Source organism: Rhea americana, unplaced genomic scaffold (genome assembly GCF_003343005.1).
Source record: "Rhea americana isolate MKP2758 unplaced genomic scaffold, rheAme1 scaffold_332, whole genome shotgun sequence".
NCBI lineage: Eukaryota > Metazoa > Chordata > Aves > Rheiformes > Rheidae > Rhea > Rhea americana.
The window spans coordinates 504,212-576,300 of record NW_028186460.1 but is presented as its reverse complement, the minus strand read 5'-3'; the positions used below and the strand labels follow the sequence as shown (position 1 = coordinate 576,300).

General features: G+C 37.4%; 1 protein-coding gene across 7 annotated transcripts; it reads left to right on the top strand.

Moving 5' to 3' along the window:
* The first annotated feature begins 11,942 nt into the window (after positions 1-11,942).
* TMEM200A (transmembrane protein 200A) lies at positions 11,943-68,294 on the top strand. Of its 7 annotated transcripts, none has more exons than XR_014896598.1 (3): positions 13,693-13,750; positions 17,838-17,999; positions 18,097-18,311. XR_014896598.1 is itself a non-coding variant. In XM_085311120.1 (3 exons), the coding sequence occupies exon 3, from the start codon at positions 65,140-65,142 to the stop codon at positions 66,613-66,615; it is 1,476 nt and encodes a 491-aa protein (XP_085167246.1). In that variant the 5' UTR covers positions 13,693-13,750; positions 17,838-17,999; positions 65,124-65,139; the 3' UTR covers positions 66,616-68,294. The 7 variants fall into 7 exon arrangements, 6 of the variants coding, with proteins under 6 accessions (XP_085167245.1, XP_085167246.1, XP_085167250.1 ...); XM_085311120.1 differs by lacking the exon at positions 18,097-18,311 and adding an exon at positions 65,124-68,294; XM_085311121.1 differs by lacking the exons at positions 13,693-13,750; positions 18,097-18,311 and adding exons at positions 17,721-17,736; positions 65,124-68,294.
* Positions 68,295-72,089: the final 3,795 nt, after the last annotated feature.

The window sequence follows — 72,089 nt, the reverse complement described above, 5'->3', positions numbered from 1 at the left end:
CATAGTAGCTACCTCTAAAGTCTTTTCTAAGACAACTTTCTGATACAAACTATGCTGACAATCTGCTGTGCTCTGGGTTACTGGTTCAGAAATTAAAATGTTGTTTAAGGGCTTCTCACTCATGATTACAAAAATGACAGAGAGTAGAATGCACTTTTAAACTGCGATAAAAATTTAAAGGGTTTCTTCCTATTTAGGTTTTCAGCTAGGACATATCTTTCAATTTGATCTGCTTTAGTATACAATCCTCTAAAAGTGACACTATTATACCTTTACAGTATGTCTTACTCGGTTCCTGTGGGGAAACTTAATTGCTTAAGCATTGCAAACATTCTTAACACCAATGCTTTGAAAGGGTGCTTTTTCTTGACCCCTCCTTCAACAAAACTTTAATACAGAATCATGGAAAAACTGAGGTTGGAAGGGACTTCTGGAGCTCATTTAGTGCAACTCTTTGCTCAAAAGGCGTCAAATAAAGTTGAGTTTAGAAAATTTCCAAGGATGTGGAGAGCCTACAACCTCTCCCGGCACCTGCCTCAGTGTTCAGTCACCTTGGAAAATGTATTCTAGGTTCTTATTTTTAATAATAGCAACAAAACCACATAATAACAGCTTGTACTATCAATAATAGGTTCAGAATACATTCCTTTTGGGGACTGTGTATTGTTCTAGACTCAAACATTAGCATGATTTTAATGTTCCTAGACACAAATTGAAAGCATATACACATTTCCCTTTAAATTATACACAAGTATTGTAAGTATATCAAATGCAGATTTGCTACAAAATACCTGCTACACATCAGGTCTGAATGTCCACTTTCACTGTATGAATCTTGCCCTTCCCAAATTACTTTAAAGATATACTCTAGTAGTAAAAGCTGAGTTTCCACTATTTACCTTCTGGTTTTGAGTCTGCAGAGGTACTGAAGTCACAAGTTTGGGCTTTTCTTTGCAACAATGAAGACTCAAGTAAGAAACAAATTTGTTCTCATCTTAAGGCTCTCTAATCATATAACCTTTTAATTCAAGCAGCTGGACTTTCAAGAAATAGAGCAAAAATAGAGAAACTGGTCCCAGAACTGCAAAGACTGGCAACACTGAATCTGTGACTCATAAAATGGCAGACAATTTTCAAGTATGTCACATTGACTAGAAATGTAAAGACAGAAAGCAGAGCATGCAGCTATATACCCAATGCAAACACTTTAAGTAATGTTTAGGACCTTTATTTTGACCGTGTTTTATATTCTCCTCGGCAAGTTTGCTGATGATACCAAGCTGGGAGGAGTGGCTGATACACCCAAAGGCTGTGCTGCCATACAGAGAGACCTGGACAGGCTGGAGAGCTGGGCAGAGAGGAACCACCTGAGATTCAACAAGGGCAAGTGCAGAGTCCGGCACCTACGGAAAAATAACCCTGAGCACCAGTACAAGCTGAGGGCTGACCTGCTGGAAAGCAGCTCTGCAGAGAAGGACCTGGGAGTGCTGGTGGATGACAAGTTGACTGTGAGCCAGAAATGTGCCCTTGTGGCCAAGAAAGCCAATGGTCTCCTGGGGTGCATTAGGCAGAGTGTTGCCAGCAGGTCGAGGGAGGTGATCCTGCCCCTCTCCTCAGCCCTGCTGAGGCCTCATCTTGAGTCCTGTGTCCAGTTCTGGGCTCCCCAGGACAAGAGAGACATGGAGCTACTGGAGAGAGTCCAGCATAGGGCTACAAAGATGATCAGAGGACTGGAGCACCTGCCCTCTGAGGAACTGGGCCGCTTTAGCCTGGGGAAGAGAAGACTGGGATCTTATCAATGTGTACAAGTATCTGAAGGGAGGGTGTGAAGGGGACAGGGACAAACTCTTTTCAGTTGTCCCATGTGACAGGACAAGAGGCAATGGGCAGAAATTGAAGCACAGGAAGCTCCGCCTGACCATGAGGGGGAATTTCTTCCCTATGAGAGTGACGGAGCACTGGAACAGGTTGCCCAGAGAGGTCGTGGAGTCCCCTTCCCTGGAGATATTCAAAGCCCTCTTGGATGCAACCCTGTCTACCATGCTCTAGGTGACCCTGCTGAGCAGGGGGGTTGGACTAGATGATCTCCAGAGGTCCCTTCCAACCTTACTGATTCTATGATTTTATGATTCTCCTATCAGTGAAATCAGACTGTCTTAGTTAGGTTGGGCAAATTCCCCACTATAACCTACACCCATCTTCAGCAGCTCCCAAGAGATGCTTAGCAGCTCCAGAAGGGAGCTCCATGAACTTCAGCCCTCTGTTTCTCAGGAGGAATCAAACTCCAGACATTTTAATAAACTGTTTTATAATGACCCTTCCCTTCTCCCCCTACAGATATGGCAATAATAATTTGACATTCAACATGCTGACAACGTCTGAGATAACACAAAGTACAACGTCTCTTTGAATAGCCAGGAAACTTTAGTTTTCTGAGAAGCAACTGTTCTGCCTGCAGTCCTCCAGCACTGTGGAGTATTGGACCTTAAACAAATTTCTGGCAGAGCATAGACTAAATATCACTCACTCAGGATAAATGTATATGAGAAAAATTTCTAGGAAAGGAGGAAAGCCCAAATGTAATGCAGACAATATAAAACTGGATGATTATCAGAAATACTTACAGACTTTAAATGATTACATTAATTTGAGGACTGAATATAAATGAAATTGTCAGAATTCTGATAATTATTTTTTTCAAGTAATAATTACTATATATATAAAACCCCAGTATTTATATATAAAACCTGTATCAGAAAAAAAACCCAAACATTTTCTAACAAACTAGGGAAAAAAATAAGCTATTACAGCATATTGCCCTGCATGTGTTGACAAGGCATGCAAGTACATAAATCTTTCTCATTTAGATCCAAATGAAAGGGTTGGCACGAAGTCACTTTGTCTTTTTTCCTTTAGGGCTTAGCATCTCCTGAGGAAGGCACAACAGAACCTCTGCAGACCGCACTGCTGAGCTAAACTGCTTTCTGAAAATTACAAAATTGCAATTTTTATGTAATTCTCATATTTTAGTAGAGCTCTAATAAGGATAAAGACTCCATTGTTATTATTTATATAGCACCAAGATCACATAATCTTCATTGAGTCAGTTTAGGACACTGAGAATGCTGTCCAAAAGGAAATAAATCAATTAAAAAATTGAGTACATGGATTTTTAAGTTGCATTATTCACATGTTTAAAGTTAAGTATGTCTTGAAATGTCTTACTTAGTGACAGAAAACTCAGCGTTTTTAGGAGGCTCAAACAAAATATGAGTAAGACAGAAATATTTGGGATACTGAATTTAAAGGGATTATTGCTGTTGATATGAGTAGGAATGGGATCCAGTTAAGAACATTTCTCTTTGACTCCATACACTAGCTTCAACACAACCTAAATGTAAGAAATGAAAAACATAGTAATCTCTCTTCTCCAAAAATGTAATCTKGTAATTAAGCAATAAACTGTCAGTACCTTCTCAAATCTTCATTGGAATTTTAAAAAGGGGAAAGAGCAGTAGCAAAAACTAGACTACAAGAGGACTGCTGAGATAAAATCTGCAGGGATTAATCTTTTATACAAGATTAAGTCCATGAAATACCAAGTAAAATTGACTGTAGTTTTGTGTTGTGTTCGAATAAAAATGTTGGATAAGGTTTAAATACAATTCTCATAATTATTCTCATAGTAAATGTTAATTTCCTGATGTCACCAATTATTCTGCTACAATATCACATTTGGCAGTTCTTTGTTATGGAATTATTCATACTTTTGCCTTTCAGAAACAGGCACGRAAAGTAATAGAATAACAAATCACAATGTATTCTTCATAGAGCTCAGAAATTATGACTGATTTCTTATAATACATTTCTATGAAGATCTGATGTTTAGGATTTTGCACACCTTATTTAACTGTTTGAATAAAAGCTAATGCTTGTCTAGATCCTCAGTGGGACTCATTTACTTGGGGTACCTACATCACCATTACACAGTCAGACCCTTGAGACACTAGAGTAGACTTAATATAAACACGTATTTTTTCCTCCAGAATACATTCCATTTCTCCACTGACTATTATGCAGCATTCTTAAATTTTACCTTGACAATCTTTAAGCATAAGAGGAATCTAGAAAGGTGACTTACTTTGTGCCAGTTTTCTGTGTTGAAACTGTTTTAGCAATTTTTCCTGGAACATCAGTATCTTTTTCCGAAGTATTTTCTATAAAATAAGCGTTAAGATACAGCTCTTGAATCAAGGATGGGCAGTAATGGTATAGAATCACACTGGATAAAACACTAATCACTATGGGAGGGGTACACCTTCTTTGAGGCACTTGTTGCATTGTAATTTCATGTTTTAGCAAAACATGTATAGCTGGTCATGTCGCAAAAGGCTTTTAAAACATTCACTTTTTCTTAATGAAGCAGAACTATTGTTCAGTTCTTGTGTCTTTTTTGTCTAGAAACAACAATATTTAGGAAACTAATGGGTAACACTTGAAGGAAATTTATTAGATTTTTACCATAAAAAGACTTAATAGGACTTAATTTATTACATGGGCATGGCTTTTTTTTTTCTATGTAAGTGGGAGATACAAGGATTAATTGTTATTTCCTTTAATGATGCATTTGGATAGTGGTATAAATATTCATGAGAGGCATCTTAGTGCCTTTTTTTTTCTAAGTGTCTTACTGCTTCATGATTTTTTCCGTAATGATAAAGAAGAGAATTAAAGATGGCATGAAATGGTATGAAGTCTGAACTCACTGTCTACCACCACAGCTAAAATGAGCACTGATAATAACATGTCACATATGAAATACTTCTGTGACATAATTTAGAATTTTGAAGAAATGATAAATTTTCTATTACTGGGATTTTCCCTCTGTACAGCAACAATACTTTTCCCAAAGATAATTCTGCTTCACTTGCTCCTAATTTCATTGGCTGATCTGTAARTCCCCAGTGAATTTTATACAGAGACAGTATGAGTAGCACACATGACAGCACTTGTAGGTGAAACTTCTTGTTATGGAACTAGAGTGTTAAATCACATGGTACATTGTTTTTCTTTTTTCTTCTTGGAAATACATGATGAAAAGATGGTTCTGCAAGCCATCTTCTCTTTTACTGGCACTACTGTGGCATTTAAAATGTTAAAGGAATATACCAAATATAGAGACAAGTCCTTATGCAAAAAAGGAAATATGCTGCCTATAGTACTAACATCCCAYCTACTTGTCTTGAAAGAGCCCAAACAAAAGAGCTGTGGTTTTGATTCATGATCAAGTATCAGGAAAACTTTCAATGCACTTAAAAGCAAAGAAGAAAAATTGTTTTCTGCAAACAATTTAGTAACTGAATCATYTGAGAAAAGATTATGTGTTCTATATACTTGCACATTTTAAAAAATTATTCCATCAGTACTTTATTTGTTGAGGGCTTCTGCCATAATGGACATAAAAGCTTTGGCCTTGATTTCTTGCAAAGTTTATGCACATATTCCTGCTAAGTGTTATATCCAGTGTAGGAAGCATTATACAACATGCATATCTTACAAGTAAAAACAGACTCAAGTAGGTTCTTGCTTTCTGATTTTCCTTTCTCCRTCCTGTTATATGTCAGTTTAATTCTGAAAAGATGTAGACTTTCAAAATTTACCATCAGTAAGGAATTAAGCTGTTGTCATCAAAGTCCGTCTTGGCTATAAACTTCCAGATATCATGTAGTTGGTATTACCTCAAGTATAACCTTGATACTGTCTTGTGAAAGTTCAGTTCTCCTTTCAGCCCTTGACTGCATCTGTGCTTGATTTGAACTCTCCAAGTGAATCTCTCATCAGACAAATAAGCTCTAGGATCAGTTGATTATCACAGCTTCTCTACCACTCCATGACTTGATACCAGTGCTTGATACCTCTTGATACCAGTGCTTTACCAGAGAAGAYGTAGGTAGGATGGATTGAAGGGCTAAGTGTGCCCTGCAGTTGTACAGTAAAAAGGAATAATAATCATTCAATAACCAGTGTTTTTCCTTTACATGTTAATCTCCATCTTCCTTTCAAGATAGTACTGCAGTTTAAAGATAATAATTCAAGAAAAGTCTCCTAAACTTTTGGTTAAACCTAATCCAAAACTCTTAAATTGCACTGAGTTAAATGATAAATTGAAAAGAAAAAAAGTTTATGGAAGACCCTTTTTTTTCTTCACTATTTCATACATTAAACAAGACTTCCAGTTAATATATATGTAATTTTCTTCATTTTATTCAGAGTTTCTTCATCTCTGTGTACATAATAAATAATTGTTGTATTCTAGATAGAGGATTTCTGTGTTTTTATTAGTTAATGGTATTATGTTGGTTATTCCAGCATATCTAGGTATTCATAATATATAATAACACTTCTGTTCAAACACTTCAATAAAGGCATAATGAAATTTTATTACTCCAGTGTAACACATGTTTAAGAAAGCCATATTTCTGATACTGCTTCARGACAGATTAAAAACATGGTCAACTCAAAAACTTGTTTTATATTTAAATTCTTAATAAGACAATTCTTAACAAGATAGTCCAGCACATTCTTATGTACAAAATGCCATATATACTCTCAGTGCTGAACAGAGAGAAAAAGTCGACTTTTCTATATAAAGAAACTACCAATATAAGATTTTAAAAGGCTTATTTTTAATGTAAATACGTTTTCATCATACTTGGAGAGCTGAATGTTGAATTTCTGTCTGTCTATTCATTTTAAAAAAGATAGACCATACTAAAGTATGAAAGAAATAAGTTAAATTAGAATTCTAAAGTATTATTGACGGTTCACAAATCACTTGGAAGCAGAGATTTCTATCTGCATTCTCATTAGTTTCAGAAACTGTTCAAGATAAAATTCAAACCAATAGATAGTAAATTACAGAGCATTCAATGCTATTTAATTTATGTTAACATAGATAGYGACAAATGCCAAATTCCTTTAATATGAATCTGAAAACATTTTCTTGGACCTCTGTTTCTTGACTTACTTTGCTATTACCAAATACTTGCACTGTAATTCTGCCAAACAGGATCTCACTGTACAGATACAAAACAAAAAGATGTTGTCTACCATGAAGAACTTCCACCAGAGTAAAGACAGTTGAACACCAGGAATCAGTACTGGTAAACCTGAACAGTAAATGGTTTGAGCACTGCAGCAACCTAACTGCTTTCAAATTTTTCTAGACAATATAGAAAGAGGTTTACATGGATCTTGAAAATAGACCAATGAAGTAGCTTTACTAATATTTATGATGAGCTCCTGGTAGTATTAGTGTACAAGGCATCATAGAAAAAAAGAAGTAGGTACTCGTTGAACATCCTAGCAGTTAGCTAATGGATGCTGGCATCAGGGGCTAGGAGCTGACATATCAGTATTGCATGTGATGAGAAGCAGGGCAARACATCTCTTCTAAACCTCTGAGAGCGAGGAAAGATGTTTTTGTTTGAAGGGATAGAGAGGAGGAGGCAGTGATAAAGTCATAAGTTAAAACAAGAGCTATGCTGCATCATTCCTTTTTAATAATAATTTTATTGTCTCAGTTGAAGGGAAAATAGAGTAAAACATGAATTCTTTTTGTGTGTTCTAGAATTACACTATAGAAATACCTACACTGTTAACTTCATTTCCTGCAGGAAAACAGTAAGATGATTCAGATCTTTAATGACTGAATTTTGGTTACCAGTTCCTATCTTCTGATTACATGTAACAAGGTTGTGATTTAATCTTAAGCCACTATATCTTTGATTTGCAGATCCCTTGTGCTTGCTTAGGTACAGATATGAGTTCTTAGATTTTGTATTTTTCTGGAGAAGTATCTAGAACCAGAGACCTAGACATATTTTGCAGCAGAGTGTACATTCCGTGTTTATTACTTTTTGAATAACATGTCAATTATTATTAACAASGAAATCTTGACCTCCTTATTTCCTGCCTAAGAAGGCCAAATCCACACTGGGTACACCGAGCAAAATTGGAGTTTTGTTTCATTATGAACAAATGACAGATTTGAGATTTACTTTATGCGTCAGAATTAAAGAGATAACTGGTTTAGACTAATATTTTGGTCTAATATAATGTGGAAGGTAAGCTGTGTAACATGAATGGTTCACAGCATTATATTAAGCCTTAGCAAAGTTAAAAACTTAATGATGCAGTTTGTTTTCACTCTAATTGCCCAGGTTTGACCACAGTCCTTCACCTCCAGTGAGGTTCCTTTCAACCTTCAATTACATTCAAGTCCCAGATTCACAATATTTCAAGTTTGTCTCCCTTAATAGCATGGGACAGTTAAATGGCACTGTTCTGTAGACAATTTTCTAGCCAAAGTCAAAGTAGAAATGAGCCTGGATCTTAGAAAAGCTTCCTGTCCAAAGGGCAGAACTAAAAATGCCAGCCTTCTCGGTAATTGCATAATATTTACAGAAGATATGCTTATATTTAATCCACCTAGTGCCTTGTTTATTATAGCAAATGAATGACTTTTCATATCATGGACTGAAAGATATAGGTTGGAAATAAAACTGGAATAATATGGATAATAACCCTACTTTCAAATAAAAGTATTCCTTGCCTTTAAGTAAATTGAAAGGGATGATCTTACTCATGAGGCTAATTACTGATTCTTGCTATAATCTCAGAAGCAGCTACCTTTTTAATTAATACACTACAATGTTTTAGTGGGCATTAGTAATATCAATGTTGATTTTTAAAGCCTGGAATATTGGTCTTGACGTTGGCTAACTCTCCAGAGACTTGTAGATGACTGAAATTTGAAGAGCTTCTGGGTCTTATTCTCTTCTTTCTTTTCCACCATAAATCAATCTGTTAAATCAATGGACTTCCATCAGTATAAAACTGGTATAAGTAAGAAAGGGAGCTGGCACTCTAAGAATGGACTAATAGCATTTTCAAAGAACTTAGGCAACATACGTAAGAAGCAAAGCCATATGTCATCTGTTTGCAAGACATGCCTCCCAACTGTCTGTCGCTAGGATGGGCAGCTCTGGTACATAATCCACTGCCATCTCCCACAGATCATGTTGCCCACACTTTTAAAATCATGGTTGTCATATTTTTGGAAGTATAACTCATGGCTCATGTGTAAAAATAATAAAATCCTGTATTTCAATAGCAGTGTARGTTATATGCACGTATAGCAAATACAAGCGAAAGTCTGTCCCAGAGATTCTTCTCATCCAGCAGTGCTCCTGAAAGGAATTCCCCAGTCTATTTTGTCTGTTCCCCAAACCATTTTGAGTCTGATTGTCACCTGCCTAGGATCTTATTGTGTGTGGCTATTTGAGTGTATAAGTCATCTGAGAACCTCTTTTAAATGCCAGCACTTCCAAGAGACACAGGGTACCTGAGGAACATCTTACAGCATGACCATATGATTAGAAAAGAAGGTGATGGAGAGAAAATGAACAGAGGTCACTCTAGCGAGAACTGGACACATCATTTTACTTGAAATGTGCTAAGCATAAGGATTTTATCTTTCCAGGGAGAGTTCAAAARCATTGGCGAAACTGGCCCCGATCAACAGCATGCCCTCGGTCTACATTTCATGATCCACTGATGGCTTGGGAGGATGAAGTTACCACATCTTTTTCAAGGTGACATTTTGCACAAAGTCTAGAGAAAATTCCTGAATTCTTATTTTGGAGACATTGACTATGACAGGGTTTTGGTGGGAAGATATATCATCCTTTTCTTCACCTCCACTGTAATGCATAGCTGGCTTTTATGTATCCTGAGGACCCTAAAGTGCACATCTGCCTTCAGAATAGCCTCTCATTAGCTTGTATCAAATAAATATTACGTGTTGGATAGATTGAATTACAGATCTAGTAAAGTCTGAATGAACAGATGCAAATCTTCCACTTTAATCTGTGCTTCCTGAATCAAAACGTGCTGAACAGCTGCAAATGCAATGTTCAAACTTCTGAAGAATGTTACATTTGCTATTTGCTATTCGAGGTTGCTGGCATATACATCTTGTTACCAGGAAAAGGTGGTTTCTGAGGATATATTTAATGGAGAAGCCACTGCAGCCATCAAGCAGGAATATAATCATTAAAACGTGTTCATTCACACCTGACAGCATGCTCTACCCTGCACAACCACACAGAAAGAAACTGCAGGCACTTAGGATTGGAAGCCGTATTGCAAGAGGGATGGAAACTTCTAAGTCACTACAACCCTGTAAAAATGTTAGGCATAGTTGCTGTCTCAAGAGCACCACCTGAGATAAATTCAGACATACAAATGCAAATTTCAGTGTTTTTTCTGTCTTTTTAACGTGATACATTAGGTAAAATGTTGATAAGTAATATAAAAGGCAATGGTAACTTTGAAGTCTAACCAATTTTAAAAAAGTTGGACTAGATGATCTCCACAGGTCCCTTCCAACCTTACTGATTCTATGATTCTGTGATTCTAAAGCCAGCCTCCAAGTGAAAACTTCTGCTTCTGAGTTGCTTTTCTCTTTTTATTGCTGTTTTACAGTTACAGCTTCTCTACCATTTTTTCCCACCAACTTTGCTGTGGTCAATAACAAGGGATAGCTGCTAAGTGACATCAAAGAATCCTGAGGATTCTCGGGTAAATATTTTCCGATTCTCGGGTAGAAACAAGCAGAAAACCAAGGGCAATGGAAAGAATAGGCGGACTAGATCATGTGCATCCCAATTTTCAGTCACGGTGATCCTAACTGCTTTTAGTGCGTGCAACAACAGCGGGTAGCAGAAGTCAAGGCAGAAGTGTGTGTTTTGTCTTGTCTTGTCTTTTCATTTTCTTCTCTTCCCTTTTTCCCTCTTTTTTCCTTTTCGTCAAATGTCACGCCCGACTCGCAAATCTGGCGAGCTCCCTCCCGTGCAGCAGGAGCCTGCCGCTGTCCCAAGCCMTCCTGCCCCGCGGGTTTCCCTTGCCCGACGGAAGGGCGCAAGCAGCACGGCGGCTACACGGGGCCGTACCTGGCCACAGAAAGAGAACAGAAACAAAAAGCCAAAAATAAACAAAAATAAAAAACACCCCCAAAAGCTGAATCACAAAAGTGTGACCGCCCCTGAGGTAAAAATCACCACGGTGAATCACCGCACGCTCCCACGGCTAGCTCTCAGGCGAGGGAAGCGAGGCTGCCCCACAATTTGAGGGCCGAAGCGGAGTCCCCCCCCCGCCGCCCCCCAGCCCCCAGCTGTGAGCGGGAGGGTGACCGCCACCGCCCGCCGCCTCCGGGCTCCCCCCGCGCTGACTCCTCCTTCGCGCCCGCCCCGCGGCCCGGCAGCCCGCCGGGGCGGGACCGGGCGCCGAGCGGCGCGGGCAGAGCGGGCGGGCGCCCTACAAATCTGCTGCCCGCCGAGCGCCGGCGGCAGAGCGGGCGCGRGGAGGCGGCAGGGCTGCGCCGTGCTCTGCCCCGGAGGAGCGGGGACACTTCCCCTGCCCCGAGGTAGGGAAGGGGCCGCGTCCCCCTCTGCGGGGCGTCCCGCGCCTCGGCGCCCGCCCGCCGCCGCCGCCCCCGGGCCGCGGGGCGGTTTCTATGGCGACCGGGCGGCGGCCGTTGGGTTTCGGAGTGAAACTTTGCCGGCGCGCGGCGGGAGGGCGCGCGGGGGGCGTCGCCCGTGCGGCCGGGGGGGGCACCGCGCCGAGCAGCCGGGAAAGTTTCTTCGCGCCCACGCCGCCCGCGGCCGGCTGCCTGACGGCCCGTCTGCCCTCCGCAGCTCCCGGGCGAGCCCTCCGCGATGGCACCCGCCCGCCGCCTCGGGGCGAGCCGGGGGAGGCCGCCCCCGGCCGGCGGTGACCGCCCGGCCGTGCCTGCCTCCGCCCGAGCGTGGCCGCGGACGGAGCTGCGGAAGGGCGAGGGGAGCCGCTGCCCGGGCACTGCCTGAACCAGCCGCCGCCTCGCCGCGGGAGCCCCATGCTCGGCCGGTGCCGCGCAGCCCCACGGCTCCCTGCGCCCACAAGTGGCTGAGACCTCGCACCTCGCTACAGGTAAGTGTGTGTGTGTGTGTCGGGGGACCTAACCGCCGCCCTAACCGCTGCCCCGCCCGGGAGCCGTTACCCCGGGCGGCGGCGGCGACGGCGCGCCCTGCCTCGCGGCAGCACTTGGGAGGGGGCGAGCGGGGGCACATAGGGGCGTGTGTGTCTGTGTAGATATATATTTTTATTTTCTTCCAGAAATAGACTTTCTGCCTCCCGAGCGGAGCCAGTTGGCATGTGTAGAGGCTGCCTGCCTGCGCGCAGCTGCTACACCCTCTTTTGTCTGGTCTCGGCTCTGAAATACTTTCTGTGCTGCCGCTGGCTGGGAGTCCTGCCCCGGCCGCAGCTTCGCCCCACTCGCCTCTTCTGCTCCTCCCTCCCCCCAGGTTTCCTCGTTGCCTTTATTTCTGCGAAAGTTCGATTTTATTTTTTCTTTGTTTCTTTTTTTTTTCCCTTACGCTTTGTGTTTGCTCTGAGGAAAAATGGTGGTGTGCTGACTCTCTGGAAGGATGAGAGGCAGATGGGGAGGACAAGAAGGATGTGCTACTTACTCCCTTGCATGCAGACGTAACTCGCTGCTAAATAAATCATGCATCGGGTAGACTAGTAAGGTGTACTCTGAAACAAAACTACTGCAAGCAGCTTAGGTGCATACTCCTAATTTCTTTWTAATATAGCCATTGTTAGTGTTTGCACTTGTATTCAGTAGGTATGCAGTTCTGCCAGTCTGGAATTGCAATACCTATATCTAGTTGACACTTCAGAATAATTGTCATTAACCATTGCTAGCCTATTTTATACAGTGGTTGTAAAAATAAGTGTCTGTGTTAAACAAATTACAAAAATAAGACATAGTAGTGTAGTGGRCATATACTTTATCATGCTTATAGGACATGAGAACTATATTGTTTGGTAAAACTCTACCAACAAAGATTTTTGTATTTTCTGGCTTACCTTGGTTCTAGATCAATACTGGCAACTATTCTGTTCTTTTTCTGTAGAAAGTAGATGTTTCTTTCAATCTACATGATGGGAATCAAATAAGTATCTAGATAGAAATAAATAGTGCATTTTTCCTTTAATTGTTTCCATAATGCTCTGTAGAAAGTAGAAAAACATTTAAAGCAGAAAATTACATTTCCATTGAATGGAACTTGAATTATTTAGAAATGAAGCTAAACAGTCTTTTAAGTTTGGAACATTTTAATGTACTTCTCGTGTGACCAGTAAATGTACTTCTAGCAAAATACTCATTAGAATATAATTATAAGACAATTTTTAGTAATATGAATCATGCAATTAGATTTTTGTCTTGAGCACAGCAAAACATCCTCATGGGAAAAAGATACATTGTGTATGCTAAAAGATATGCTAAATAATAATTTGGAAAATAAAAATCAAGTATAATTTTATAATCATAAATAATTTGTATATGTTGGCATAGAAACATAGTTTACTTGTTGCTCTTTTGTTAAATTATAATAATTATCCAAGTGAAAGTTAGTGAAGAAATAATGATGCAAGAGTTCAGCATACTAGGATTATTTTATTCGATGTATAGAAATGGTTTTGCCCAATATAACCTTACAGGAATTGGAACAGAACTTTGTTTTTATGGAAGCTCTGTAATCAGAKTATAAGAGATGGTCTCTCTGATTATGATCCTGCAAATTGTGGACTAAGCAAGCCGTGCTCTTACAAAGCACTGAAATGTATGCCAACCCTTCAGCAGGTAAGTAGTTCCAACCTCCATCCCTAATGATCACCCATGGTGTGAATTTATTGCATATAATAATAGTGCCATTAACTTCAGTGAAACTGTTTACTGGCTTARCTGCATTACTGGACCTTTGCTGGACCAAGCTCTATTTCAATGTGTTCTACTTCCATTTTCTTTGATGCTGGGCATATGATACAAGATAAATGCCTGTGCCATACACAGGTATTCACATCAACCACAAGGTGACTTATGATCTTGATTCATTCATACCCCCCTGGGAACAGAAGAGGGAAATAAAAGYGAAAATTGCTTAAGAAGTAAAATAAATACACGGAACAGCAAGAGGAGACTGCTATTCATTGTAGCTTGTTCAGTTCTTTCACCAGTCAGAACTCCAGTTAAAATTACTGAAGCCAGACAAAGGTGTAGTGTGTTTGTGTGGGGAGAAAAAGTGAAACCTAASGTTGCCATCATGAAGAGTTTCCTATTTTTTTATTTTTTTACACAAGAGTGCTGGCAGTCTTGTCTGTGGTAGTGATGGAGAATGCAATGAGAATAAGAGTTCAGATAATCTATAATCTCAGAGTTTAGAATAAGAGTTTAGATAATCTGTAATCCGGGCTAGTGATGATTTCTGTGTTTGATCTGGTGCCATTGTGTTTATGAACAGCTCARTTACTTTTAGTCTACAGATGTTTGGCCTTGTGACACTGAAACAAAGGGAGAATTGCAAATCACTGTCCAGTCTGCAAGATCAGACRCTAAAAGTAGGATTCATTTGTGAAAACAAAGGCATTTTGTGCAGCTTTAGACACCATACAGTGTCTGAGACATCAGCATGAGGCTGGCCAATAGGGTCTAAGGAGAACCTAAACACTTCTAGAATGGCAGCTGAAGGCCAGGTAGAATATCCTATGAGATAGTGTTCATATTACTGTTATACGCAGATGCCCTTAAAAAGTCTGTTCTCCAGAAACCTTGTAATGAAGATCTCTGATACTGCAATTGAAGGATATGGGAAGACCTCTGATAATACCAGAATTGAGGGAAGTTCATGCTTGCTCCTCCTTTACCAGCAGAATCTCTGTAGTGCTTCCTATGCTGCTACCTGGATTATTGCCTTTAAAATAACTCATAACGACATATCTTAAGAATTGGTAATCTCTCTAGAAGGCTGATATCTATTTTAAAACAGATGCRTATGTTTTCCAAACTCACTTGAAATAAAAGGAATTTGCAGACAGTAATTCAATTAGACTGTGCTTTTGCTGTGAAACATTTCCTTGTAAGTACTCTTGTTTTTAGTCTCCTCCCTTATTGAGTAACACATCACCCACACAATCTTTGGGTGTTTAGGTTCTTAACAACTGGACTGTAGATTGCATGGAAAGGTGAAGTGCTGGCAACAGCAGTGAATGAAACTACTGAACAGATGTTTAGCACGGCTGTTATCTCACCCACTGGTTTTACTAGCTCTTAGGTGTCTATTTTTTGTGGAGTTTGCGAGAATAAGCATCGTTTAACTTCCATACTGGGACTTAAGGCTAACTGTACAGCAATAGATTATTATTCCAGTGCACCATTAACCATTTCATCATGACAGATTTCAGTAACTGGATTATATGTGTAACTCCTTTTCATGTAAATGAATCTTGCTGGGAGCAGCTGAAGTGGACCTAATGGCTGAATTCAGTACCAAAATATTCAGATTAYATTGCTTTCTTAGTATAAATTAAAGTAACTGCTTCTACTAGAAGATTATTTTAGGATCTAAGAATTTAAACTTTGGGATTTCACCTAGTTACTTTTCCTTAAAGATCAAGGTTTCTTTTTTTTGCACAGCTAGCCACATAAGAGGAATATCCTGTAACAAAGGACTATTTGTAACCTTTTATCTGCACCAGTGACAAAACACATTTGTATCAGCATTCTTATTTTGGTCTTTTCAGGACAGAAATACTGCAAAGAATATTTGATACTTTTAAAAAATAATTCTGTGGCCAGAAGAGAGGAGGGGAGAAAGAAAGATGTCTTTTCTCAGAGTCATCTTCACTGCTCTTCCCTGTTTCATGTTGTGGAAGATTATTGTTCCTTTTCTCCATGTTCCAGTGCCTAAAAACGTGTCAGAGAGGAACAGAGCTGAGCAGAGTTATCTATCCAAAATTAGGCATCTGTGGATCAGCAGCAATGGGATGTAATGACGTAGCAGAGATTTCGGGAAACATAGTACCAAGCTAGACCAGTGGAAAAGGGAGCAAAAAATGACCTTTTTGTGTATTCAGTTTTTGAAAATTCTTATGAAGACCACAAGACAGCTGTCARTTCGCTTTCTTGGATCTATTTATGTTAACATTCTGTTATTATTTATAACCTACTGGAGTTTTAGTCAATTGTTCCTTTCATTGGAAGTATGACCATTTTCCTCAAATTAAGTAGAAAAAAAGGATGGTACTTTTTGGATTTTTTTTTTTTTTAACTGTAACTCTAAATCTAACTCCAGTTAAATGCTGAAACTCTCACTGAATCAGAGAAACCAGAATTTTATCTCTTCAGCTTTAGATGTACTAACTAAGTAGGTTTTAAAAATCAAAGATGTAAAATACAATTTAAATTACTTTTCATTGCAACCAGTTTAGTGACAAAGAATAGAAAAGTCTTTTTATATGCATTTGCTTTCTTCGTCTTAGCTTGTTTCACAAACACAGTTGCAGGCTGAGCATCCCAGTGCTATTAGTTAATAAAAAGAGCATTAAAATTTAAGCTTGTAGAAGCTGCATATTTCCATGAAGTCATTCTTTCTGTAAGGTAGGAAGGACATTGCTGCCAAAGCGTTGACACAGTTTGAGTGCTGATAGCCTATTACTCCTAGAAATTAATGAGTGGATATGAAGTGAAAAGCTTTTTGGAGCTTCGCAGTGATAGTCACAGTACTGTCTTCCACTAAAGGAGGGAATTCTGAAAGTCATTTTAATTTTTGACAATCTAAACCACCTTCAAAGCAGATTAATTAGGAAGCAATTAAAAAACTTCACTTATTCTATTGAATTGGGTGTGATAGTTGTAACATTAATAGAGGGTTTTTTTTCTATTCTCCATCTCAGTGTGTTTGAATAAATGACTCTGCTTATATGTAATCGGTTGCCTATTGTTGAACAAATTTGTATCCAATTAATGTTATCACTTTCATTTTGCTAAATGTTGAATTTAAAAAATCACTTATACCATTACCTTGCCCATTCATCTAGTTGATTGTATAAAATTGCAGCCCAAAACAATGGAGTTTTCTCTCCTGCTTTGTGTAATACAACACACCAAAGTACACAAGAAATACACCAAAAGGTATGTTATAATAAAAATAAGTTGCAGTTTCTAACTTTTTGTATGCTATTACCAAAATGCATCTTATTTCTGATTTGTTAGGATTCAGCRTGTGAGAAACTGCAGATAAATGAATAGCTCTAAACCTGTTTAGTAGGATGGATATTAAGCCATCTTTCCTTGCACTGGAAAATCTATAATCAAGAATTAGTTTGTAGTGGTAACTCATGCAAGTCTGCAGGATTCTTAGGCAAGAGTGTGCTAGCCTAGTCATCGACTTGATTCCTTTTCCTTTCTCTAAATAAACATACGCGTGAACACACACACAGTCTATCTATCTGTCCTTTTCTCATGCTAAGATATGAAATCTGTCATGTATTGACTCTGTAATGACATGCACATCTGATGTGTTACGTCACGGAGAAGGTTGAGGCTGTCGTGTTAGAACAGCATTTTGCTGCAGCTAAGGAGCTTCCCTATGGAAGTACTCCTTGGAGCACACGCAAGGGGCTCTGCCACAAGATGTGCACAATTTATTGTCTTTAGTTTCTGTTTTTTGCATGATCTTGTGCTAGGTGCCCTTAGTTACAAGATACCAGGCAGCCTGCTGGACTGAGAAGAGATGTTCCATGGAACTGTGCTGTCCTTGAGACATGGTTATCACAGTAGGATTGTTTAAGGTGAGAGTCAAATGAATAAGCTTGACACAATGTGCGAGACTTGGCAGGTGTGAACTTGTTATAAATTAGTCTGTTTAATAGTTGTCTTRTTTTCACCTAAGGTATGGATATATTTCTGTAGAAAGAAGTTAAATGACAGCTAACAGGCAAAGAGGAATAAGGAGGAAGGCAAGGAAGAAGGGAAAAAGTGAAGGGACAGAAAGAAGAAAGAATAGATGACAAAAGAGAAACATTAAGAAAAAAAGGCAGAAAAGAAAGAGTAAGTAATTTTTTAAGGCTGAATTACATTCAATGATTTAAACCATATAAATTCAAATAATAAATTCTGACCCAAATATGTAGTGATTCTTCTTTTTCCAGATATTCCCATCCTTTAACTCTGGAAAATGAACTGGAAAATGAAGAAATTATTTTTTGTCTCCTTGATATTCCTTTTACATGGTTTATTTTGTCTTTATGGTGTATCAGAATGCACTGACCTGCAAAATGATGTTTAGCAGTTCTTAAGATGACATCCTGTAAACAAATGAGTTCAAATACTGACACAATAGGAAAAAAGGAAGCTGGGGAGTATGCTTTGCTCACCAAGATAGAAACTCTTAAAAGCATGTGTTTTATTGCCTTCTGGAGTACTTGCAAGTTAGGTGAGCTATTGTTTCCTTTTACAAACAAACTAATAATCTGAAGCGAAAGGTTACCACTTCACAGATTTATCTAATCTGTTGTTGTCTCATAAAGGACTAATAAGCACAATAAAGTGGAAGGGGAACTGTTCCTTCAAAATGATGGATAACTGATAGTTGATTCTGTTCAAGTGAATGCTTAGCTACCATACTTGCACAGATTTTTACTTCTGGTATGTTTTTGCTGTATTAGTGTTAGTAACCTAATGAGGCACTCACACACAAAACTCATGCACAAAATAAATTTCTAGATGACAGTTTTTTAATGTTAAAATTATTGGGAATGTAATAGTAGCTTGCTGCAAAAATCGCTAGCAGATATTAATGATAGAACTCCAGAGGCCTGACTGACTCTCCTGTGGAAGTAAAGGCTTGACTGTTATTAGAGTTTACAGACTTTAGAGCAGTGAAGTCACTTCACTGCCAAACTGTTTTCCACAAACCCTCCTTATGACCCTAAAAAGTATTTGCCTTGTGCTTTGCCAGGAAGAAAAGAAAATTATTTTCARATTACTTTGCAGGCTCCTATTCTTAGTTTATTTCCATTCTTTTCCTAATTCAATTTTTTGTAGGACGTGGTCTCATTAGTGGCGCCTATGGTAGAATATCTACAAGGTCCTACAAAACATTGCTGAAATTCAATAGGCTGCATTATGTTAAAAAGATGCGAGTTACTGTTTTCCAATACAAACCTGCAAACAATATACATACCAATAATATTACACACAGAAGCATTTACTAGTTCAGAACAAGCAATGTTGTGTTTTACAGAATTTTGGTTTGTAGTTTTGCATTACCTTAGTTACTGGCTTAAYAGTTGAAATGGTGATATGGAAAACAGATTGGAGCTATAACTGTGTTTCTTTTTCATTTTAGTCCTTAATGATTTTATCGTTTGGTTAGTGTTTTTCCTGTAGCATCTGGAGATTAGGACTAGATACCATTGTATACATATTCTTATTCTTGTAAAAGCGATGCACTTACTACAGAATCAGAATTGGAATATGAGGGGCTGAGCCCACAGACAGCAGTATTTCTGTTAATATTTTCTACATATTTTACCAATATAAAAGGTTCTTAGGCTGCCATCATAGCATGCAAGTACATTATCATTGTGTATTGTGACATAACTTCATGATATACGAAGTTCATTGCTTTCCTTATCCTCGCCAAAGAATTTTGAGAATAGCTAACAGTTGTTTTTGTGGCCATTTTTGTCAGTATCCATGTTAGTAGGTATTTGCTCCATGTTAGAATAAAAGTCCAAAAAGGGAACCCCTATAGCAGAAAATGAGTCAAGTCTATATGATCCTTAGATTCTGCAGTCATTACTTCCAGAATTTTGACTTAGTCCCAGAGGAAACTTAATTTTTTTGTGGAAATATTCCTAATTGTTTCTAGAAAAAGTTTCATTTAGAACAAGACTTGTCACGTTTTTCAGGTTTGAGCCTTGAAAGAACCTTTTGGTTATTTTCAATCCAGAGTATTGAGTGCTTTGAAAATAAGGCCTGACACATTGCTTAATATTCCTTTGGGAAGCCAATATCAGCACAGAGCTCAGATTATATATATGTAGTTTTTAAGAGATGGACTTCAGAATTCTGTTCCAGGATTCCTTTCCTAATCCAGTACTTCTTGTTGCACAGTTGAAGAAGCTAGGGGAAGAAAAATTAGAAAAGAAAGAAGGTCCAGTGCAGCAAGCTATGAAATCAGATGGGGAGGGAGAGAGACAGGCTGGTTAAAAACTGAGTCTGGAAGAGTGGTGGCCCTCAGAGAGGGTGTGGATGTTATGGAAAATTTGGATGGGAAGATTTTTGTGATGAGTCATTTGCTCTGGAATTAGTTGAGGATGTTGTCTTTCGCAGAGTGAGACTGTGTTTGGGAATACCCATATTCCCAAGAGTGTGTGGCTGAAACTCTTCTAGTATTTAGGAATTTGGAGATTTTTAGGCTGGACCTCTTGCTTGGAGAYTTTAGTAATGTTAATGTGCAGATTCTTCCATTGCTTTATATTAGTTACCTTGTTACTGAGTTGTGCCTAGCTGCCTGGATTCCATGCAGCTGTACACATTGAGTGACTACGCTGTGGACATAAGACTCTAACAGAGTATATTACAYKTCCTTTGTTTTATTTAAAATTTTATATGGGCAAACATGGTTCATTTCTTGACAACTTCAGGACTGCAAATATGATCATTCTATGAAGTCAAAATGTAGAGAAGAAGAGAGGTCAGTACAATACCAGCAACCACAGACATCAATTACTATGTATGTGAAAGCCCCACATTTTTGCAAATTAGTCTTAGATGAGAAGTCGGGAGACATATCTTCTCATCTAAATAGCAGGAGGTARACAAGTGGATCTACCATGTTACGTGACTAGGAGCACGTGACATTAACAAACTTGTGTATTTTCTTTCTCTCCTTTTGGTAAATCCACAGGAAATGATGAGGCCAGCTGTTGACATTTGCCATGGCTACTTGTTTAGCAGAGAAAGAATGGCACTGGTAACAATCAAGGCTTCAGCAGTGACAGCAGAGACTTTTAAAGTATAGCGTTGGAAGGGCCCCAGGGAATGGATCTGGTCTGCTTTTGTGCATGCTGTTTTCCAAGAATGTGTGTCTTTTGATACTTTTTGCAAAACACACAGCGGAAAGACTTCTCTATCAACAGCTCCATTGCACTGAAAGATTGCCCTTGRCATGGTCATGTGGTTGCGTGTACAACTTCTTGCCAGTCTGCATTTTGGCCATGCTTCTGCCTTGCATGTAGCTTTTAAACTGTAATATACTTGGTGATGTGCTAACAGGATGCTTTGCCCTGGAGTATGTTCCAGCCAAGCTCCAGCCCACATAYGCTAGTTCACATTATGGAAGAGAGACAGGAGGAAGGGATTATAGCAGAGGTTGTTGACAAGGACACTAAGATCAGTTTTTCAAGATTTTTGTTAAAGATCTTAAAACAGTTAGAATATCAGCTTTTAAAAACAGAGTACATCATTGCATGATTGGTAGACCTCAATCTTGAAGTTGAGGTTCTGGGCAGGTGCCTAGAGCTTGTTCCTAAAATCCCATCTTGATAGCAAATGAACTTCTCAAATGGGAACGTCAGTGAGACGAATGTGATATGGAGTGTCTACAGATTCTATCTGATACATATCTAACTGTTGAATGCAGTGAGATTTTCTTTAAGAAATATAATTTGAGACCATAGATTAGTTCAGAACAATAGAAATTGTTTTAAAAGTATTTAAAATTGCTTACATACACATCGTGTGTAATGTCACGGGGCTGGAATTAAACAAACTCATTGTGTGCAAAAGCTAGAGAATAAACTTTATTGAGTATGACTTGCTTTATACAGACTTTTTAGGAGAACTATCAATCATGGTGACCAAACTGTAAAGACACGTAATAAGAGCGACAGCAGAGATCTGAAAAACAGCCAAAGAACCCATCCTGGATTTTATCGCCTGAAAAAACAAAAGATTATAGGAATTAATGTCATGGCTTGGGAAGAATGATAAAATTGAACCTGATGAATGGCTTATGTTGACCATTTTGTATTTGGCTTATGTTTTCATTTCCAGTGTACTTTATTGTCAAACTGTTTTTATTGCTCATTCTCAGCATAGGTTTTATTTATTTTTACTAAGACAGACACTACATGTTTATAGTGCAGAAACTCTCCCCCTTCTGTCCAGATAGTTCTCGAAGAAGGAGCACGGAAAAAAGCGTGGCTATGCTTGTAGCCAAGCTAGTATTGCATAATTCCGATGTTTGTCTGAATCTACTATGGCTCTTCTGGCTGGTCTGACAGTCATTTCTGTTTTCCTTACGAAAACCTGTCTTAAATATTATCTTGGGAGGAGAGTGGGTGATTTATGGACACGGACCTGTTTCCCCTCTTTGTGTACAAAATAGAGTAGTGGATTTGCCTTGTATGTAGATTTCTAGGCTGTAGTTGTGTCCAGTGCTGCAATGAATATTACTAGAAACACCTTAATGCTGTGGCCCTACTTTATGATGTGAACACGAGGCACCCGTTCATCATATAGATACAGACAGACAAGATACCAGAATGTATTCCCACATTAAGAGTCTTATGGAGAGGATGTTACCTAAAAGGTCTGATAACAACTCACTTATATTTCTCTCTGAAATAGACTTTTAAATCCTTAAGGCTTTCTGTGTGCCTATAATGCTCTATTCCCTCTTTTTCCATATTGTAGGAGGTCCATTTTCTCCTGTGCTTGATTTCTCCCTTTTTGTTTTTTTTCTGTGTCAGAGAAGTAAATGCTTAAGAATACTATTTAGATTAACTTCTCTCTTGGCTTTACACAGCCAGGAACAGTGCTGACTAAATGGCTCCTACAAAATTATTTTCAAAAGCTGTTTAACGTAAGCAAGTCAGCAAAGACATAAGGGCTTGGATTGTCTGCTGTCATTGCTCACTTTTTGTATCAGTTTAACTCCTTGATCTCAATGTATTTTAATATATATCATAAAACTGGTGGAGGATTAGATATTACAGACTAAGAATTACAGATGATGCAGGCCAAAAATTCTGTTCCTACTTTGATCTCAAGAACATTGTAAATAGAGACTTTCTGTTTGCTGACTCTTGCTGTTGAAAGTGTGTTGAGATCCTGATGACAGAAATCAAAAGCAGAATTCTCATTTATTTCAATAAGATCAGGATTTAATTCGGTATCCTAGCTAGTCACGGACCTAGCAAATACAGTATGCTGGCTTTTACATGGCCCAAAAATGTCAAAGATGTTTTCTGTGAATCATGCCTTTATTACACAAACAGGGCAAAACAACTCAGAGGAGCTAAAAGGTTAGTTCAAAGCTGTGACAGTTTCAGTTAATAAGCTACCATCCTGCAAACCCCCAAAGCTTTTGAGAATGTATTTTCTCCAAAAAGAGACATTCCAGTTTATCTAAGCCATATTAAAATGTTTTTGTTGCTTTTATTGTTGTTTTGATGTCCTTAACCTTAGGCTTTTTATCATTTGGATTTTAAAAAGTCTGTTAGATGAACTTCTATTTCATATCTTGATTAACTTGATTAACCTATCATATGCTTTCTTAACATTATATTAGAATATAATCAAAGAAATTAGATGGAAGTCTTTCCTGATCTCAAAGTTCATTCTAGTCAGACATGTTAGATTATTTAGAAATTATCTAGCAGATAATTTCGATTTTGTTACTTGTGGTATTCAAACTGTTAATGGGAACATAATGGGGAACATGTCTCTTCCAGTCCAGCATAAATATTTTTTAAATAAAATGACTCAACGAAGGTATGAAAGGCTTTCTGAAGCCAGWGAATCTCAGAAGGTTGGATGTTCATTCTGCAAAAAGCTGACCATTCATGAAAGCCCATATTTCTCACTTCAAACAATAATAGTAAAATTTCAATAACCTTTACGTCCCAGTATGCTTGAACAGTAAGCTGGGAGAGTTAGCAAAGGTTATATAAATGTGCTGAAAATTTAACTTTTTTTTCCCTTTTCTAGCTGTTCAATCCCTTCTGCTGGGATGGGAAATACTGTAATTTTCTGCCACTTTGTATGGCCTGACCTGCTGATTCAAGTGAGGGTAAGAGATCTGTGCCTAATAAGGCTTCCCTCAGAATGTGCTGTGATAGCCATTAGGTCTGTTTTGAAGAAAACCTATTAAATTTTTCACTTACTCAGTAATGTTCAGTGATCCAGAAGGAAAAAAAAAAAAAACTGTTCCCCAAGTTTGGATGTGAAAACAAATAGCTGAGCATGCACTCTTCCACTAACATGGTGTCACTGGGTACTGAACTGCTTGTGTGAAGTTATTACTGTCTGTGCCACAGGTAAGAATTACAATAGCTTACAAGGTGAATATGGGCTTTCTGTGAACATCAGTGTTTGTGATTCACTAGACCTAAAGTGTCTTATTGTTTCAAATGGAGTGAGAATAGCCGATTGTTTAAGCAATATRAAGACTTGCATTCCTGGGCTAAACAGTTTGTACTGTTAAGGTAATAGAAATGTGCTAAGTTTTTAGGGTATTTCTTAGCTGTTGGTACAGACTTGTATGCCAAAACCTAATACAAGGGTATCTAGATAATGATGTAGTCAATCATAGCAGTCGTCTTAAAGAAACACAGGCATAAGAACCAGATGATGAAGGTTTTGTTCTTGGCTCTGCCACAAATACTGTGTGACTTTCCCGATTCTGGCTTCCCAAAAATGTGTATACACCTCATTCCAGTATTATCTTCATCCCATTGGGTGATACATTCTTTAGTCTCTTTTCCCGCAGTTTGCTTATCTGCAAAATAGAGAGAATTTCATATGAGGATTAACACTCATAAATGCTCACAAGGGTTTTCTGAGATCTTTGAACGAAAGATTCTATATGAAACCAAATCAGTATTATATACTRTGAGTAAAACCATTTTGTGAATGTTGGCACCTGAAGCAAATTTGATGGCAGAAGATACTTTAATACACCAAAGTGTATTAGAAATTGGAATATTTGAACTGAAAATAAAATCACAATTTAACTTGGACGTATTTTGACAGTGTGAAGAATTAATTCTTAGAGCAGCTTTCAAGAGCTGAGTTGTTTGTCTTTTACTTAAAATCAAGACTATTTTTCGAAAATACCTGCCCTAACTTAGGGAGAAGTAGGCTTGATTTCTTCTGCAGGCTTGATGCAGAAATTACAGGTGAATTTCTGTGGTTAGGTATGTGGCATTCAGACTACAAAGGTCTTTTCTGGCCTAAAATATCCCCTTTTTATTATTTTTATTTATTTTTTTGGTAGAACTATGTAGTAAGTAGTCATATGTTTGCAGCTAAATAATACTTTTCTTTAGAGAGATTTAAATTCCATCAAAGCTATTAGTTTAAAATGTGTAACGTAAGCTTGTTATTTTGACTAACATAATGGGCTACATGTTTATTTTAGGCAAGTATTTCCAGCTGTATTGATAAAGAGATATTGGAAAGAYTGATGCTGAAGGGAGAATGCTGTTCCCCAGCATGCAACTCCTTGGATAAAATTTAGATTTTGCGTGGAGCGTGTAGTGAATGGAATAAATGTATCTAAGTAGGTGTAAAATTCCAGAGATGTTCTGTGCCTTCAGTGCAATATTTGTGTGACAAAATACTAATATCAGTGAGTTTGCCTAAAAATTTCAATATGTGAGCTAATATGTGCACCATGGGTGGCTGCAGTTACGTGATACTCTCAGTGGGATTGGTTAGCCTGGGTAGAACCTCATGCTATTACAAGCGTAGTCTGGATGAGCTAGATGTCTCTCTGTGGGACTGCAAAATTTAGACAAATCCTAGGAACTCAGAAGCAGTTGACATGCCACCGGTTGCCTTGAACAAGGTTTCATGTACAATGCTGCACGCAAACACTTTGGTAGTATTTTTGATGGCTTGAACAACTATGTGAATTTGTGTGTCTCATGATACACGATTGGATCATTTCAGCATTTTCTGAACTGTTTATAAATTGGATTAATAATCTTTCTTCTTTTGTCTTCCTTTGCAGACTATAGTAAAATTAACCTAAATTACGTGTTTAATCGAGTTAGCCCTGCACTGTTCAAGAGGTTGGTCTGGATGACCTCTAGAGGTCTCTTCCTACATAAATCATTCTATAATTCTGTGATTTAAAAATAAATGTTTTTGATTTCCCTGTAAGAATGAATTTGCATGCTTCAGGGCTACATAGTTGGAGAGAGAGGATTAGCATGTCATTCCAAATGTGGAGGAGTCTGTGAACTCACTTACTGGCTTGTCTGTGCCTCACTTCTGTGAAGRTTGTGACTTCTGCTCTGTGAAAGTGAGCTGCTGCCTGAGTTCCGTATTCTCTAGCAGTTTATCTGGAAGGATGGATCCTGACTCCTCCTTGGAACTTAAGGAACAATAGCCCAAAGGTGGGCACTTCTTCCGTGTCTTAAAACCTCTTGTAGGTATTTTCATGCCTAGTTTTATCTAATATTGCCTGAAGTCCATCAGGACTACCTTACCCATAGCTTTTGATAGATAGCATCATGTGTGGACTTTGTATTACATCCCCTGGCTTGAAGTTTGACTGAAAAGGAAAGAGGTCGCTATCAGAAGACACCTGCCAGTAACAGGGAATAGTTACTTGCTCAGCTTGTTTAGAAAAATAATACTGTTCAGAAAAGAGTTACCAGTGCTAGAACCACTGCATGACTAACTGCCAGACTCGTCTTTCATGAATAAATCTGTGATGAAATATTATAGAGTATATTTTATCGTCACAATGTCAAACGTCAGAGATTTCAGATGATAAGGTTTAGTACTTCCATGAAACTCAGAGGACAAGTTGGACTGGGAAGGCAGGGAGACACCCTCTGTGCTGTAGGGCTGGTTTGGCTTATGGCAAAGGCAGGGCAGTCAGTGAGGGAGCTCTCCTCCTGCCCTGGGGAAATCTCCCTGTGATCCGGCTGTGTTACAGTGGCGAGCAGGCTAGCACTCTTGCTAGCTCTGTGCCTGGAGGGGCTCCCTGGAGGTAGGAGTGTTGCCCTAAGGGGCTGCCTTTCCTTCTGCCTGTGCTTCTTACAGGCTGCCTTGGTGGGCTGAGTAACTATGGTTGATCTTGTCTCCTGGTAAGCCTCAGATGTGAGGTTTGGAGATTGTCTCAGGCAGTGATGGCTACGAATTATGTTTTTGGAGGAGGGGTGTTCATGGCTTCTTGGAAGAAGGGCATTATGACATACATGTTTTGTTCTTGGTGATTTACTGGGCTATTCCAAATGCAAATTTTCTTCTTTGTGCAATTTGGAAGACTTAGGAGGTAAAAGGTTAGACATGACAGTTGTCTAAAAGGTCCAAATTAGCTGACGATGTGATCTGGATAACTATGAATGAAATACTTTAAAACATACTAAATCCCTCTAATATCTCATATAAATATTGTCTTAATAAATAGCTCAGTTTAAACAGAAATATATACTTTTTCTAAGCAAGATCACACTTTGGCTATTTTAACGATGAACATATAAAGTACAAGACAATGTTGTGATAAAACTGTTTTGGTATGTTTATGGGTTAATTAGCCAGTTGAAAAAGTTTAYAGATAGCATCTGCTGACAGTACTAAGAAAGCGAATTACTGTGTTGCTTATTTTTTTGCTAGGTTACTAGGTTAGGTTGAAGAAGAGAGAGTATATCTTCATATTCATTCATTTCACAAAATACCACATAGCATGGTGGTCTCAAAGAATCGTTGGAAGTTTGACTGTTAATATCAACGGAACTAGAATTTAATGTTTGTAATTAATTGGGATAAATTAAATGTTCATCCTGCCCTCTCCTTGCTCTCCAGAACCCTCAGGGACTTTACCAAAGCCTATATATTCACAAAGAGTCCAGGGTCAGGCCTGGAGTCTTATTTGCTTGGTTTAACATGAAGCAAACTTTGCTGTTTTTCAGCTTCACAGCTCAATATGATTGGACAGTTCTTTTTCTGACATAACTTTATTTAGAGGATAAATTGTATGAGAAGATTTTGGATGGGAAATATTCACAGAATATTGTGTGAAACACTCAGAATTATCCCCATTCTTATTTAGGTGGGTGGTTAATAACAGAGAACTGGTGTGCTAATCTGCAAAATCTGTATTGGGTAAAGAAAGGTTTTGTGATCTATTTTTTCTTCTTTAAATGATAGTTTACAGTTTCGAGCAGAACAGATAATTATTCTTTTTTTGTGTGTATATCCTGTTTGCTCATGTTATTGCAGAATCTGAACAAAAATTGTCATCACAGAACTCATGTCCCAGTTATACTGACAGTGTGCATAGAATATATATGTGTGTAAGGACTTGTAGTTTTTCAATTAACAAATAAAAATATTCACATCAACATTGCTAGATATTTCTCCTGAACCTCATTCAGAGGTCATCCAATCTGTTTCTGGTAAAATTTTCAAAAAATCTTCGGGCACAGGAATGTCTCGTTCAATTTAAGACCAAGGTTGCTCCATTCTGGCAAAATTACAAACAAGAATTTACAAAGGAAATAACAAGGCAGCCGTACTTGTCAGTTAAATGGACCTTGGAAAAGGAAACCCTTTCTTTTGTAATGATACAAAATACTATTATGAATTGTAGAAAATCAAACAGGAAGGGACTTTGAGGGGTCATTTAGTCATTCCTTTGGCCCATGGCAGAATAAGCTATACCCACTACTGGATTAGATACTGTCAGGCCATCATGTTTTTCTCATATCCAACACGTAGTTGAAAGATGAGAGCAGTTTTGAGCGTTGAAAGTTGTAGCTCAAGACATATTTTAAAGCAAAATACTTGAAAAAGTTTAAATCTACAACTACTTGTTAGATCTAGATTTCATCTTTCCTGTGGCCTAAAGGTATCAGTAATGCAATGTAGATTGAGGTATAAGAAAAAAAMCTGAAGAAGCAAAATATCTTTGATGGGTAATCTTCAAAAATATCAGCAGGTAGTAGACAAGAACTGCTGAAGAACGACAGATTTTCATAAGCATTTCTTCATTATAATACTCAGGGAAAGGAAGGCAAGTTATATACTGTGTGCATGTTTTTCCATGAACTATGGGAGATTTCATCATGCTCAGTTTGACTTTAACTGCAAAAGCTGTTCTTCTGGAGTATGTCTAACTGTAGCTGAGTGATAACAATGGTTACATTTTAAACAAAATGCTAATGACAGAAAGCAGATTTTACAGAGAACAGCAGGCAGCCTTAATTATGGAGACTATCAAAATTGTCACAGTGATTTAAAAATAGACATTCAAGGCTCGTACTTCCATGTAGTTTTTCTGAAAACCTAAGAATTTACATTTAATGCACATAATTTAGATGAAGGAACAGAGTCTACAGACTTCAAAATATTTATTTCTTAGTTAATTACTAGGCTTTGCAGTCAAAGATACCTTGATACAGTACCCCGAAGTCTAAGCTACTGTCAAAGCAGACCGAACAGCAAGTGGCCTGCAGTGGATGTTCCTCTAAAACTGTTGGTGTCATATTCAACCTACCAACACGTGTTCATAAGAAAGTAGTCTATGTCAATCACACAGAGCTATGTTAAAAGACTGCTCTCTTTGGGTGAATGTGGAGAAACACTGGGTCTCAAAATGTGAGGACAGAGATAGGGAGTAATTTTCTCTTACACTTTCTTCAGGATGCAGCTTCCTCAGAGAAGTGGCAAACCCTGATGCCAGTGCACAAAGGGCAGGGCTGTTAGTTTTCATGAGAGCCCTTCAAAACATAGCTGGTTTTGTCTATGCATTGCAATGACACAAATTTCAGTAAGTTGTTTAACCAGCATCATGCCATCTGGAGAAACTAGCACCTGTGCAAAAGAAATACAGAAGTGATTTTGCACCAAGCCAGTAGGATCTGCTTCTGCGCTTTCAGGGCCCAAGCTGGCACCTTTGCAAGGTGCTTTGCTGTGGGTTTTGTTAACATTAGCTCAGAATTCAGCATACTGCACTTCATTGCATGATGCAACTATGCCCCATGGCTGCAATTCCATCTTCTTTTGAAAGTGGGAAACACTTTTTATGGTCTTCTCTAAAGACCAYTTCTATTCAAAGGCCAAAAAACAACATTTAGGTAATTGTTATCAAAAATGCCAATTATGTTGTAAAAATAAATATTTTGCAAAATATTTATCTAAAAAGCTTTTGTTTTATCTAAAAGTTACTTTAATCATTATTTGTTTATTAATGAGATATCTGTATTCACTGAATGTAAAAATGAAGTAATATAAACCCAAAGTTTTATTCGTTTCCATTTCTACTAAAGCTATACCACTGCTCACCTCTAGCATGCCTTAATTCAGTAGAGCTGCTTTAACATTTAAAGATAATAATGATTTCTCTTTAGCCAACCAATCTATCCAGCACAATGCTGTATGAAAGTCAAGTTTTGGAACAGGTGAAGGAATCATGAAACAAAAGACAAAGAGAAGCAGGAAGAGTTAAGGAGACTAGTAAGAATCCAAACGGAGCTAGTATTTTAACTAAGTCCTTGTTCTTCCCATTATATGATCTCCCTTTACTTGGTGATATTTTTTTAAATGTGGTCTGCTTTACACTATGCACATGTAGTAACTTTAGTGTTCCGTCTGGGTTAAGGTTGCTTTGGATGAGGCCTGTATTATCGCTCTTGGACAGAAAGTGTTTGTTAAGCCACATAGGCAATGTGAGGCTTTCACTAGAAAGTCAGAATATCATTCTAATTGCATTTTAGGATGATTTCAGTAAAAACTAGTGCATGAGTTTTTATGTTTGCTCTATAGAAGCAAGAAACTAACCAAYCCTATTTCCAGAGTTTGGAGATGTATGGTAGCATACAGATAGTCTACCAAAGAGAGTCCAGGCTTTGTGTCAAGAGAAGGCTAGGAACAAGCCAAAATACGGCTTTTAGTTTGCAGAAACATAAGAAAAGCCTAGATTTAAAAAATATTCAGAAAAAATATTTTGCTCTGTGGTCATACCCTCCTTTGGGTTTTAAGTGCTGTATGCTCACTGAAATGAGCATCAAAATATACTAGAGAATTCAGCTTTTCACTAACTTTAACATCAGGAAGAACGTCCTAGGATAATCAATACCTTGCAGTAGAAAGTGAAAACTTGGGGGAAATTCAGGGGAACTACATCAAGATTTCACTGTGGTAGAAGTATATATACAGATGTGCCTTGAGAAGGAAAAGGCTTTGGTCTTTATGGAATATCCAAAGCTTGGTGAGCAAACARCAAAGGAAAAGTTTTGTTTTCCTAACTAGTTCAATAAAAAGAACAAATAACTGTAAAGAAGTGAGGAAAATTAATGAGTTTAAGATCTAAGAAACAAATATTTCTCTTCGAGACAGAGACTGTTTTGTTTTGTATAGCATTAATGCTGAAAGGTCCTGATTGATGAATGAGCAAACAGGTACTATTGTTACTGAATGTTACCTGCTTCTAATAATTTATTAGCTATTTTCAGAAGTTAAAGATGGAAGAAAGTTTACACAGAAAGGCTACTTTAAAAATAACTTTATAAATTCTTGGCTGTGTGTTTTCTGTTAATTGTTTCTGAGTGATCATATGCTGATCCTGCAAAAAGCCCCTAAAATATAGGTTTAGAAATAATCAACTGTTAAATTGTTAAGTAAAACCATATGAAATTACACATAAGATTAGTTGTGTCAGCTTCTGTGGAATGACAGATTTTTTTCCCTACGTGACAATCAGGCAGGTGAAAAGCTGTAGTAATCCAGGCTTAGTTGTATGAATTCTTGCCCGTTTTAGCACCTTTAGTCACTTGAAAAAACCCATTGATTTTAATGGAAGGAATTCTAGGAACTTAAGTTCACTAATGGACAAGTTCTGCATTCACTTTTCAAGACTGTAGTTTTGATCTACGTGTAAGGTGCAGGACATCTGAAAAACTTATTATAATGGTTCTATGACCCTTAAAATGAAGAGATTTTATGCGGGTAGGTAGATGTTTACAAATTGGGTGCTCTGCAGAAGGTTTGCAAACATAGTATGTTGTTATATCACTATAGAAATAAGAATTTAAGTTATTGTAATTCCTGCGGGTACACTAAAATGAGCCCTTTTTTTCCAGGTTTATGCAAGGATCAACATTTAAAGTTCTATAATAACTGTTACCTATATGTTTAATAAGCCATTTTTATTGCTGAAGTGTGAATATTTTAAGAATGAGTAATGAGAACAGATCTCTTAAGGTTTGAAATGGACAGCCTCCAAAGTCTCCTCTAAGCAAATAAATGATAAACTATGGTAGTAATTATTTTGAAACAGCAGCAAGACACACATTAGGTGTTACTACTGAGAAAAAAAAGTCTGAATCACGTATAACATTCTCGTCCCATTTAAATTGATGGCAACCTCCTGTTGCTTGAACATAAGATTTAACCTCTTATTATGTACTTTCAAAGCACATATGTGGGCATTCAGATATCTAACTGGTGAGATAGATGACCATGAAAGTTATGCTGAGCTCGAGGAAATGTAGATAAAGAATAGACAGAAAACCTGGAGAAGAAAATTAACCCTAGGATTTGCTGGCTTCAATACTTCTTCACTGAACTTTTTTCCCAGATAAACATTAATGCATATGGTAGTCCAAAATTAATTTACTRAACAAAATGTAGGCTTATCTTCAATATGATGACATTCCTTTATGTACCTCTCTATTTCTTCTTATGATAGGGTGGGTTGCTTTTGTGTGTTAGACCTATTCCAAACCTATTCCAAAATTCTAGGCAGTTCCAGGGATCACTGGGCTAAGCCCTGTCAATATGGATGGGTATATATATATATATATATATTTGATGGGAGGTATAGTATAGGATACATAAGAAGACCTTGGCATTATGTAACCAATATTGGTATGACCATAGGATTGAAGGCATATCTATGTCAGCTTTAAGCAAACAGTCTCTGGTATTGATAGTGACAGCAATTTGAGCTCAGCAATCCCACTCAGTCTCCCCCAAGGTTGCATAGATACTTGGCCAATTAGACAGTGCTTCTGGTTTCAGATCCCAGATTGGTGGTGGATTTGGCTGTCATGGTTTGTTAGTTCTGCAGCTGTTCGTCTCCCTTCTTATCAAAGGTTCTTCTCCTTTGCAGGAGCAGCAGATACAGGGACACATGACAGCTTCTCAGTTGCTACAGTTTATTTTTTAGCATATTAGCATAAATCATTAATGAAGATAAATGAAGTGTTCGTATATTCCATTGCAACCTGCAGAATCTGCTGATTCTGCTGTTCTGCTGATTGTGTTCTCATGCTACAAGGCTGCTCTGAGAAGTTCTGGAATTGGACACAACAGGTAAAGCATTTAATCCACTGGAATTCATGCGTCAGGGCACTTCCCCTGATAGCAACACTCAGCGTAGTTGAACTGAATCTGGACAAGCTAAATCTCTTAAGAGCTCCAGTGGCTGCTCTGTAACCTTGTGGACATACCCTACATATCAGTGTTTCTTAATCTTCTTTATAGTTTTATCTGTGTTTTTTTTAAATGAGTCTCTGTTTGATGTCTTACAGCTTACCTGTCATGCACAGATCACAGCATGGGAAACATTGTAGTAGTTCACAAAGCTGGTTGATGGCAGCTCCTAGTATTTTTGGTGTAACAGACTTCTATCTCAGATCTTATAATCCTTCTAGTAAAAATGATTCATCTCCTAGATACGAAAGAATGAGAAAGCGTGTAGCGTAGGTAGGCTGGTGAGAATTAGAGGTGCACAAACCCAAGTACAGGGAGAGTTACAGGAAACAGGGAAGCGAGGTGTGTAGACCTCTAGTTCTTCCCCATAGAGAGGACAGGGAACCTTGGCAATATGATTTCAGGAATCCTTAGTGACCAGTTGAGAGACAGATCCTACTTGAGGAAGGAGGAAGATGCTGGCAGGTCCTAATGGGAAGGAGACACATAGGGAGATTAAAAGCTGGGAGTAAGGAGACACTTTGTTCTACAGAAGCAACAAAAGCCATTCAAAGGAAACATCTGAAAATGTGCTATTTGTATGACCTCTCTTAAGTCTCAGGATTTGATACTCTGCAAGAATAATCTATATCAGACTACATGTTGTAAAATGTATTAAGAAACTTAAGAGCACACTTACTGCATCCTAGAATCCTATAGAATCTTAGTCAAGTGAGTAGCCCCACTCAGTTCCACTTGAATTGTTTGTAATAGAAGTAGTAAGGCACTACCTGCTACCCATAAGGGCCAGAGAATGATTTTCTATGAGCTATTACAATACATCTATGTGGAACAGAATGTAGATCACAGCAGGATTTCTCCTGCAGTGTGATTATATCCCTTTGGAGTCACAGCAACAGAATTGAGTCAGCTGAACCAGCAAAGTACTGATTATGTCAAAGAATGGCTGTGACTGTTTGAGATGAAGATAAAACCACACTTGGAATTACCTAGGTGGCAAATCTATCCCTTATTGATGTATGAGTCAAAATTTTAGTTCTAAGTTGATGATACCATGTCTGTATTAATACCTTTATTATAGGGAAGATTTGTTCAGCATCATCTTCTTCGCTGGGATAGGGTCTTTTTTTCCATTTCAACAGATGTCCAGAGAGAATGTATATAATCTGTAATGCAGCTGTTGATTTTTAAGAAGACAGGGCTGCAGATGTTCTACATTTGAATTCATCTTCAGATGTTACTGTTTTGATATCAGTACACAGATATTTTTTATACTGTTGCCTAAATGTTTTTCCATTCCACAAAAGTGGAATGGAATCTTGAATTCTGAGATATTATTGAAGATAATAAATCAGGTACTATGGCTTAATCAGTAATACTGATGCAACCAGTGAGAACATTTCTACAAAAGACACTCCATGTGTGCGTGTATTTATATATACACACACACACACACATATATAAAATATATATATGTATATGTATGGGGKGTGTGTGTGTACATGTATGTGCATATATATATAAGATTTCAAAAATTCCATGAATATCAGGAAGATCACTTAGAGACAGACATTACCTATTTTTTTCCTATTTTTTTATATGGAAAAGCCAACCCAAGACTAGTTTACAGATATTTTATTCCTGTGATTCCTGCTTCTTCTGATTAAGAATACCTATTCTGACTCTGCAGAGATCTTAATTTGTGATAGTATATTATCCCTTAATCATATGATTAAAAGGTAGTTTCTGCTGCTGACTTAAGTGAATCTTGTTGCCCGAATGAAATTTAGAGTTGCTTAAATCTGTGGACCTCCAAAAACCTGCAGAATCAGAAATTGCAACTTTAAAGTATTAAGCAGTATAAATGCTCTGTATTAAATGATAGTGAGCACCCCAGTATATGCTTTCCTACCATTAAAAGTAATGAGCAGGCTAACATGAAGGTAGAATTTGATCCTAGAAGGAAGGTAGAGTTTTGGTTTTCTTCTCTGCACAAGATTCAAAGAGCTAGGTGGTGTGTAGACTGTGGAGGAAAATGTTTGCACTTGTACACCCTTACGACTTGTTCTTCTGTGCACTGCTTTGCCTACAGATGGAATTCTTTCACTCAGTTTACAGATCTAGCCAAATTACATTTTGGCCCAAATCAGAGATGACACAGACCCATGGACCATAACTGTCTTCTTTCTGTACGGGGTAAAGGGTGACCTTCTAAGATGACCCAAGTCTTCTCTACTGGAATTCATTCAAACCTTCTCATAAAGCCCTGTGGTTTGTTTTGTTTTGTTTTTCAAAGATAGGCTAAACTGGAGAAGTCAAAATACAGAGAGATCTCTACTTCTAAATTGCACTGAAAAACAACCTGAACTCTAGACTTTCTGTTTTTTTACACCAAATGTCCCCTGAGAGAATAACTGATAAGGAAAAAAAAAACCCAACTTATTCATACTAGCTGACTGGAAAAACTTGTGAGAAATACACATGGGAGAGAAGAGAAGAGAAGGGAGAGAAGCTTTGGTCTGGTGACTGAAAACAGGTATAGACATCTGTATGTAGAATATAGCTTTGCTGACCATCTGCACCCTGCCCAAGAGGGGTGATTTCTCCTGGCATTTCATGGGGTGACAATTGCTATCTCAAATTTTCCATGATTATTTTGAACTGTGTAAAGACAAACCTTTACCGCTTTGGCCAAGTGAAGACTGCCATCTTAGCATTCCCAACATTTACATGGGTATGAAATACGTCCTGGCTGAAGGAAAGTGGCTACCCCAGAAACTGCCAAGGGATTCCTAGCCAAGGGCGCAAGGAATGCGTGATTCAGGAAATGTCAGCCTGGAGGACTTGGACCTGTCTCTGCAGAAGATATGCTTCACAACTCAAGTGTGACTATTTAATTCATGTGGCAGTGAAAATAACAGTTTATCATGAAGGCTAAAGCATTTCACAGTAGAGACATAAAAGGCATGGGGAGAGATTTGGTAACTCCCTACTCCTATTTCTGTATTCTAGAAGTCAGTGAATGTGAGACTTGGCCATTAACTTTCAGTAACAGTTCAGTAAGGCTCTAAGAGATTTGGAGAGCTGAACTTACTATTAGGTGAGGACAATAGAACTTGGCTATGAGAAGGAAGGAAGATAGGGGAATTTGCTAAAATATGTGGACACAGGCAAGCACTGTTTCTGGCATAMAAGCAAGATTTTATATATATGTGTGTGTGTGTGTATATACATACATACACACACACCTACATATATATATATTTTATATATATATATTTTTTTGCTTCCTGTGATTTTTCCTCAAAAATGACTTCTAAAAAGATTGTAATCATTTTTATCTTTAAAAGACAGTCCATTTGGTTCTTGAATTTCCAGTTGTGGTTTTCATCATGTGATCTTTCAACACAAGGGGCTTGGAAAGGGAGAGTCTGTAAACAACTTATAAGAGACCCAGGAAGGATGACTAAGGAAAAGAAATGTATATATATTAATGCTACAGGAGATCGTACTGGAAGAATTTAGGTGTCTATAGATAAACTGTAGAAGTTTGAAAATCACTGATCTATAATATCARTTAATAAGAATATTTTGGTAGCTAAAAACAGGTGCTATGGCTTGCCCTTTCCTTTGCTTTTATTCTTTCCAAGTCATTTTGGCTCTGGAAACAGGAATTTGATCTTTGTCTTTTGGCTGGCAGTTCAATAGACTAATACTGCATCATGGAGTTATCTTAAAGTCTTTTCAGGGAAGAAAATACACTTTGTTTTTCCATTGCAAATTTTATGGCTGAATGTTAGGACTAGAGCAAATAGTTCTAAAGTGCTTCTAACTTAGATATTTTCTGTGTACTACAGAATATAACAGGAGACAACATGTATTAAAAACCTATACCTAATGTAGTAAGTTTCAAATGGTGTGTTTTTGAGTGCCTCCCCAAAACATTTATTCTTGTCTTTATTTTCTGTTTTTTTTTTCCCTATGTTACAAACACAAATGACAGAGTCTAAAGGACCACACTGGAAGCCAAGAAACTTGTTATACAAAGAATATTGGTAAATATACAAGATCCACAAAATTAAGAAAAAATCAAGTACATCCCTTTTCTAATTCTTCCCAATTGTTACAGCAACAAGTAAAGCAAACAGAAGATATTTAAAGAGATCTTTTTTTAATTAGCTATGCTTAATTTTTAAGAGTGGAATGAAGGCCTCATCAAAGTCTTCACCTTGCTCTGAGTTAGAGGATTCTTGAGCCTTTGTATAGGTCTGAGGATTCAGTGTAGCCAACTTTCTCTCCTGATGATGTGTCTCTGACTAAAAATTTATTTCAGAGTACTTAACAGCCAGAGTGCTCAACACATTGCGGTATTGATTCTTGGCAATTTATAGGCTGATTCTGCACCAATTAATATGGTAATTTTACTACTGCTTTCACTTGGAGGTCATATGATGTCCCTAGCAGTGAATGATACTGACCTCAATTCTGAATGGTATTTTATATGTTAACATGTAGCAGATGCTACATAGGTATAGAAAACTGCTGCCAGAGCTGAAAGGTATTGGTAACAATATTTASAGGTGGCTGAGGGAAAGATATGAGTTGTAGGATCATGCACAGCCCTTCACCTCTGTCTAGAGTGGCATCTGTTGTCACCATCTGTTCTGCTTCTCTGCTGATCTTCTGCAGGTGTGATCCCGGGCTGGGAGCCCAAAGAAGGGGGAGAGAGAGGGTGTTTTCATAAGAATTCCAGGAATGTTTTTCTAATGGCTCCAGATAGCAGCGGGATCTTCATGTGTGTCATCCTCTGACTGCCTGGGAGAGAGAGATGCAACAGGGTTGCCATGTACATAATTGATGTCCTGTGAGGAAGTTTTCTTGGCTGGGCCTCATTCTAGGATAAAAAATATCTTTCTGACATAAAATTGCATTGAAACTAAAGTATAAAAAATAAATCACCCATAGAGTAGTTRTAGCTACTGTCTGAAAGTCCATTCTTTATAAACCCAGCAAATAGAAATACGCAAAAATTTTGGCAACCAGGCTTTCAAGGAGAGAACAATGGGCTACATTAAGGGAAAATAACTGACTATTGCCATAAATATCTTCAGCTCTTCTAATATATCTGCTGTATTTGGGCAGCAAATTTCCAGCTCTTGGCAAGCTTAAAGGATGTTCCTCAGCRAAGAGAAGTATTTAGAAAACCATGGGGCAAGCTTGGCTGCAGCTCCGTGACAGCTAGTAATACATGTATCTGAAAATGGAATTGTTTACATGTTGTATGAAAGTTCCTTATGAGCAGTATGATCTGTGTAGATCAGAATCACATTTCATAAAAACAGTTAGTGCTTTTCAACCAGAAGAATGTCATTCCTCTGCAAAGGTTTTTTTTCTCCTTTTTTTTTTTTTTGACAGCAGTTGTGTGATTTATGAGTCATTCTGTACATGCAATATTTTGGTTTAAAAAATCGCTTTTATGTGCGAAACATTTCACTCAGACTCAGTGTTGACAATAATATGAAAGAAGAGCTGCTGCATAGTTTCTTGTTCATCTTTTATATGTAATGACTGACAAAAATTTGAAGGAGGACTGAGTTAAAATTGAGGGTAACTAGATGTGTTACAGAAAAACATCTTGCTAATGAATATTGTTAGCCAAAAATGCAGTTTAGTTCCAAAAAAATGATTTGGGAATCCTTACTGAATTCAGCAGGTGGTTTTGGCTTAAAATAACAACAACAACAACAATTAAAAAACAAACATTGAAGCAACCAGTGCAGTTTGTTTTGGTGTTTTTGAAATGAAACCTCTTGATTTTTTTCCTCTCAAAAGGATGTTTTTACTCCAAACTTCCCATATAAATATCATAAAAATAAATATTGTGAAGCTGGTAATAACACCCAGAAAAAAATCTTTTGCTTGACCTAGAACTAATTTTGCTTGGTTATGATTTTGCTAAGAAAGCAAAAAGTTTTTTGTGTTCAAGACCAAACAATTTTCCATATCATTCCATTTTTAGTATCACTGCAGGGGTTCTGAGCATGAGATTTTCTAACACAGGGGCAACTAAAAATTATGAATGCTGAGTTTATGCATGTGTTGTGTAAACTCAGCATGTGTCTCTAGAGAATAGTTATGATTTTGAAAATTTTGTCGCATTATTACAGAAAAGTCATTCTTGCATTTTAAGTGTCATCTTTTCCTCTGTGGTGGTGTCCATTTTTGTGTAACAACTTCCCTTTGTGCAAAGAAATTGCTTCAGAATGTTCATAAAATAAATTTTCCATTCACACGTGAACTTCTAGCTGTGTTAAGTTCAATGTAAATTTGGCAATCGATGTTAATAATTAGGATTTTACCGTGTAGTCTCATAGCCATCCTGAGTCTTGTGATTAAGCTGTCAAACCTAATTTATTACTGTCAATAATGTTTCRAATTCAAGATTCCTGTTCATGTCTGTTGAATGTCTGAAAAACACCCAGGCATCTAGGTGAAAGTGAATGCTTTATAAAACAATTAAGAAATTGAACTAAAGAACCTAAATTTGTTGTATACCATGAGAGCACATTTGCAAATCTATATTCTCAAGATTCAAGAGATCTCACCACCAGTGTCTTTTGACTAATGTGAAGTTACCTCGTATTCGTAATCTTATTTCATGATAGATGAACAACTTAATGTCCTTTAATCTTATTTTGTATTCCTTGCACACTCAAAACTTCCATAAAAGCCAATCATAATTTTATATGCACTTAGAAAAGTAGGGCCAGGCCTCTAATTGTACATGAATATTTTTTCTAATTTAGTTTAAATAAATGATAGTAGACATTATCCTAATAGACATTTCCAGATCAAATTTTACTTGCTTTACTAATGCAAAGTTCSTGTTGAGAATTGTGCACTAATAAGAGTAGCATTTGCTTAACCATACATCTTTGAAAAAATCTTCTGAATCATGACAGGTAATTTCAGAGATAAAAAAAAGGAGAAAGAGAGAAAAATCGTATCTATTTACTCTGCCTTCTATTTGGAGTAAATTAAATTCAGAGATTCTGAAACAACATTGACTGTGTTACAGGATGTCCTCCACACCAGAAAATGAGACTAATCAGTCATTGCTACATTAAATGAAAATAAATTAGTTGCAGACACAACACTATACTTTCATTAGTAATGTCAAGATTGAAATGTGAAGATATATATCTTCACCTATATGTTCACAGATAAACAAAGTAATTAAATTCCCTGTTGTGCAACAGATTCTCTATTAAGTATGTGATATTTGATTTATAAGAGTACATAGTAGGTTCTTTATCTGTATTTTGTCTGCAATGATAGGAGAATTCGGTTTTGCTAATCTGGGGCATCTGGATTCAGGCAGTGATTCAAGAAAACATTTGTGTTTATGCCTAGAGCAAAGAGTCCATTTAAATCTCACTGGCTGCAAGTTTATCTTAGTTTTAAGAGGGTTCCCCTGAGGAGTATAGTACACAATCTGATCTCAGAATTTGGTTAGTGTCAGTCAGGATGCTTCCACTGAGGTCACTTTTGTTCAGTGAGTAGAACTGAAAGAAAAACTTCGCTTTGTGTTTTCAAATGAATTCACTAATTAGTTTCAAAGCTAAATGAGTTCTGAGTATTTGCTTTAATTTCTGAAATGTTTTTAGCAACAGAAATCATCTAAAAATCGTCTGTTAATTCAGAATACTTCAAAATTTAATTAACTTAGTTCTTTGCTATCATCTTGAGAAAATGCAAAATGTGAGGGAATACCCTACTACATTGCAACGGTAGTGAAATACATACCGTGCTCTGCATAAATGCCAACTCCGGCACAGCTTGGGAGGCAATTGGGATGTGTCTGCGCTGCTGTGTGTAGGTGTCAACTCCCACACAGTGTGGAAGACAAGGAATCATGTTCAGAGTGCCTGCCCCATAGAGTTTACAGTCTGCCATGTAGCTCTTGAGCTACTACTAATTCATACTGATGGCAACTGGGARTGGAAGAGACAAAAGACTTTGAGAAGCAGAATTTGGATTGGCAAAGGGAAGGTTTTTTAAGAATTGTTTSCACAAAGGATAAAGAAATGAGAACCAAGCTATATTAACCAAACAAATTAATCAAAGGAAACAAGATTTCATATTTCGTATTAGAAATCAAAAACTTTATGTGCTTAAAAGATTAGATATGTACTGACAGCATTTCTAGCTATATTAGCAAAAACTAAGCCAGGCACTTTTTGTTATGAGAAAGGCATTTGGGAAGGACGTTGTTTSCTGAGGTTGGTTTGCCTTGTAGTTGACAACACAAGGCTGCTGGCATGTGTTACCAGTCAGAGGGAGGATAACAGACTAGATGTACCACTGCCATCACTCACCAATGCAGTTTTTACAAATGCAGTTTTGGAAAATGATTAAGAGCCTGCTTGCTTTATAACTAAGTTGAATAATTACTGCTGGCTTAATTGTTATATCTAGATAACTTTCTGGAGCCAAATTTTGAAACGATGTTCTTTCTGTTACACAGCTGAGCACTTGTATTTATGCTTTCACAATATTGTTGTTGTTGACTGATAGCCTAGAACATAAGAAGTTGCATATTCTCCATTATTATGGAATTATACCTATATGAGTAGAAAAAGGCTTTGAGCCTGTCAATGTTTGCTGAAGACATCTGTATATTCTTCTTACTTACTGTGTTAGCTGTTAGTACGCAGTGTCTTGAGTATTTGGGAAGTGGGAAGAGCAACCTAAYATTCTTTTTTTTGCATTTTTTTTACAGTTGTCAGACATGTAAACAGTTGAATAAAATTAATTGAGATGAAAGTGAGGAAAAAATAGGGCAGCTTGTGAAAAAATCTCAACCCCCCAAACAACCCAGAAGCAAGCACAGTGATAAAAAGTATGAGAAATGTAAGCCTTTTTAAAGCTGTTTTGCAGGGTCAGAACCATGAATTTGCAGAAATATCCATATATGGATTAAAGTCACCTCTCAGTAAAAAGTAAATTGCAGATCCTTCTGAAACTGCTAAAAAGCAGAAGACAATAACAGTGCTGAACTGTTAGATCGGAATCTTAAAACCTGCAGTCCATTTAAATGAATCAGCCTGATCCTGCAGTACTTACTTATATGAGCTCCTCAGTGTCTCTGTGTGAATCTTTTACGTAGGAATTTCAGCAGGATTACGTTTCAGAAAAGACCTACATAAACAGGAAATTATTAGGGTCCAGTCCCTGGCCATGCACTTGGGAAGCATTCACCCCCTTTTAACACTGAGTATTTGATTCTTCACTTGTTTGTCAAAACTTTAATTCAGTTTCTGTGTTTCCTTGCAACTTTTGATGGGACCAAAGGCTGCAACCCACCTCTTGTTCCCATTATTATCATTATTTCAGAAACAGAAATATATATTTAGAATTTGGGAAAGCAGGAGCAGAGGAAATAGCATGATACTTGAATATTTGCTTTGTGTTGCATGAATGCATAAATGAAATTTAATATTCAAGTGTACACTATAGGATAGGGCGTTTTTTTCAGCCTGTAGTATCGGATGATGTTTCACAAATAATATTTTTGTATTTATTMTTTGTAGTAGACTTTGGCTTAAAAATAATATTGTTTGAAATAATTTATATACTTTGCAAAGAGCAAAACCCTCAATGATTGATTGGTATCAGTACAGTGATTTTCTCTTTTTTAATTTCTATTTCATCAAAGGTGTCATATGTGAACATGATGTACATCGTTAGAGTGGCCTTAGAAATAAGATTTTTTATGTTGAAAGTGAGCTTCAAATGAAAAGGTTATTCTTTCCCTTTGCCTGTCCTCATTGTACCTGCTCTTGTGCTTGTTATTTGTATTGGCCACATCAAATCCTGATTTCCAGCTGCGTTGGTCTCAGTCTGCAAGTTGCAGTGCGTAATGCTTCAACCCAACAATACATAGAGCTTAACAAATTTTAGCTTAGCAAATGTTAAGCACATAAGCAATGCTGTCAAGGTCAGCTGCAATATTCATGTTCTGAAAGTTTAACATGCACTTAAATGCAGTGGTGAATCAAACAAGTGCTCAGAGAATGGAAAAAGTGTAGAATCTAGGCTGCTTAATGCTACTAAGAATTCTGGAAGTACATTTACAAATTATTTCATTATAAARAGAAGCAACAGTGAGATGCTTCAACGTCACAGATACAGCTTGAATCAAAAATTGTTCAACTGTTTTGGAAAACTTGGCTTATTTAGCCCAATAAAATGAAAGCTCAGAAGATAAATATGTCAGCTGAAGGACAAAGTCAGCATAAAAATGTATGAGACAACTGAGTGTAAACTATCCAGGAATAAAAGGGAGCTGGAAGTGAGAAAAAGATTTCTAGGCATTGGAGCAGAATGATTCCAATGGGGGGATGAGAACAAAACACTTCACCTTTAAAATAGGGGCAGGAGATTTACTGATAGAGAGTAGAAAAGGGTTTTGATTGTAAAGTAACGAACCAGCGATCCCTCCCAGTCCTATATTTTTAAAGCAATGCATGATGCTACCTTTACTACTGCTAAAGGGATGAAACCACATTTCCCCCCTAGATTTTAGTTTGATTGTAAGAACAGCATTGATAAGAGAGCTTTTAAAAAAAAGTCCAAAGAGACATTTTCACCTAATAGGCAAGAATTTATATTTGTAGAAGTTACTTTGAATGTTAAAATGCTCTACCTGACATGGTAAAAGAATGGGTTATATTTTCATTTTGAGTGGAGAAAAATCGCAATTAATGCTAAGCAGTAGAATAGTAAACTTAAAACATGAAGTGATACCTGTGGTAGAAGATGATGTCTAGCAGCCAGCTGTAGTGTTTTAGCAAGGCAGCCTGTATAGAGAAAAACAAACAAAACCGTGTGTAATTTGTTTATACCATTTATTCATTTATTTATGTGTAAACATATAAGTGCGGTATATGCAATAATGTACTTCTTATGTAATCCTTCATATGATAATAGAAAGACATACAACTTATCATCCCTTTGGTTTTACATCTATGTATCTGCATTCTTGTTACTAAGCATGTTAACAGTACTGATGCTAAATCACCAAGTTAAATACTCAGCTGACGTAGAGCTTTTGGAGAAACTATTGGTGTTGCCCGTATGTCACTCTACTTTTTTATGTTAAAGAATGTTTTGCATGAACCTTTAATATACATTATTCTATTTCCCCTCCCCTGTAATTTACTACATGGGAGTTGTTCACATTTAAGGTAGGCTRTGAGTTTCAAAGAGACATGTTTTTTAAAGAAAGAAATTGAAAGACTTTATAATTAGAAAAGCCCCTCAGCAAAAGACTGGTAAGTCTTTAATAGTATGTTTGCTAACTGTTTCTAAATTAATAGTATTTTTTACATGTACAAAAACACATTATATGTTTTGTTGTTGTATAAATCCTACTATAATTTAAAGGAGTCATTCCCATTCCTGAACTTGGGCATCATTTGACRTAATTTAAGTCTGTTTTTTGTGTGTTCAACATCTCAAACAGACTGGACTGCTGAAATAAAGACTGAAAATTGCCAAAGATGATGTCTCAAAATAATGACAGGCATCACCATAAAAACAGATTAGAAAAGCCAACAGTATGGCTTCCATATTTTTGTTCAAAGTGGTTTTCCTTTTCCCATCAACAAACACTGATAAACAGTTAAGCCTTACAGAATATTTCTGTAGATAGCAAGATCTGAATTCATCAGTTGAAAGCTTGCCTGAAGTCTATAAAAAACAATTCTTTGTAAAATTTATGTATACAGAGAGTGAGGCAGGYGTGAGGAAGGAATAGCTGTCTGTTGTGGAAGGGCAACAATTGGTACTTAATTATGTTATGATTAGTAAATAGGAATCTGAAGAGAGGATTGGGATACTGTAGCATCAGAGCCAAACAGTACTGGCCCAATTAATAGCTGGAAACTGGGAAGCTCTAATGCTTAAATGCTTGAAGCTAAACCTTWGTTTAATTGCAGGTTCAGGGCCTAAGGGTAAAAGTGTCAAAAGCTTCTAAGTAATTTAGGAGCTGAAGTTTGATTTGGAATGAAGGTTCCRGGTAACCTTTGAAAAACGTACTGTATCACTCTTCAAAATTTTTCCCTAAGCTTTTCTTATGCATCTATTATTCCATGTGGGAGAAGTGGATATTCAACTTTTTAAAGTGTTTAAAACTCTGCTGATGATAATCTTCTGATTACATAATTTTTATAAGTATATTCTGAACATCCTGTAACATGACTGTATTGTAATACTGACTAAGAGCAGGTTCTGGTATACTGGAGTCTGTTCATGATATTGTGGGTCGAAAACATGAATCAGGAATTCTTAGCTTGAAATAGCATCTCTTATTGATCCCTTGCTTAGTCAGCAGAGTAAATAAATATTTGTCATTAATCCACAGCTAATGTCAGTCATCAGAGTTGATGCTGCATGTATGTAACCTAGTTATATTATCAATGAAATAAAGKTTCTTAAAAATTGAGCTTCAGTATCACCACATACGCTGTCAAAGGGAAAGGATAGGAATAAAAACATAGATGAATGAAGTTGWTCTGAATAACATATTCCTGTTAGAGCTTATAAAAATCTAAATCTGTAAATCCTTCCCCAGTATGTGTGCTGAGTTCCTGTGTGCCCTTCCTTCATCATCTTCTTATTGTCCATATCTGTTTTAAAGCAATAGGTTTCTATGCTAACTAACTGATTCATAGAAGCGTAAGAAGCTGATCTGGGGCATATGGTTAGGCAGTGCTGAATCAGGGATGCAAATGGAGGACAGCATTCCTCAGTACGAAGGACTGAGGAAGTATAAACATAGCCTGCACTGCAGAAAATCAGAACAGGGTTGGATTAATCAGTACAGTGTGTATTAGGAGGAGGCCAGGGCAAGCCCAGTTCAATTGAATTTCAGCATGTCACAGCTCTCCAAGCCAGAGTGTCTGTAATTAAATTCAAAAATCAGTGTTAATGCTCAGCTGGGTCATACAGCTCAAATCAGAAGATAATCAGGAAGTGCTAGAAAATTGAAGGTTTCATAGAAGTATTCTGTTGACCGTATTGCACTTCATCAATGTTCTTCAGTAATGCCTTTTCAGAACAAGTACTRCACTGTGGTATAATGCAGTTAGGACCATATGACACTCACCAAGGACACGTGTCACTGCACTTATTCATAACAGCAGTAGAATAGAACAGGGGAGGAGCAGGGTGCTGCATCTTGTATGGATTGTGATTGCAAAGTTAGAGTAAGATGTTGCATTCATATTTCTGCTTCTGGTCACCTCTGCTGTCTAGCTGACAGAGGTCTTAGGACTTGCGGCCTGAATGTCCTAGCAGTTCTGAAAGTGGTAGGTGACATCATGGTTCTGCTTTAGGAATTACATGATTTATGTCATACTTCAGATAGAAAGAAAATGAGAATCGCCTCACATATGCCGATCCTCTGAGAGCAGGATCACACAGCATGATATTTAAGATACCAGTGGATCGTGAACACTATTACTCCTTCCTGATGTTTCTGTAATGATTTTAGTAATAAGTGGGAATTTTTTGTCAAGAAAGTTCTGTATACATGGGAGTCTTGTTTAGTGTGACGTAGGAGCTAGAGAATCAGTAATTCCTTCTAGGCGAATCTAAGGATTATATAGGAATCTGTCCCACTGGTCCCAAAGCACTCATTTTTCCTGTTACAGAATCCACTAAGATTCTGATCTGCCTCCTTTATCTCAGGAATACACAAAGATACTTCCTATAAAATTGATCATATTTTTGCTTCTTGGTTGTGAGAGTTTCTGGCTGAAATTGTGAATCTGTATATGGATTATGTTCTGAAAAGTTAGGGTGAGACAGCACAGTTGAATATCTGTTTTCTGATTCCAGTCAGCTTAAATAAGGCAAACAAATACCAATCACTATGGTTCTAATTCTGTGTCCCTGCTTTTATCATGACTGGCAGTGATGACCTGACTGTTGTGTATTGTCATGGGAAAGGCATGTAGTGGCAGCACTTCTCTTCAGAGACAAGCAGGTTCAGTACTGGCATTGACTTCTCCTAGGTATATGAAATGCTTTTCCTGTGGAAGGGGCACAAAAGGCTGCCACTTGTTATCAGTGAGCAACTAACAGAGCTCTACTATATCTTTCCATGACTTGGAAGAATGTGATATGAAACTGTATGGAGATGGCACTGACCAAATGAAATATCTAAAGACACCTTTAAGTTGATCTGCAGTGCTAGGTGTCTTCATGTTTGCTATCTAAAAGTGACTGAAAGTCTTTGAAAGATACTCAATAAAGCATGATAACAAATAAAGATATACCACAGCAACAGAAATATCTGCCTGTTCTATCTTATTTTCTGATTGCATTGCAACTATATTTCTGTTACGTGGTAAGAATCTTATCTTTGGATCTTTCTGTTCCAAATTTAGCTTTCAGGGGCTATAACAGCATGTCCTTTATTCTGACCTATTCTTTCACCCACTCAGCAACTCAGCTGTGAAAAATTGCAAAAAACTTGTGGTAAACATTTTCTCAAATTCACAACTATTTGAAAGGCAAAAGCATCAGAGTTGGCTGGAATTTGGAACACTCCCAGTTTGGATGTGCCTAGCGTTTAATCACAGCCTGTGATACCAAGAAAGAGTGGAGAAGCAGCATGCATATACTAGGGTAACCCAGTCTCTTTTTCAAGGGAGCCAGTTAACATAGTTGTCTGAGGCTTAGGTGCTTATGGAAAGTTCAGAGTGCTATGTACTTCTTCCACCCATTACTGGTTATACTGAATCATTACAGAGTGCTCCATGACCTCTGTGAGGATTGCAGCAAGCTCTATATTGTTGTTTTCTTGCTGGTGTCTAAGTGATGTTCCAGGATAATGAAAACTGAGGAAGAAGGAAAATGAGGAAGAAATGCAAAGCCTGAAAGAAACGTTTGGGAAAAGGTCCTTTCAGTCTCTGGACAGATAATAGTTGTTCCTGTAGGAAAAACAATGTGATGTGAAAGGAAAAGGAGGTTCTTGTTCTGTAAAATCTTACCCTCCAGCTGAAACAGGAGGATACAATCAGCTTCCAAGTCTGCCAGCAGCTGCAAGTGTATCTGACTAGTTAACTCCCACAGACTACATATTTCCTACACATCAAACAATTCTCATGATGAGATGTTTCTTTTACCTTTCCTTTCAGTTTCATTCTTATCAGTCATGTTTCTTTCTCATTTGTGTAGGTCATTTGGTTCATTTGATTTTTACTTGCCTTCTAGCCTGCTCTCATTTGTTATCTTCATTTTTTGGCATTTGCATTGGCTAAATTACATTCTATCTCTGACATTCCAGGCTGTTTGCACATAGTTGCCTGATCTGGTTCATCTCTCTGCTTGCTCTTCTGCCTCTTTAATTCACTCTGGGTGGTCCTTAATGTTTGTAACTCTATCAGCCACTATTTCAAATGTCAAGCTCACARTCATGTTGCATGGAGCTTTCTCCTTATAATATTTGCTCTGCAAATTCTTGGGCACATTTTTGAAAAAATAGTGTTTGTTCTTTCACTGTCTCATGTATTTGGCTTCCTGTGTCTGGATGTTGTTGCTCCAGTATCATAGAATCATAGAATTGGTGAGGTTGGAAGGGACCTCTGGAGACCCATCTAATCCAACCCCCCCTGTTCAAGCAGGGTCGCCTAGAACATGTTAGACAGGGTTGCATCCAGGTGGACCTTGAAGATCTCCAGAGAAGGAGACTCCACAACCTCTCTGGGCAACCTGTTCCAGTGCTCCGTCACTCTCATAGGGAAGAAATTCCTCCTCGCATTCAGGCAGAACTTCCTGTCACTCAGTTTTTGCCTATTGCCTCTTGTCCTGTCACATGGGAYAACTGAAAAGAGTTTGTCCTCGTCTCCTTGACACCCTCCCTTCAGGTACTTGTACACATTGATAAGATCCCCCCTCAGTCTTCTCTTCCCCAGGCTGAAGAGGCCCAGCTCTCGCAGCCGTTCCTCAGAGGGCAGGTGCTCCAGTCCTCTGATCATCTTTGTAGCCCTATGCTGGACTCTCTCCAGTAGCTCCATGTCTCTCTTGTCCTGGGGAGCCCAGAACTGGACACAGGACTCAAGATGAGGCCTCCCCAGGGCTGAGGAGAGGGGCAGGATCACCTCCCTCGACCTGCTGGCAACAGTCTTCCTAATGCACCCCAGGAGACCACTGGCTTTCTTGGCCACAAGGGCACATTKCTGGCTCACAGTCAACTTGTCCATCACCAGCACTCCCAGGTCCTTCTCTGCAGAGCTGCTTTCCAGCAGGTCAGGCCCCAGTTAATTGGTTTAAATGCAAGTGTGAGACAAGTAGAATCATAAATAGGCGTTTGTAGTGCAAGAATACTCAATTTTTTAATAATTTCTAATAATATCCTCAACTATGTGTGGATATTTTTCRTTTTGTTTTCAGGTATTGTTTTAGCTGTATAAATAAATATATTTAAAGCAATTTAGTAAAGCATTGCTGGCCTTCTATTARAAATAATTAACTAGTGACATTGTATTTTACCCTTTTTCCTGTACTCTTACATGAAAGCTGTATGGTGGACTGCTGGAAGCTTCTTACTGCTCAACCTATAGCCAGATTTTCAATTTATGTTCTTTTTCCTATTTCTTATACATAGTGAATAATTTTCCAGTAGTTAATTGACCCACAATGTATGTGTTGCTACTCAGTAGTCTAATGAGAGAGTTTTACTGACCTTCTTTGCTCATCAGCAATACATCTAGAAACTGGGTTAAAGATTTAGACAAAACAAACTGACCAATACCAGTAAGTGCTCTGTGATGGCTGAAAAGACCCTAAAGCAATAAGACCTAAATATAACTGGAAAAAAATTGGTTCTGTATTTTCTCTTTTCTTGACTTTTAACTCCTTATACAGACAATCTCTTAGTTGTTTATGCTGTCTATATTTGCATCACAGATCAACCGAAAGTTCTAAACTGGTGCCTCAGTCATGCATATTTAAAGAGCTTTATTCTCAATGTTATGCTGGTTTTGTGTAAGTCAGGAAGATTTCCATTAAAACAAAACTGACATATATCTTTGTAATTAACAGTGACCAGACCCAGGCTAAAGAAAATTAAGTAAAATATTAATAGTGTAAGATGATACAGCAATAGCATTTCAAATGAGGACCTAAAAAATGAGATCTAATGAAAATATGATTTTGCAAGTAATTTGTGAATAAATTGCAACATATAATACATGCTAATAAAAGTTGGCATCCCTTGTTTAAATTAAAGTATTATCTAGTATCAATCAACGTTGACATCTGTTCTGATATGGCCAACAGGTATCTTGTTTTATATTACACAGGGTTGTGCAAGTATGTTAAAACACAAGTGTGTAGACTTTATGAATGGAGAGCATTAAAACTGAGCGCTAGATAAACTAATATGCTATCCACAACTAGGTCATCGGTCTTTGGTTAGCAGAACCATTTGTCTTTCCTAATATATTAGGAATATTCTTATTTTTCTCAGGCCTTCCAGCCTACTGTTTCTCTGACTCTGTTACGGAATCAATGTGTCACAGACATAACTGTGATAACTGAATGGAGCTGGTTTTCTGCAAATTTTAGGACAGGCACATGCTGATTCATAGATGCACAATGAAGTAATAGCAGTTCTGCCWTATTTTGTTGGCCTTGACCCCAGGGCAAAGCTGTGTATTTGAAATTTAGGCCAATATGATGGAGTGTAGATGTCTGAGGTGAGAGAGACAGACCTTGTATGAAAGCAAGACCTTAGGAAAGAAAGTTCTGTGGTAAATGTGAAATCTTCTGTTTGTACAAAACGTGAAATTTCTGGAAACAATAGAAGGAGGTGACATAGGAAGCAGTTATTTTGCTCTGTTTCATTGGATTTATGTGCTAACCAGGAATCGTTTGGTTTTAGCAGAAAGGGAATACCCACAATATGGGAAACAGGACAAAAGCATGGGACACTTCGCTAGTCTCCTTTGCTTTCAGAGGTTCCACATTCCAGATTTCTGTTGCTGCTGATACTTTTTCTAACAATTCAAGCAGAAAGATGCTAAATGTTTAGGAATAGACTTTACAGACCTGTAAACCACTTCAGCCARTAGTTTTCCCTCCACTATCTATTTAAGCATAGGTTGGATTGTTCAGGGTAAAAGAAAAAAAGAAAATTGCAAGGCAAATCATGTATCTGTACAAGTAAATTCTACTCATAAAGCTCCATTCTAAATTCTGTAAATGTAATTCGCAGTGTTTCAGCATGCCATTTCCTTAGCATCGCATTATTGATAATTTACTTGGTTGCCTGTAAATTCTTGCTGTTTGCAGTATCCCTAGTTTTGGGCATTACAGTGCAAAGAGAGTGGTTATTATATGTCACTGTAGTACAAATGGTAATGCGGACAGTTAAAGAAGAAATTATTTGTGAGGGATAATTTACACAGCATAAATGAATTTAAGCCTTGATTTTGACATTTCCATAATTTTATACGTGTGCAATAGTGATTTGTTGTTTTTCATGACTTGAAACTACTTTGTTTATGTGTACTTGTGATTACCTGTCAAGAGCCAGAGTAGCAGTATGAATTCTTGAAAGTTCTAATGATGCCCCCATGTGGATGTTTGGCTAGTTCACTCTAATGTGCTATTGAAGACACGGTGGAATTTTACTGTATATTTAATAGTGATTTATTTCTGTGGCATCTAACAGTGGGCAAAGATAATTTTGACTATTTTTGCCAAATGTGGTATTTTGTGAACTATGTTTTCCATTCTCTATGAAACAGTGCTTGCTACACTTTGTTTTTTCAAGAGGCAATTCCTGTATCTAGCACTTGAAACTATTGCTGACCATCACTAAACAATTTACTTCTTTTTGTGAGGTTCCTGAGATTCGAGGATTTTCATTCCATTATCAATGCCCTAATAGTAACTATGACATATCCTGGTTTAATTGGTTTACTAACACAGGGTAACCTAAATGTTATGCACAGTTGCATGATACATTCTTGCCCCTGTGGATGAAAGTAGTTATATGATTATCTGAGAGTCCACCTGTGCCATTGAATCACCAAAAGTGTAGAGATGCTGGAATTGTCTTTAAATGAGAAAGCAKAGATACTCTTATGTTGCTAATTGTAGCAACAGAGACCTTATAAGGGGGCTAACTTACCTGTTTTTTCAGCAGAATAGGCTAACTTGCACAAAGATCTTTAGTGTAAAAAACACCCTAAAACTGACCTATGTTTTTTAGGGTGCTTTTGAATATAGTTGTCAAAGAAGATTTCAAAAGGCAATGACAGACCAGATAAACATAAGGCCATAACTATACTGAAGCAGTTACTGCTGTGAAGGCTTTCACAGTCATGTTTTTGGTCCTGACAAAGACCAAAAGTTCTGCCAAGTCAGGCACTTAACATCTTTTTTGTACCTCTGGCATCTGCTGAGACTTCCAAGTAGAACTGCATGGTGTAGGTACATAAGCGCTCTTCAGAGTTAAACTGTCGTGTAGTTGACTGTATATGAAAACTTGGTTATAGGTCTCCAATGGTAAACAGAAAATGGTAGCTCTTGCAATTTTGAAGATGCATTTTTTACAGAACAAGAAGTATTTTCTTGGTCAGAAAGAAAGATTTACTGGGGCATTTTAGTTGTTGAGCAAATGGCTTTGATTTCATGTCATACGTAAGTTATTTAAGCCTTCTTTTAGCTACCTGTGTCACTTTGATCCTGATATTACTTGATCTTATAGTCAATGGACTGTTATGCACTGGGAAGTAGTAGTTGTTAGAAAATGATAATTTACATGATTAATTAAGCTTGTATTGTACATGAGGAYATTTGTTTTATGTCGTGACAGCTGGTCACTGCCTACAGTAAGTGTGTCTAAGCTGGAGAATTTGATTCTGATTATCTCAAGCTAACAGATTGCTAGTTGAGCTAGATAATGTGAATATAAACAGTAGCCCAATGCACCACTGTTTGTTATTATATGTGGACACCAAGTGCCTGCTTTGCTCTAAAGTTATTTGGGATTTTGCATGCAAGAACTGAAGAACAAGCAAGTTCTAGTGCATATAAATGAACATCTTGGATCATATTTCATATTTGTTTTTATTAGGAAACTGATTTTATCCATCTTCTGGCAAACTGAGGCCCRCAATGTTTAGTTACACCTTTCTTTTGCAGTAAAAGACAGAGAACAAACCTTTTATTCTACTTCTACACATTCTACCCTTCAGAGAAATATAGAGTCATTTATAATATTTATTTCATGACTTGTGGTTGATACAGGATCTACACTCTGATCTGCATTGTGTAAGCTGGGCTCTAAATTCTTGTTATTTTTGTGCATTTTATATTTTAGTTCTAAGGTTGCTGGGTTATAGTATTATCTTGCAACTTTTAATTTTCTTACCCCAGAAAGAAACTCCTTCTCCATATTCTTTGTAATGTCTAAAATAATTTTAAAAAAAGGCAAATTGGAATAAATACATACCCATCCACATCCCTCTTCTACATATTTTGCATTAGATTGTGCTTCTAAAGTGATTATTTTCAATACAGAAGTTTTCTTTCAATCCATACTGCAAGCAGATAAGTTGTATGGCTTAAAAGATTTAAAATAGTCTGTTTCATCTGTATACATAAATAATCCAATAATCTTTTCTGGTTACTAAATATGAACTCTAATAATGTGAATGGACAAAGATATCTAAAACAATTTTGAATATTTGGATAAATAGCCAGTGTCTATTTCCAGTTGCAGTTCTAGTTTTCACTAGAAAATGGATTTATGCAAACTAAAGTGCTAAAATAGCTTAGAAACGGATTTTGTCACTTTTGTCATAAAAGAGAGCTATCACCTTACTCAAATTAGGATAAAAAAAAAGACTAGCTGTTTTTTAGTAGAAGAATTCAAACAAAATGGAAAATGCAGACAAATACAAGCAAATATGTAAATATATCCAGGTTTATTTGTCTTGAGTGTATATTCCATTGTTTTCTTCTAGGAAGAAAATGGTACAAGAACTTTATTCATTATTCCCCTTCTAAAGCACCTTTTCTTGAAATCTTAGAAAGCTTCTTCTCCTTTTTGTTTCTGCAGTCTTTATTTAGCTCCCTTTTGATTTTTTTTTCCAGTTTTATAATGCATTTTGGAGCACGACATGACACATCAGTGTATAAGAAGAGAAAATTGTATGCACAAATTGGAAAGTTCTCTGTACATTTCTGAAAACAGGTTACAATTCTCAATTTATTGATAATTTATTACAGTGAATTCAGAAGTTTCAGTAATTATTCCAAAAATATATATCCCATTCCTGAGAACTCGTACTTTCCTAGTGTCTCCTCTTAGACAGGAGCTAAGATGGTAGAGCTACTTAGAGTAGAGTAGCCAGAAATTTTAGAAATCAAATGCAAAGATGGTTAGGCAGGTGGGTTTATACTCGTCATGCATGAGACGGGTGTTTTGTGGCAGGTGAAAAGAACATGTTGGTTCATTGGATGATGACTGAGAAGTTACTCTAGGCATAAGACCAGGTGCCAACCTCCTATTGCATCAGCTTTACATTGTTAAAATTCAGGAACTCCTGTAGCCTCACACCTAATTTACTGAAGCATATCAACAGATGTAATTGAAGGAGGCAGAAATTTAAAAGTGAGTGTAACTGGGCCAGGCATGAGCTTGTAGAAGAAATCTAGGCCAAGTCATGGAACAGTGTAGAAAGCAMAATACAGAAACTCAGGTTACTTTCTTCACTCTTTCATGTGTGCTCTGTGCTTTTGTGAGTGGCTAATGAGCTCTGTGTAATGCTGCCAATATTGAAAGCTGCTGATTTTGCACAGAATTATAATATCTGGCCCACTGGAAGAATCAAGCTGAAGAAGAAATAATAGCAAAGAGAGTAAGCAGCTCAGACATTCATCTTTATGCAGTACTGCTTGGTGTTCACCTTGCTTTTAATCCTGGCATATTGAAATAATTGATGTGTATGGCAAATACTTGAAGTGATAAAAGCATTCAAAAAGGATTTTTGGTTTATGTGATTGAAAGAATGTAATCATGATATTTCACAAATGTTAGTGACAGGCATCCTCACTTAACTTACCATGATATTTATCAATATTAATGAGTTTGTAATTTTTAGTTCAGATTCCATAGTTAGTTTTTTGTTCATAATTTCAAGTTATTTTAGAGCCAAATAAAATTGCAGGTGATTTCAGAACAGAATTTCACATTAATAGAGTGTTAGGATAGTTCTCTTGTGTCTTGCTTCCAGTTTTGACCCCTCTCAGTACAAGAAAGACATTGATGGACTGGAACAAGTTCTGTGGAGGTGGCTGAAGGCTGGAGCACTCCCCACATGAGGAGAGACTTAGGAACTTGGGCTGGTTCAGCCTGGAGAAGAGAAGGTTTTGGAGGGCCTAGCAGCAGCCCCTAGGACCTATAAGGAGATCATCAAGAATTGGGAGCTAGGCTCTTCACAGTGGGGCATGGCATTAGGACAAGAGACAATAGGCATAAATTGCATTAAGAGAGGTTCAGACTGGGTATAAGGAGATACTTTCTCCCCATGAGGATGGCAGGCAGAGGAGCAGGTTGTCTACTGAGGTTATGCCAGCTCTGTTCTTCGAGGTTTTCTAGACCTGACTAGAAAAAGCCTTSAGCAACCTGGTCTGACTGCAGGGCTGACCCAGCTTGGGGCAGGAGGTTAGACCAGAGATCTCCTGAGGCCCCTTCCAGCCTAAATTATCCAGTGATCTTACGATCTTAGGTCCACATTGCATAAATGAACCAGGGCTATGACCTGCTGAGGCAGCTATCATGGAAGGTATATTCCAAAATTTCCTTTGAAATATCTAGTGGCACTCTACAAATTCACTTCTGTATGCTTTCCAAAGAAAAGAGAGGCTTGCATTACTGTGGAATCAAACTGATCAGTTGTGAAAGTTCAGGTAGCAGTACTAAGTCCTGTTCCTCCTTGGAATAAGTCCTGTTCGTCCTTAAGAGGTTCACGTAACTGTAATAAAGTGTAATTTTATAAGACTGGTGTGTTTAACCTTTTTTTTTTTTTTAGTAGAGGATTGGAGGGTTTTTTAGCTGTAATTTTTTGTGAACTAGAGTAGTTTGGTAACCTGTCTACTGAGTCATTATGCAGACACTTGGTATAATAGCTTGGGGAGGGCTAGATCAGGAAGCTGGTTTATTCGCAATCATACTTGAACTTTCCAAGCTGAGAGAGTCCTGCTTCAAGGCAAGGAAGTAGACAGTCATAAAGCTCAGAACAGGAAGTGCTGTGGCTTGCTAATTAAATATGGTTAATGCGATCCCGAACAGAGATTTGCTATATTCAGTGTGAGTATAGCAAATACATGAAAATAATGACTTTATACTGTTTTTGCCATCTGGGTGTTTCTACCTGTAGTAAAAGAAGGGGGCTTCAACAGCTACTTGCCACTTGTGAAAGCTGAGTCAAAATCACTTTCCTGAAAGGGAACTGTGGCTCTTTGTACATAGTCAAAGATCTTTGCATATGCTCCAAGCAAATGTGATAGCATAGTTACAGAAATATGTAACAAAATGAGAGCTGTTGACTTATATAACTCTCATAAAAACCTAGTTTTGTTTTTTAAAAATGCATTTTCTCTTTTTCGTTTATGTTTCAATATTCAAATTTCTATAGTGGAACAATAAGCTCCTTCCCTTTTGTTCCTAAGGTATATTTAGTTCATCTTCCAGATCTTTTCTAGTTCAGTGGTTTTCTGTCTTTTACAATTTGCAGACACCTGGATTCCTTAAAGCAGTGAAAGATCTAACTTTATATAGAAGTGTCTCTACGTAATGAGCTGATATGCCTTTCCTATGTATCTTTCCTAGATTCTTTAGGGGTAACAGATGGACCCCTGTGGCCTTGCTTGGAGCAGTACAGTACAGATTTGAAAACCACTGCCAGACCAAGGTGCTTAGATTTTTTAGATTAATTGATCACAGTAATGTGATGTATCCTTAATACCAAGCTTTTGTTTTCCATTTATGAGTGCAAAGTTTTTACTATTTAGTACTTTAAAGCAGCTACAGATCATTTGATACAGCTGCATGATGCACCAGCATCCAGGAAACCTCAGTTTTTAATATCTGCTATGGACCTTCTGCTACTGCTGTCACAAGAAACCCTGGTGGTCTTGCATTGCATGACCCATGCACTGCCTGCCTTTTTCTTTTTATGCTGTGAAACTGTTTGTATGATTTGGCCTACTTCTGTAATCTGACTGGCAACTAGGAGGTTAAGAGAACATGATTAGTTCCTAAGCTTATCCTTCCACAACCTAAAAAGAGGCAACATTAAAGGGAATTTGAACCCAAAGGGTTTGTTTCAGCTGGAAATTTCAAAGCTTTAATGTTTTAAGCAGGCATGCAATTTTCTATCCTTGGCTTTTGCTTACATGACTTTAAAACCTCGGCAGAGGTTATGAAGATTTAGTTTCATGTGCTTTCATCTAACCTATTGTCAATTAAAGGTACACTCAAAATATCTGTAATAACGAGTATAAAAGCTGCTTCTTGCTTGCTTTTGCTTTCTAATCTGTTCAGTCAGCTCATTTTTTGAGGAATAGATAAGAGGAGAGAGATGCATGATAAGGTAGTCCTATTGATGTATTAGACACTTGGGGGCTGCTTGTGAAACTACAACTAAATAGAAATGTAATTTGGGATGATTTTTCTGTTTCTTGTGGAATTACCCTCTCTTTGGCTGTTACTGTGTTACCTCTACCAGAAAGATTAATCCCTGGGTGTCTATAAAATTGTTCTAAAAGTAAATTTTTGCCTTTGAGAAAGACCAAATTGCAAGAAAAGGCAGTCTTTATGCATAGATAACACATAGGTATATGTTATACATCATTCAGTAGGAAAATATAGATGTATTCTGTCAAATACAGCTTAATATTGATTTGTTTGCCCTGTTACATTGCCAGTTTTCTTACTATGTTATCATTTGCATTCTGGATTTTGAGAAATATTTTATGAGTAAATAGTCTCTCTTAAACCTCTCTCATTTCTGGGACTCCAGGTTTATCAAGCATAGAGGAAACTTTACTAGATGTTAAAATTTGGGCTCTTGTTAACATTTGGAATTATATCTCTTAAATTCTAATGAATACTAGCAAGAATAAATACTAACAGGAAATAACCTCCTAATCAGCTGAAATAATAATACAGGAGATGCTGTGGTATTATCACTCAGGTTCTGTTACACTTGATTTCTTACAGCACTTAACTGATTTGATCTTTGCTGTTTTACATAAAGCTAAAGCACAGGGATTTAGTATGTAGAGTCTTGATAATGCCACGTAAATAACTTCTAGTCATCTCCAAACACTAAATGTTCTACATTTTTTAGTAAAAGAAGTATTCATGCAAACAAGTAATGCATCCAGAATAAAACAAATTAATATTAAGGAAATACTATTCTGATATTCTTCATGCTGTTTCGTACCTTTGCTGCTGATACACATTTAAAATTAAATGTAAGATCTCAGTGTAATTCATTGTGATCAAAGGACCAAGTTGTAGGTAGAAGGAATAACTACAAAATACTTTACCAAAATAGTTGAAAAAATCAGATAAGGTTTTAGGCTCCTGAAATAGAAACATTAAGCTTCAAAGCTAACTACAAGTTGAGAACAGTTGCTGAGAGCTCAATTAGATGCTTATTAGTTAGACAGTCTCTGAAAAGAAAAAGTTAGTTTATACCAGTACAGTTAAGGTGATGCTAGTGATTTGAGAGAAGAGAGAGAGGTATTAAGATGATGCGCTCTTAAGGAGAAGAGAGAAATAAGTCGTTCATAGCTTGTGGAACCAGGAGAAGTTAGTAGGAGCCATTATAAGATGCTATAAAGCCAATTCCTTCCCCTGAATCTTTGCTCTTTGCACACGTCTTTGATTCTCTAGGCTGCCTAGATTAGAGTKCTTGTGTTAAGAGCTGATGTTGTCTGAGTTATTATTAAAACAGAAATCTGCAGTCTGYAATAGGTTCTTGCAGTTGACATGTCTCTTACAGTTAGGCTGATCACTGAGTGAGGTCCCAGAGCCATTTTTCAGATCCCATCATGGTACCTCCCACCCACGCTGCATCTGCTTAGCTTGGGTAGATGGTTCCTACCTTCAAAAGGTCTCTGCTGTACCTGCCTGTGGATTTTTCTAGACTGTTCAAGTTGCCTCATACTCTGCAGCTGTCTGAAGATACCAACTGCTCTGGTAGGTCCCTAGCTTACCTGCCTACTGCCTCCTTTCCTTTCTCTAGGCTGGCAAAGTCAGACATGCGTAATGTTAGTGGTGTAAATACACCATATTTACGTCTGATCATCAGCAGTAACCTGATGTACTGATGCAAGTACAGAAAATAGAAAAGAATGGTTATGATCCACATGTGCTAAATTACAGTTTGTCTGTGATAATTTACCTCTGTCTTACCTTTGTATCACAGAGTGAATCTTTGTTGATGTATGAGTTGTTTGACTTCCTGACTTGGTTAGAAAAACACTTCATTTCTTTCTGTGTAAATGCACATCTGGTGGCTACTTACARCAGACTCTCCTGAAAGCTGTTTTTTTACCCTCTCTCTTAATATAACAGTCTTTGCTTGAAYATTTGAGCAATATTTCACCATATGGAAAAATGGTAGAAGAGAATCCCTTTCACTCACCCTGGCAGCCTTGACTTGGGCGGCCAGTGTAATGTAAGAAAAAAAGCAGGTTTCACTCCAAATCCCAGATTAATGCTTCTTTTATCATTATCTATTTTACATCCGGGCTCCACATTCTTTCTTGCATGACTTTTTTTTCTTCTGATTCCAGTATTACCCTCTTAGATGGGCATCAGCTCATCGAAGCCTCTAATGGCTGCATACCCTCCCCCCCATGTCTTTCCAGGTCTCATCCAAATACTTTCCTCAGGCTCCTTTTAATTGTCCTTGCCATACTGTCCTCTGCAGGCCCTACTGAGGCTCCTGTCATATAAATCTGTCTGTGTAGTAGCAGCTGCTGCTTGGTCCTGTTTAGCTTTATATTAAGGGGCACATAACGACCTGTTACTCCATCTTTTGTTGTTTTCTTGTATGGCAACTCCTAGAAAGCCTTCCAGGTGTACAGGACTGTGCTTAGCCTACAGCCTGGATTAAAGGCAAAGTACATCTTGCTATTAAAGAAGTTAAATCATCAAGAACCTGAGTCATTCTCTCTGTGCTAGCAATGAGGAGAGGTGTTAAAGAGTCCAGTACACTGTGATCAGGTTCTTTTAGATAGTCCGTACATACAGGGAGTACAATGGTTTATATTAAAGTTTATTTTTGAAGATATTTGATATTACATGGGATTTTTGATTTAGAAAAGTGATTCAGCAATATACTGAAATTATAATACAACTGCATGCTTATCCAGTTTAATCACAATAATAATGTAATTGATTTCACCAGTCTCTATAATATGCTTACCATCACAATGCTGGGCATCTCCAGTCGCCGGGAAGGAATACGTGGTTGAAGCCAGCTCAAGCTCATGACTCTCTTTGAAATTCCTTTGCTGGTTTTTGAGATTTTACAATTTATATTGGGCTGAGSCACATACACACTTCTCCATGTTGGTCTGGCTGCTCTCACGGAGACATTCACACTCTTCTGATTCGCTCATGAAGAAACATTTACACCTGGTCCAATTAATGGCTGTGGCTGCTTATCTCAGGAAAAGGTCACCCTACGGCCCGTTTTGTGTTGAGATAAAGTCAGTTCTCTGTGCAACAGCGAGGACTAATGAGCTGCATTCTACGCTATTCCTGAACTTCATGGCCACTTCTCCCTCTGAACCTTCTTCCACTCTAGGGGTTAGTCACAAAAAGGAGTAAGGGAGAGAGCAAGTAGGAGCTACTTTACTGGATCTGTACCGAGACAGCCTTTTCTTGGTGATATTTGAGTGGCTGACAGAGCTAGTGTCAGGGCCACTTTGTAACAACAGCCCAACACAAAGCAATGTTAACATAGAGGTAAATCTGGGCCACTGTCTCTTTCACAACTAAAACCATAAACTATCTCGGCTTTTGGAACTGATGCTCTTGTTGAAGGTAAAACAAATAGAACAGCTATAAGGTTAGAGAGTCAAAAGCTTTAAAGGAAACACTCAACATTTGTTCTTTAAAAGGAGCTTTACAACTGTGGTGCCTTTGTATCAGCAAGATGATTATGTTTTATAGAATGAATTATAGGCTTATGCCTTTCTTTTTTTCCTGTATTCCACATCCATTTTACCATTATTTGATTCATTTTACAGCAAGTGTGTCATTCACAATGCCACTAAAAAGGATTGTGCCTGAGCTCTTAACATAATCCTACCTTACTTCTGAGTCAAAATCGTCCAAGGTTTGTTCATAGGTTTGAATTCAGAGTTTTTAGTAAAACCATATGCAATTGTTACATTAAGTTCATTACTGAGAATCAGCATTTGTCACTGATATATGGCTGTTGTATGGTGAAAGTAAACGGATTTGCAAAATAATTCWGGTGTATCTACAATGTCACTTTATTCTAAATACAATATTTTCTGGAATAAGGTTCCCCGTCTTAAAATGCATTTCATTGTAAAGAGTTTCTGAAAAGTTTTCTATATGAAATCATCTTATACAAATATGTCTGTGTGAATATCATTGATTTTATAGATGTAAAAGGGATCAAAATTCAGCTGTTAACAGAAGCTGTAAGGAAAGGAGATGTAATAATGTTGATATTACCTCTACAAATACAAAAGAGACATTTTCTGTGTATAAAATGTACTAGCATCTTGTTGCAGCCAGAGTCTCTCTCCTGAGTCTTAAGTTCTGATACAGGTGAAGTGGGCAGGGGAGCAATGGGGTGGGGAAACTATCTGTTGTTTGCTTGAAATACTAGAAGGAAGAGAGCCAGGTGGCTTAAGGGATCTCACTTTTGTTCCCACTTTCACTTTTCTCTCCATCCTTAAAGTTACTGGAGAACAGTTACTAATGAAACTGAGATGTGTTTCTCCTGCAATTTTTGTAAAATCTGCAAATGAGAAGAATTTGCTGTAGAAGCATACATCAAAATGTAATTTTTAGGTTTTTTTTGTCTGTACTTTCAGAGTTAGAGGAGAATTCAGACTAGCAGAATGTTTAAAATACTTAGCAAGTGGATTTGTGCTTATTGTACTTACCCTTTGCATCAGCTGGTGCAATCCAGGTAGCTGTGATAAGCACTGTGCTGCTAGGCAGATCTTGGATTCAGCACCTGACGTACTTATGCAGTTTCTCTGCAGCTCTGAGAATGGACTGAGTGGGTTTATGCCCACCTGTAAAATACCACATGAGTAGGGAAACTTCTTATCCCAGAAAGATCTGGAATCTGCAGAAGAATAATGGAACAACATAGACGTTATGGTAAATGGTCTACTCATTTAAGTAAAATGATGCTATATTTGTATTGATTTATTTCATAGAGACAAGTAATTACTTTAGTCATAAAAAAATACAACAGCTTTTATGTTAGGTAAGTCCTATTTATTTGAGTATGGGGGTTCAAAACATTGTTTTACAGAAGAGTGGTCCTTTGTTTTGGCAGAAGCTCGTAGCCCTCAAGCACATAGGCATGAGAAAGTTTTGTTTTTATTTTTAAAGAATACCGATCTCACATAAACTTCTTTGGCAAATATTTAAGCTTTTATATTTAAAAATGTTGTCTTGGACTATTGAAATTCTCTAGACAGCATAAAAATGAAAGTTAATTACAAAGTTTGAGAATTAACAAAGAGTTTAGGAATACAAAATTCCAAACTAAAATTGAAGTTTCTAAGATTTTGGAATAATCCTGTGAATTTTCCTTTCAGAAATTCAGAAAATAATGTATGCATCAATGCCTGAGGTCTTTACTCAGGTCTTCRCTTTTATCAAAACCATTTCTCACAGAGAGAGGGGAAACATTCTGTCCTTTAATTAGGATGATGCAGAGGGGGAATTTGGGTTGCTGCTCTTTCTGTCTTTCATCTGAATTGCTGCTTAACAGACAGTAATGAACACTGGATGCATTTTTTCTGAATTAGCGCTTCTGCTTGGCCACATCTCAAACTCTCCATTAATTTCATAGTAAAGTTCACAATAGGCAGCTTTTATCAATTCTGTTCTTACATATGTTGTGGCACCTGCATCATTGGGAATTTATGGTAATGTCCAAATACACAGCCCTCCTGCTTGTTTCTCAGACCATAATATAGCTCATCTGTAATTTACAGGCAGTCACCAGTTTACTTTGCCTCTGCTTTTCTGCCTCTCACTTTATTCAGCCTATCAGATTTGTCCTCCTGTAAAACCGTCTCCACCTTTGAAGTAGAGCCCTTTTATCTGCAAAGATTGTAAACCATTCTTTCTCTCTGAGCCTAGTGAGACCACCAAAGAGAATGTAATTTTTTCATAYCTTATAGTGTCTTAATTGTACTCTGTAATACTTTATAGCATCCATTCTAGTAATCATTAATAAAGCTCAGAAACTCTTTTGGAGTCTGATTATAAGATGCTAAAATTTAATAATCCTGAATTTTATTGTTTGATTTGTTAATCCTACTCATAATGAACAATCAAATATGACTTCCTCTTTTTAAGCCCATGCTGATTAATGTTTCCTATATAGTAGGCACCCAGTTATGAAAGTAAGTCTAAAATGAAAAAAAAAATCCGCATAAAATAATGACGTTTTGATTTGATGAACTTGAAATTGGTGAAAAATTGTTATCTGGTAAACTAAGCTGAACATGTTTTATAGTCCATGAGAAACCAAGTGGAGGAGAAGAAGAATATGGCAATGGGCAGAAACTGAAGCACAGGAAGTTCTGCCTGACTGTGAGGGGGAATTTCTTCACTGTGAGAGTGATGGAGCACTGGACCAGGTTACCCAGAGAGGTTGTGGAGTCTCCTTCTCTGGAGATCTTCAAGGCCCACCTGGATGCAACCCTGTCTATCATGCTCTAGGTGACCCTGCTGAGCAGGGGGTTTGGACTAGATGATCTCCAGAGGKCCCTTCCAACCTTAGTGATTCTATGATTAGCTTTATTAGGAAAGGCAAGTAGTTGGGACTTGGATGAACTGAATAGGCTTAATAAAATCTGCTTTAAATGATAGAATAAATATTTATTAACATGCTGAAATCTACAAGGMAAAATCTCTTAAAGAGGACATGTGGAATGATCTGTATTCATCATAACTGTATATCATAGAAGTTTTAAAAAGTGCTATTAGCTAAAGTGCCTAAATAATGTAAAGCTCATAATAATATGTTATTAACTTTCTTGGTGATCTGTTTAGAGGTAACCTAGATACAACAACTTCTGAATATTTTTATCTCTAATCCTAACATACCACCACTAAGATAACTGCCTTTYTGCTAATATCTGTATCATTTATGGAAGATTTATTACCTATATGTACAGTGCTAAAACACTCGACCGATTTTTTCAAAAGCCATAGGAAAATTGCCATTTTATGGAACAGTTAAAATGTGGTAACTTTTAAAAAGTCACAAATATTTTACTTATCAAGAAGTATCTACATATTAACCAAGTGTTATTCATATGTCCACACACAAGCTTGCATAAATATTTCTACTTTTTTTTTTCTTTTTTTCAGGGCACAGTATAGAAATATGATAGCAACTGGAGGAGTCATAACAGGACTGGCTGCCTTAAAAAGGCAAGACTCTGCCAGATCTCAGCAACATGTAAATCTTGCCACTTCACCAGCTGCTGAGGAGAAGAAACCAGTTAGACGCCGGCCCAGAGCAGATGTAGTAATTGTCAGAGGCAAAATCCGACTTTATTCCCCATCAGGATTCTTCCTTGTTTTGGGAGTGCTTATTGCATTCTTGGGAATTGCAATGGCTATCCTTGGATACTGGCCCCAAAAGGAGCAACTTGTAGGATCTGAAGATAATCTATCAATAAATGAAACTCAGGCCCTGAGAAGCCAAGGAAGCATTTTACTTCGTTTCTTTGAACAGCATGTGCACTCARATAAGATGAAAATGTTGGGTCCTTTTACTATGGGCATTGGAATCTTCATTTTTATTTGTGCAAATGCCATTCTACATGAAAACCGTGACAAGGAAACAAAAATCATACACATGAGAGACATATACTCCACTGTAATAGACATCCACACCCTGAGAATCAAGGAACAAAAGCAGCTGAGTGGTGCCTTCGGTGGCTTGGTGGGGGAAGGAGAACTCAGGCCCAGTGGGAGCTCATGTGCCTCACGACTGGCTGCAAACACAATTGCGCCTTTCTCTGGCTTCAGGAGTAGTTTTAGAATGGATAGTTCTGCTGAAGAAGATGAGATTACSCTAAATGAAGATAGGACCACCACTAGCCTTCTACCACCTTTACTGACTGAGCAATCTGGTTCAGTCTTTGGACTTTGCCCCYACTCCAGCAAGGCTTCAGATGACAAAAATACTAGTTCTATAAAGTGCGAAACAAAATCCATTGTTTCATCTTCTATTAGTGCTTTCACACTACCAGTAATTAAACTGAATAACTGTGTTATTGATGAACCCAGTATAGATAACATAACCGAGGACTCAGAGATCACCAGAAGTCGGTCTAGAAATCTGTCAATGGATTCTCTAGCCATTCCGTTAACTGATACCAATGAATTCTACAAACCAGTCACCACCATGCTGCCACGACATAATTCATTTGTGGACACTCCATCTGATCAGTTCAAATGTTCTATGGCTCTTGGACCAAGCACAGGAAAGCTTTTATCACCTGGTGCTGCCAGAAAACAGTTTGGGTCCAACACATCTTTGCATCTTCTGTCTTCACATTCGAAGTCCCTGGACCTGGACAGAGGTCCATCTACACTCACTGTCCAAGCTGAACAAAGGAAACATCCCAGCTGGCCCAGACTGGATCGAAGTAACAGTAAAGGGTATATGAAATTAGAAAACAAAGAGGACCCAATGGATAGGTTACTGGTGCCACAAGCAGCAGTCAAAAAGGACTTCACTAATAAGGAAAAGCTTCTTATGATATCAAGATCTCATAATAATTTGAGTTTTGAACATGATGAGTTTTTGAGTAACAACCTAAAACGGGGAACTTCTGAAACAAAGTTTTAATATTTAAATTAAAATTTACATCATGTTGTATTTTTTAAAAAACATTTTGACAAGTGTTTCCTTTTCAGTGAAACTAGTACAAGCCTGATTTTAACTAAATGCTTGATAGCACATTACAACTGGCTTGTGTGAACAGAGATCTTCATCTTCGCAATGGCAAGAGTTTTTTTTTGTCTTAGTAACATACAGCTGCAATACTGTACCTTATCATTGCTCAGAGAGTTTTGGTACCACTGATTCCATTTTTTTTCCTAGTCACTATTTTTTCTGTTCTATAGAAGCATGTTACTTTTTATCAATTTGATTCCAGAAGCCTGCATTACAATAAAAACGCTGTATATCTGTAAGTTCTGTTTATTCTGATTGCAGGAGTCTGAAAACAGTGCTTGCAGTCYAGAGCAGAAAATGAGCAGGAGTATGTACTGGAATTGTCAAATTCAGGCCCGTTTCCTAGCTGTTGTCRTTTACCTATGATGCATTTTGGTAACTACCAACTTGGTATTATCATTGTGAGAAACTTGTTTACATTTTGGGTGGGTGAATAGAAAAAAGTAGGCATAATTAAAACCATTGTTGTGAATTCATTGTAATTGGTCAAGCTGAATACCAGTGTTGTGAATTATTAAGTATGCTTTGTATGATAATCTTCCTACATTCATTATAATTTAATATTGTAATTCCAGGAAATCATATATAAAATTATCATGGATAAGAAATCTGAAAATCCTTCTGGGATTAGTTATCTAAAGCATTTTGATTGGTAGCAATTTTAAAATCCAAATATACAGATTCAACTAAAATCATAGGCACAAGATGAATGTCAACATGATTTTAGAAACGTACTGAATAGTAAAATGCTATTATGACATGAATCTGAAGAGAATAATGGAAAATGAATATATTGTCTCTTACTACAATAGCCAAAAGTTACATAATTATATATCTATGTTTGAAATAATGAAACAAAGCATACGATTCAATATTTATACTAACACAATGTGAAAGCCCCTTAACTAAATTTTGACTTAGGTATTTCACATAATTATTAGCATGATGGCTTACTGGAGGCTTAGCTATGGTAATTTGCATTACAAGGCTTGGTAAAAGGAAGTGACATTTAACACAATGTTTTTCTCAGTGAAGCAAGCTTTGCAGTTGGCACTTGTAGGGTATTACTGAAGAAAATAAGAATCTGAATGTGTGTACCAGAAAGTTTTCCTGTATTTCATTAAGGCATTTAGGCCATGATACTGCCATGATAGCCATGCTGGAGAGTATGACTTCTAGTTGCATGGCTCACCTACCGGGATGTTGGTCTAATTTGTCATCTTTGATATAGTCAGTTAACCTAAATACTCAGGAATTATTTTAATAGCTTTTCCCCAAAAGAATCAAACGTTAAAATACTACTGTACTTCAGTTGATCATGAAAGATCAAAGATAAAAATACCCTCTCTGTTTTTTTTTAATCTATTCAGCTCCACGTTTCAGGTACGTGATGTTTGTGTGTCAGGAGCATTACCTGCTCAGCGAATTGAGGCATAGTGTTACTTGTTAGAACCTCAAGCCTGTATATTGTAACAGAGTTGGCTAAATATTTTGCTATGAAGCTTTTAATAACTTTCTGGTTTGTGTTCTTAAGACATTTGCTATTTTTTGAAATAAAATGTATATCTATATATCTTTTGTAAGACATGTTTTTCCTCTATAATCTCAAATCCTCCATATAAAAGCATAATTAGGTATCATAACATTGTGTTCTTACGTTTAACATTGTGTTTAACATACTAGCTTGCCTCTAGGTATTTGGTTATGACTAATGGATTTCAGTGACGTTGGTATACATGTAAAGGCTGATTTTAACATAGTTCTAATACTAAATTTTTGTATGTAATATGAAATGTATTCTGAAATGATTTTGATATACAGAAATCTACCGCCCTATTCTTGTTATTTTTGGTGGTAAGTATGCTTACAAAAATGGAAAGGACTATTAAAAATGAATGATGTAAGATTTTCTTTCCTGGATAACTAAATTAAATCTTATCTTAAAAGACTATTTTTTGGGTACTATCATATCTGAGAGCAGTAGTCCTTTTGTAAGTATAGCAGGGCATGAGTTTTTAATTTTAACTTAGATAATGTGGTACTGAAAAATGTAGTCACTTTAGAAAAAAATGTTATCCATTTGGGAGACCAAGGTAAAGCTACTGACTCAGAGCAAAAAAATCAGAATAGCAGAATACAATGAAATTCTTTTGTTGACAAACTGGCTCCAAAAACCTTCCTAAGTTACCTCAAAATGGAGCATTTCATTCGGATAACAGTGAATGTTCTGGAAATAATAAGCCCATCTACTACATTTTAGAACTATATTAAGTAACATGAGGAAACTTAAAAGTGATAACTTTGCTTCCAGTAATTTTCAGATCTCAAAATTTAAAAAATATATGTCAAATGGTTCGTAAGACAAAGTCTAATGTCCAGGCAGAGTTTCAGTATTAAAAAAAAGTTGGCCATGACTTAATTTCTGCCCAAATACACAACCATAAGGTTAGGGATTACCCTGGAAATGTAGGACCTAGCATTCTTGCATATTACTCGAGTATTTCCTGCTTAGGCTTGAGTTTGAAAAGCCAGTAGAGATTCAAAAGGCCACTAATCTTAACATATAGAAGGTAGAAATCACATTAGGACAAAGGTACCTGAACCCTCTGTAAAGCATGTAGGGAATTAAATAACTTACAGTGGTGCAAGGTCCATGGCAGTACCTAGTCAAAATAGAAGCCTTCTGAGTTGGATCCAGCTGGCCAGTACAGATCTGGTGAAGACTGGAGGGTGTCCTAAACCTCAACTATATCTTTAGGACATAAATATTATCTACAGTCTATTCCTGAGGCAGGAGGAGAGGGCATCTTTCTTCARTCTCTCCTGAAATTTAGGACTTAATTTCACCAAAATTTTCTTTAGCTGCAGAGCCAGACAAAGAAGCTTTTGCACCTCTGTGATTCAGTTTATAGACTTTTTTGTTTTCTTTTGAATTTTATTTGTTTTCRTTATAATGCTCCATGCAGCTCCACAATGAGTTGCTCTGATACCACTACAGCTTGAAAAAGAAGCTGAAGACAAGTTTTAAACTAGTCTTGTCATCATAGAAAATAATTGTATAGCCACACCATAAGGCTATTTTTTTTTTTTTTGAGGGGGGGCGGAATTAAACCTTAAATCTAGCATGGCCAGAGGAAGATCTTAGGGTACCACATCCTTAGTATGCAGTGATTTTGTCAAGAAATCATCGAAAGAATTCAGTTCCTTCCTCTGCMTAAGACTATTAGATGCATTTTTTTATCTCTTAGGTAAACATCTTAATCACCAGGCTCTGTCTTTGACTTACATGATATTCTGTCCCTCCCTCCTAGCAAAGCTACTTCACTGTGTTCATTTATTGGGCAAGATTAATGGTGCAATAAGGAACACGAGTCTGTAGTGATTAGTGCAGAGAGACTGGGCTGCATTGTCTCTTCCAAGATTGCTTCTGTATTTTCCATGAATTAGTCACAAGGGCTAAATTCTTGCCAGGTAGATATTTTAACTCCTGCTCCAGAGAGCCTAATTTAGTCCCCTGTGAGCTGGTGAACTGAACTCTTGCATGTGGAGCAATACTGAGTTTGGTGGAAGGGCCAGCAAGTACCCTAGTTGCTCAACAGCCTCTCGCTCAATGGGTGAGAAGGTGCAGGCATGCAGTAAAAGGACTTTACTGCGGTGGTCTCCGTCCTGATGACTGCTCTAACCGTTGGGCTGTATGAAAGATGGAAAGGTGAGCTGGTACCATCAGTCTGGTTTTGAAGGAAAATGAAATTTTTTGAGGATACCAGTTTTGGAGAGAGACTTCCTGTATTACACAGTTAAATAGCTCTTATGCACAATATCAAGAGTGCTTTGACTGAGAGCTGAATTAATTATATCCTCAAATTATAGCATTACTAGTCCTTAGTTTCTGCTGGGTGAAATTTGGGAAATAGTTTTAACATCCAGCATAAGTTTTCTCCCTGAATGGCTTTATAGGTAGCTGGCTTGTAGAGTTTCTGGATTGTTTTGATCTTACACCTTTACAGACAAGTTCTTTCTTTCTAGAAGTCTTTCTCTGACTCTTTCCAGAAATCTCTGCCTTCGTCTTCCCAGCACTACCTTTTTTACAAATTTGCCTACTAAATGGGACATTCTGCTGAACAGTATAAATGATGTCTTATAAAGCAGGAATGCTTCAATTAGTATAATTTAGCTATTCAAGGGCAAGTTCATGCTCTTTGTTTAAACCATTTAAATTAAACTCAGAATCAGATTAATTCCAGTTATCACACCTGTCACATGTTTAGYGTTCAGTTCACATTTATTAGGTCTTTCATCAGTGTTCTATATATGGCAGTAKTGAGTTGTTTTGTATTTCAAGACTCAGTATTTCAAATTATCCTCAGCGGAGTACTTCATGCATTCAGTAGAGCCCACATTTTAATACACTTATCTGAGTGACAGCTGACAGAATTGCAGTCTCAAGTCTGGTAAAGAATGGAAATCTGACAGTTACATTACTTTTGATTTTAGAATAGTTTGTTGAAATATAAAAATCCATTGTGTTATATCAAAAACTGTATGTCCTAGTATGTTGTCTTGGTTCTAATTTTGGCAGATAATGCCCAAATCACTGTAGAATATAATCACTGTAAGTTTTCCATGAAGAAGAATCATAAAAATGTTTTCAGTTTTTATTCTGGCTAATTTTATTGTTTATGATAGCATTCATAAGAATATCTAATTCATTTTCAAATCCCCCTAAACCCTTCCTTTTATTAATACTGTTTTTGCAAAGAACTGCAGCTTAATTACGAATTGTCAATAAATATGCTTCCTTTATCAGTTTGAAATGTCTATCAGCACTTTAATTTCCTTGCAACAACCAATTGTTCTGCTACTAATAATCACAGGATTAACCTGATATCTATAGTAAATATAAAGATATTTGTGGGGTTTTTGTTACTATTTTTTTTAAAAAAAAAAAAAAAAAAAGATTCTTCACACATTCACATCTTCCGGGTTATGTTCCTCTGGAAGGAATCCCACGTGTGCTGTCACACTGCTCAGTGATGTGACCCAACATGGGACAGAAGTACACTACTGACTTGGAAGAACTGCTAACTTGGCTGCACCCTTAGTGTTGTCTGAGGATCACATTAGCACAAATGCACATTTTTGTTAAGTTCGTTAATAAATGTTACGTGATTAGGTCTGTGTCAGAGCCTTGAAGAACTCCACAAATTACTTCCCTGAAGCTTGACACATCCCCTTCCAGCCCAGCTCATCACATCCCTGTTTCATGGTTAATACTCAGCTCATTTTTTCTCCTAATTCTCTTTTCCAGATCAGCTAATAATTTCACATGTACTGCTTTATTGAAGTCAGAGTAGAGGAGATCTACT